The sequence below is a fragment of the Ascidiella aspersa genome, chromosome 1 (assembly GCF_963924565.1).
Source record: "Ascidiella aspersa chromosome 1, kaAscAspe10.2, whole genome shotgun sequence".
NCBI classification, from domain to species: Eukaryota; Metazoa; Chordata; class Ascidiacea; order Phlebobranchia; family Ascidiidae; genus Ascidiella; species Ascidiella aspersa.
The window spans coordinates 37593559-37665131 of record NC_139447.1 but is presented as its reverse complement, the minus strand read 5'-3'; the positions used below and the strand labels follow the sequence as shown (position 1 = coordinate 37665131).

Genomic DNA, 71573 nt, shown 5'->3' with positions numbered 1-71573 from the left:
TTTCAGACAGCGCTAAAACGGCTCGCTGAGCTGTCAGCCTCCTGCGAAGCCATCCGCCGTCGTTCGCTAGAGGCGACAAAGATCTGAAGTCGTTTTTCAATTGTGGCAATTGCTGCGCTGCGGCTTTCCAGACAGCGCCAAAACGGCTCGCTAAGCTGTCAGCCTCCTGCGAAGCCATCCGCCGTTGTTCGCTAGAGGCGACAAAGATCTGAAGTCGTTTTTCAATTGTGGCAATTGCTGCGCTGCGGCTTTCCAGACAGCGCCAAAACGGCTCGCTAAGCTGTCAGCCTCCTGCGAAGCCATCCGCCGTTGTTCGCTAGAGGCGACAAAGATCTGAAGTCGTTTTTCAATTGTGGCAATTGCTGCGCTGCGGCTTTCCAGACAGCGCCAAAACGGCTCGCTAAGCTGTCAGCCTCCTGCGAAGCCATCCGCCGTTGTTCGCTAGAGGCGACAAAGATCTGAAGTCGTTTTTCAATTGTGGCAATTGCTGCGCTGCGGCTTTCCAGACAGCGCCAAAACGGCTCGCTAAGCTGTCAGCCTCCTGCGAAGCCATCCGCCGTTGTTCGCTAGAGGCGACAAAGATCTGAAATTGTTTTTCAATTGTGGCAATTGCTGCGCTGCGGCTTTCCAGACAGCGCTAAAACGGCTCGCTGAGCTGTCAGCCTCCTGCGAAGCCATCCGCCGTTGTTCGCTAGAGGCGACAAAGATCTGAAGTCGTTTTTCAATTGTGGCAATTGCTGCGCTGCGGCTTTCCAGACAGCGCCAAAACGGCTCGCTAAGCTGTCAGCCTCCTGCGAAGCCATCCGCCGTTGTTCGCTAGAGGCGACAAAGATCTGAAGTCGTTTTTCAATTGTGGCAATTGCTGCGCTGCGGCTTTCCAGACAACGCCAAAACGGCTCGCTAAGCTGTCAGCCTCCTGCGAAGCCATCCACCGTTGTTCGCTAGAGGCGACAAAGATCTGAAGTCGTTTTTCAATTGTGGCAATTGTTGTGCTGCGGTTTTTCAGACAGCGCTAAAACGGCTCGCTGAGCTGTCAGCCTCTTGCGAAGCCAGCTGCCGGCATTCGCTAGAGGCGACAAAGATCTGTGCATTTTTTGCTGAAATTCTTGAAAGTTTGAGCAAAACGCGCAGAGCCCTTTTAAACCACACGGAGCGCAACTGAGCAGAAAAATTGAAGTCTTTTGAAATGTGTTAATGGTTGCTTTGCTGGGCGTTTGAGTTATGTTTTGTCGTATGGCCCTACTGCAGGGCTCGAAATGTTCGTTCCAATAGCTTTGTTCGGATACAGGGTTCGAAATGTTCTGAAAGCTCCTAAATGCATTGTTCTACAAACCCCTAAATGTAATAAAATTTGCAACAAAATTTTATTCCAAATGCAATACCCTCGATATATTTGTTGTTATACTGTATAATAAAATTTTAGATCCCTAGGATTTTGGGCTAAGGTTGCTCTGGCGGCCATTTTGTTGGTGGTGGGCTAACTTGTTTTGAGTTTCCGGAATTCTATGCTCTTATTTCGTTCTATACTAACGCAAAAATAGATCAATAATGACGCTTTCAGCGTGTAACAAAATAACAATTGTTGCGACAACAATAAAACTTTGTTGAAACATTTTTCAATAGTTACACAATATTTTAAAATCCCGGGAAAGTCGATGGAATGTTTTTATTACATATATCAGTGAATTTACAACTGGAATTTCTCGGATGATATCGGTATTGGATAACAAATTCACGATATTATAAAAAAAATAACTGAAAATTTAACCGTCAACCAGCATCACCGTACAGTGTGAGACTGGGTCGTAACTGCAAGTGAAAGCAAACAGGTACGGGCTGTTTATGAGCCTAAAGTACACTCTGTTACGTCACAAGCGCGAGAATGCCCCTTTTCGTTTGAATTCTATTTTCAAACTGATAGCTTTGTTTGCTTACAGGCAGTAGGCGCTTCTATAAGGTTATGTGACAATGCTCTTATGGCTTGTTTGAGTTGAAACTAATTTCATTTTGTTGCGAATTAACCCTGCTTTGTGGCCTCTGCGACCGTTTATCACTCGCCTTCAAAAAATACGCGCAATCGAACTAAGCGCGTGTTGGGTTACAATCAGGATGCATTGGCCCTATTGCGACCTTAATGCCTTCCGCCAAATATTCCACGCTAAGTATATTGTCCTTTTAACTTCTAAACCAAGTAGAGCGTTTGATGCTTTAGTAAGCCATGCTTTGGAGAAGTTCTAGCGATTACTTTTACCCAACTATAAGTAATCAATTTTCCATATTGTAAAATGGTGAAAATGTGTATACAAGGTGATTTTCCAATTGTTTATCTCGTTGTAAGAGTGTAAATAGCACACTTTTAAAACCAAAATGTTGTTTATTTTGTAAACTGTATTGAAACTGGTATAACGTTAATTTTGATCCATTTATTAAGGATAGTTTAAGAATTTATGATGGGAACATTGAACGCAAACGCATAATTAATAAATTGGGAATTACATTTTGTGCTACAAGTATAGCACATCCTTCGAAACACATAAAATCTGTTGCCTTTTTTTACCTTTTTTTACTTTTTTTTTTAGGGTTTTACTAGCTTCCATTATAAAATTCATTGTTACCTACAACGAAGAGCGGCAGTTTTTTGAAAAGAGACGCTGTCTGATAAAACGTTACAACCATCGTGAAATGCGCAAGAGAAATACAATTGAATGATAGGCTACTTGGAACTAGAAAATTTCGCCAATACCCCTTGGTTAAGACAATGTTTAACCTTTAAGGCCACACACGTGGGCAAACATGTATATTTGCTTTTCACATGGACTCTGGGTGCTAAGTTAAGGTGTATGTATATTGTCTTAAGTCCCAATGGCACACCTATGTTTACAGGTTTATAATTCCCACTGAAAAAGTCAAAAGCCCCTTCAGAAAAACACACAAACATTACAAATGCGTTGCCAATCCGGGAATTTGGTTGCGCCATTACCAGTATACAGAAGCACGTGAAAGTGTTTCAGCCACTTTAAACGCGTGTGGTTTTGTATATTTGCTTTAGATATGTTGCGGCAAGATTTATAACCTGTTGTTATCAGTTTTATAACCTTGACGCAAGTGGTTTTATCGCCCTAGGAACGTGTGTTGGAATGTGACGGCGGCTTGCCTCACGAGAGCCTTATGGCGCTGTCTGAAAAGCCGCAGCGCAACAATTGCCACAATTTGGAAACCCATTTCAGCTCTCTGTCGCCTCTAGCGAATAACGGCGGTTGGCTTCTCGAGAGGCTGACAGCTTAGCGAGCCTTATGGCGCTGTCTGAAAAACCGCAGCCAACAATTGCCACAATTTGGAAACCCATTTCAGCTCTCTGTCGCCTCTAGCGAATAACGGCGGTTGGCTTCTCGAGAGGCTGACAGCTTAGCGAGCCTTATGGCGCTGTCTGAAAAACCGCAGCCAACAATTGCTACAATTTGGAAACCCATTTCAGCTCTCTGTCGCCTCTAGCGAATAACGGCGGTTGGCCTCTCGAGAGGCTGACAGCTTAGCGAGCCTTATGGCGCTGCCTGAAAAGCCGCAGCGCAACAATTGCCACAATTTGGAAACCCATTTCAGCTCTCTGTCGCCTCTAGCGAATAACAGCGGCTTGCCTCACGAGAGGCTGACAGCTTAGCGAGCCTTATGGCGCTGTCTGAAAAGCCGCAGCGCAGCAATTGCCACAATTTGGAAACCCATTTCAGCTCTCTGTCGCCTCTAGCGAATAACAGCGGCTTGCCTCACGAGAGGCTGACAGCTTAGCGAGCCTTATGGCGCTGTCTGAAAAGCCGCAGCGCAGCAATTGCCACAATTTGAAAACGTAGTTAGCTCTCTGTCGCCTCTGGCGGGCGAGCTCATCATCATAACTTGTATGAAAAGTTGATTTCAGGCGAAATCTCAAATTTGGGCGATTTTTTAGCGAATAGGTAAGTTATGATAACATTTAGAAATTCGTCGGCAATTTTTCAAATATTTTGTTTTTAATTTTAGGTTTAAAAAAAATAATTTATTTTGTTACGATGTATGTTTTAGTTTTGTTTTCAGTTATGAAAGAGTTCAACTAAAATGATGTATTTAATTTCGATACGATTTTTGATTTATATGCAAAAAGTTTGTCTGCACAAGATGATGATTTATTTTACAAGTTTAAACAATTAATTGGGTATGATTTACAAATACTTTATGGCTGTGTGGACAAACAGATTGTTACTTAAACAACATGCGATGATTAAGTTCCAAACATTAAGGCGTGTTATTCATTAAAGGACTTAACGGAATAAATTTCCCTTCATTAAATTAAACTACTTTTATGAGTTATAGTAAGATTTATAAGACCATTACATAGATTTCATTTTCTTTGTTGAACATAAAAATCTTCCCAAAATGCTGTCATTACTTTCTTTAAAATTGAGACATCACATATAGCATTTCTTTATGAAATGATACCCATAAAGTGTCACATTTATCAGGTGTAATTATCCACTGTTTAAAATCCACTGTTCCTAATTGGAAGTTGACAGTCATCGATGTTGCTCAACTATAGAAAAAAACGAGTAGATCCCCCTAAATTATCAAAAAGTTCTTTTTTAAACTGATATGTATTGTCTATGTAACTTTGTGATTGTATTTCAAAAGACAGCGATAACCAAAGCGATGGATAACTGTCACCGATATATTGTTAATCACCTGAAATGTTTAGTTTTGTGTTTTCAATCCAGTACTGGACTCGTTGCAGTGTGTATGCTTGCCGTGTTCATTAAAGTAATGCCTACCTCAAGTACGAATGTAAATTTATCAGTAAACCCAATAATGATATGTTCCACCAGCGGGCTATCGGTAATTTCACGAGAGTCTCGATTATTTTTGTCCAATTTTGTTTTAATAAAACGTCATTAAACTGGTTTAAAAATATAGATTGTAAAACTAGCAGTGTTGTAAAAATGTCATTTAAAAATGACCAAAGTCCCAGTCAAGTCATTAGTAAAATAGCTTTAGTTCAAGTTGTCTATTTGAATAAATACCAAGTCACTTCCCAGTCCAAGTCATAGGTGCTGAAGTCAAGTCTCAGTCAAGTCATAATTAGGGCAAGTCAATTTTAAGTCAAATACTTTTCATAAAAATGAAACGTTAAACTACTAGAATTTTAACTCTTACGATTATGAGCAATAAATGAACTAAAAAATAAGAAAAACGAACGCAATTTTATAAAAAAAGAATACATCGTTGTAACCCAATTCATTTATCCAAAGGACTTAAGTCAAGTATTTTGTCCGAAAGAGTTAAGTCAAGTTAAGTCACTTCTTCGAAAGACTTGAGTCAAGTCAAGGTATTTAAAAACAGTGACTTATGTCCACTTAAGTTAGGTGATTGACTTTAGTCATTACAACACTGGAAACTAGAGAAACCAGATGACAAGTGGAAGTATCGATAGTTGTACGATACTAGGGTAGTATCTTGCCAGATCTGATACCAAATTCATAGAGGTTTTTCAGCCATGCGTTTTTTCACAGTTTGGTGTTGTTATCGCAGTATTCAGTCTATCGTGCTTTAAAGGGTAGCTAACGTGTCGAAATTGAGTTCTTTCGTCTACCTGAACCTTAATTTCCTTGTTTCTTTGCTTTACAAATCGTGCAAATAAAATATCTTTCTACCTAAAAAATATTTATCAAGTCAACAACAATTTCTCCCTTTCAGATTAAATTTTGAATAAAATAGTAAGTTGACAATTTAAGTAAACCTAATTGTCAACTGCTAAAGTAAATGTTAGTCTGCTTACCTGAAAACATCAGTTTTTAAATTATCAATTTTGCTTGTTTGAGTATGGTAATAACGTCATCTTTGAACGGATTGGACGGTTGTGCGTTTTGCCCAGAATAGAGTATGGAAATGCCACATTGACCTGACTATTCATTAACAACACCGAATAATGAAGCACTCGAAACGTGCATAAAACGTTTTGCCTGCACCATCAATACGGACGCCGTACTATCCCTCAAAATATCAGTTTTGTACCGGCATCCCTATGATAAACCTATTACCAACAACAACACGCTTTAAAATTGTTTTCAGGCAGACATAGTGATTGCAGAAACTGTACTTCCTTCTAATTATCTTATATCTTATCGTGGTTGTGGAGAACCTGGGGAAAGGATTCAGCTTCCAACAGCACTAATTCAAGGGCGTACAAGCTATAAACCAATAAGTAGTGACAAACTTTCTGAAATTTTGCTGTCAGTTTAGGTTTGAAATATAATTAAATCAAGTGCAATGCTTAAGAATTTTCAAAAAAGTACTTTATGTGGACGTGAATTTCACTGGGTAACCAATGTCTTGAAAAAGGAAAATTGTTTAAAATGGCCTAACGTTAAGATATTTTACAAATGACTTTAGTTAGTCAATTCAAATCGACTTGAATTTTTGTTATTTTCGAAACATTGATAGATAAAACGCAGTACGAGTATCCAACCCCATGTACGGAAGTAGGTAGCATTTTGAGCGTTTCGATTAACTCTTTGTTCATTTTCAACGTAGAGTTATTCGAAACGTTCAAAATGCTACATGCTTCTGTGTGGGCTTTGATATTCTTACTATATGTCTTACTACACCCTTCAACCATTATGCTCCTAAATTGATAGATAAATACTTTAGTAAAACAACAACAAAAAATACCACAAAAAGTAATCAGGCCTAATCAGCCTGATGATATTTAAATTGTTGTCTTAGGCAAAGTGTTGCTACGTTTCTGGGCTCAACTCAGGTGGGGAGTAATGGATGAAGATGGAAAGTTTTACTTGGACGACAACGGGACGCCTCAAGCAATAAGGTTAAAGTTATGGAAGCTGAATACTAAATTCTGTATCTGATTAAGCAGCATATATTTAGTTTCATATAAAGATCTTTAAACATAACGAGCGAAACTCTGTATTCATAAAAACAATTGACATAATTTGCGATAACCGATGGCTTTATATTAACTTTCGTGCAGCTAGCCTATTGATAAATATACCTTGAGTATTGAAGTGCACCAAAAAAGCAAGGCTGCTACTTTACAAAATTTTATAAACACAATGTTGTTGCCGGTGACACTAAACGTGAAAATAGACATCTATTTAAATTGCAAAAAAAAACTTCCTTGTGGTAGCCAAAGAATTTTGTTTTTATTTGGTTAGAAAAATAATAGTAAATAATAAGATAAAGGCTCTGAATAAGAACATTTAACTTGTATTATTATTTATTCTCGAATCAGAATTGCTCTTTCTATAATAATAAAATAATCTTAGTTCAACTAAATTAAAAAAAAAATAAGATAAAAAATAACCTAGCAAAACCTTTTAGTATTTAACAATGACAACTCTAATGCTTTGTCTTGTTGTAGATGTCCTCTGTCTCTTAATGGGACATATTTGGAACCAAACAAAACGCCCTGTGTAGTTAATACAACTACTCAGCTCTACGAAGACACCTGTTGGTTCAACGTTTCGGACAATATGCAGCCAGATAACCTCTCAGCCTCTATAATGTCACATCAGTTCATTTCACAAGTGGGCGCAAAGATATATTCAGCTGCATAAATTCACAGTGATCTTAGCACTATGATACTTGCTCACAGTTTATTGACGACGTAAACATTTTTTTTCAAAACTTATGTTTGGGTAGTTCGAACTCTTCTTTTATCACATTATGGCCAAAGTCATTTGAGAAGTCAAAAATGTTTTAAATTACTTTCCTCAGGTGACCAAGTTTTGCCACAACAACGCTAGCGACCCTGTAAATCTGCACAACCAGGACGCGCCCAACAAGCAGAACAGGTTTTGTGGGCGACGAAGTACTTGGGAAGTCGTCATTTCTTCCGAGGACTTTGCATCGAACCAACCAAACCACGCTTTGGATCTCAACGTGAACTTTAAAGTGGTTCAGGCCAGAAGCAGCCCGGTCTATGTGCTCGTTCTTGATACTTCTGGAAGCATGAGAGGGGTAAAAGTTATTTTCTACAATAGCTACAGTGCCCGATAAACTATATCAATTTTACGATTGTACTTTATAATGGTACTTTAATTAATATGGTGTTGCTACCAGGAATGTTTCAATTGTAGAATTTTTATTCCGGAAAACTTTACTAAAGTATAGCAACTTTTCGATAAACTGTTCTTCTTTATGGCAATATTGCTACTATAGGCAAAAAAATACATATTTACCAGACAAAGAGTAGGAAATAAACTTTGGTATTTTATTAAAATTTTGCCGGAAGATCAAGTTTACAATTGAATGGTACTTTAATTTTGCCTACATCTAATTACTAATAATAATTAAGCTATATCTCCTTGATATAGCATCTGAGCCATTTTGTTTAACAGTTGCTTTCAAAAGGAGTCGCAAAGGTCCAGCAGTTTAATAAAACTAAATTTTTATTAATAGAAACACAACACAACAAAGAAGGCAATCTGCCTTATATTGTATTTCAATTTGTAAATGTTTCTTATTCCATTTACTCTAAAACGTCCTGTTTTCTAGAAGGCAAGCTTTCTTCGAGGGTTGTTTAATTATCGCTTTATTTTGTGTTCAGTGGCGGGCCCAGTATTATAGTTTGGGGAGCATGAACGTTTTCAGAGATGACGTCAAAAAGTTACGTCATTTAGCAATTATTCTTAAAACAATTGTCTAACGAACTCGTGCGCAAATATGCTTTTGATAAATAGTTTATTTTTTTTAACCTTAATGGGAGCCGCTAAAAGGGCGGTTAGAAGTTGAATGCGGCTATCGGAGCCGCAGTTGAGAACCCCTGCTTTAGGTTATATCTCCGGTCACGAAGCTATACTAGCATTTTAGCAACATTTTGGTTTTAAACGGACAATAGAACGTAGCGCTCTATTTTGCTATACTTTAAAGTTTACACCCTTATTATAACATATTAATTATTGAATTGCAGACGAGGTTGGAAGATATGATATCTGCTGCAACGGCATTTCTAAACACGTATGCACCAAATGGATCTAAAGTGGGGATAGTAGAATTTTCGACAAATGAAACCATCACCAGCAATTTAACTCAAATCGATGGAAACAGAGATACCTTGGTTTCGCAATTACCAACTACAGTAGGTGGTGGAACATGTATCGGTTGTGGAATTCGGTCTGCACTTACGGTAGTAGTTTTTATGGTTTTGCTCTTTTACTTATGTTACTAATAATACCGTATTATCTTCGTTATAGGTTTTAGATGCTGACACTCACGGGACCAACGTTATTGTGTTGACTGATGGAGAAGAAAATCGAAACCCCAACGTGTCGACTACACGAGAAGACGTTCTAAGCAAGGTTATGTCTAAACAATTGTTTTAACGTTATTTACTTATTACATAACACAAAACTACCACCTACATCTGAAATAACTGGTTACATTTAAATGATTTGAAACTGTGTTTAAACAACTCAGAGTATTACAAAGCTGATACTTAATTTTACAGTTATTTAGTACATAATTTCGTGGTCTGCGGATCATATGAAGATGATCTAAAAGCATTATAGCACGAAAATAAAATTAAACTATTTTAACTCGTATTTTGTTGCACTTTCAATAAACAGGGAATCTGTCTTCGCGCGATATTCTTCGGAGAGTCAAGCGGAAACGCAGATTTGCAAAGTCTGGCTGAAAGCAGCTGTGGAAGTTGGTTCTACAGCAGGGATGGAGAGATTGGAGATCTTCTGAGCACGTTTCAAGCCACTGCTCGCATTGATGATGGAGATATCACCAAACAACAGATACAGGTTGAACAGAAAACAGATCCACGTTGCAATTTTAAACATGTTAAGTTATGCTAAATCATCTATTAAATAATCGTCACGTAACCTACAAATTAAATTATCATTTAAAAAAGTAGGAAACAAGTAAAAAGGTTGTACAAATTTATTCATTAATAAATAAGGAATCTGAGTCACTACCCCATACCTAGTGGTGGTATTGGTACTTGTCCGATACTAGGGTGGTATCGGTAGAGAATCGATACCATAATAATAGTGTATTGTAAGTCACGGTTTGAAATCAAATATAATCTAGCAGTGAATTTTTTTAAATGGCACATTACCAATAAGCACAACTAAGTTTAAAAAAAATACATTTGCATTTTTATTTTGATTAAGATTACTCGTATCTTACGGCTTCCTTGACGTAACAACGTAATTGTTCCCGAAATATTTAACTGAAAGTATATGTGTCATTTTATAGCAAACATCTTCTAAAATAAATATTTGAGGTGTTATTTACAGGTTTCAAACGACCAAGTGACAGCATCCACAGGCCAGAATTACACCGGCACCATTAACATTGATTCCACCATCGGAAACAACACCAAGTTCCAGTTCAGTTACAGTTCCACACAACCAGTTATTGAACTGACCAGTCCTGGTGGTACACGTCACTGTTCGTCAGCACTTACAAATGGGTGTACCGTCAGCGGAGTGGTTGATTCAACTGCGAAAACTGTCGTTTTTACCATACCTGGAACCGCTGAGGTACAGTTTGATTAAAAATCTTAAAAGTTAAAACACAAAGAAAAATTCAATACAGAAACTTCAGAAAAACATATATTAAAGGCGAATGCGTATTTTAACAATCAATCAGTTCTTCAACTTACCCCTCTGTACTCAGGGCCGTTGAGATACTGAGGCCTTAGACCATGAAAAGATTCGGGCCTCATATTTTCTAAGGTTAATTTTTTTTGTCTTTATTTTATTACTTTTTGTAGCTCGGTTTACAAAATTGGACCCCTTAGGCCTACAGTACCCTTTATCCGGCCCTGCCTGCATTAAATGTTTTTGTTGATGACGTTGTGTTTACAGACTGGTGCGTGGACCTACATTGTGGCGTCATCCACAAACCAGTCCGTCACCGTAAGTGTGACGTCATACCCTGTGAGCACAACGATTGATCCAATCGTTGTGGAGTCTGGAACCTACGTCAAAAATGTTTCCGACATTGAAGTGTTTGTGATTTTTACAAAGGTAAGCTAAAGTCCGAAATTTGTTTCCTGTAAAAGCTGTTCAGAGTAGCGTTTAGCAATTAGTTTTACTTCGCTACTTAATTTGAATGATAGACTTGCCTTTAATGGCACATAAAAAGTTAAAACCGACGAAATTGTAACAAATGCCTCATGTGGATTATTTCAACAAGAAACCTTTAACAACCAAAGTTCCAAGATGGAAATAAGCAAGTAAAAAACGGTTTGCAAAAGTGAAAGGCCCCCAACTTCACAAGTATTTTTAAAAAAGATAATTTTTTCATTGTCTCAGGTGACCAAAGGTCCTCTCAAGGTCACCAACGCCACCGTAGACGCTTTAGTGACAACTCCAAACGGTGTGAAAATAAATATTATTTTGAAAGATGGCGGCGCTGGTAAGTAAAATGTTCTTATTTGTGGTTATTCTGAAAACATCAGTATGAACTTTCTGTGATCATACGCAGAAATGTTCATAGCATTTTTAACACCAATACGCTGGATCACCTATAGTCCTACACAATACAAAAAGACCATCGTTAAATCTACACCTACAATAGTAAACTTCGAACGTTGGCTACAATACTTTTGAACACAGGAATGCCTATTTCGCTATAATATAAATTAAAAATTAAAATATGTTTAAACCCATTTCTACCGGTTATAATGAGCGCTATAAAATCGCCTTATATACTATGACACTACGGTCATAAACGACAAAACACGATATATCATTATTTGTTTGAATACCATATAAAAATCTTTATTTTTTTACCAACGGAATAAACTTTGGAACTAAGATAGTTATTTTAACCTAGTAACTTTGAGCAAAGAGTAGTAACATAAAGAGCCAGAAAAGTAGCAACCTGTTAACTGTTAAAACGTGGTCGGTTTATGTTTTTTGCACAGGACTCTTATATATTTTTTTTTGTAGTCCCTGATTTGGAAAAATCAGACGGGATCTACACAGCGTATTTTCTTCCCAACGTGACTGGACGACATTCTATTCGAGTAAGCTGATTTTCACTTCATTTTCAGATTTGTTTGCTTTAACGAAAGCGCTTTTCCCTTTAAATTACGGTTTACCGAGAAATGTAAATTGTCGGCATATACTCATTAGGTCTTTGGGTTCGGCATTTTAATGACAACAAAGTGTTTTTATATGTAAATACGCACAACAACATTACATGGCAATAGTATGGTTGGCTTTAATCCATAGCAGCCGTTTTAACGTTCCTAATTTGTTAAACCTTTCACCAGGTTACAGTGAGTGGTACTGGAATCTCTACCAAGAAAGTCAGCGATCCCGCAGAAAGATCTCGAAAGAGAAGATTTTCGCCAAGACTAAGCAGCAGCGGTAGGTTATATAAACTAACAGTGGTGGCCTAATTTTGAACACTGCAAACGCATATGAATTTAACACCTTGAAAAGAAAAAAGACATATGCAGTTAAATAGAGTTTTAAGTTTTGAGGAACCAAGTAAGAGTTACTTGGCCACAAATGATAGATATTTTATGGTGTTTTTAAAAACACTGTCCTCTTTAAACTAGTTGCAAAGGAAAACATAATTCTGGTTTGATTTTATTATGCGGTCACAGAAAGAAATCAATAAAATGAAATTTCGTTAAAAAGGTGAACAGCTCGAAAAAATCTTCTAGAAAGAAAAAATACAAAAAAAAATATAAAAAATGTCTGGAATATAATTTTTTTTTAACCACTTACTATATAAAATTGAGAGTTTAAAAAGTGCTTTATATTAGTTCCACAAAAATGTGCACGTTTTTTTAAAGCCAATCTACTTATCAGAAAAGTATACATTATTAAAATTAAAAAAAAGCTTTATTACGAATACCAGATAATTGTTTATGTTTATGAATGAGGATTGCTATAATAACGCGATAGCAGCAGTACATAGTGTCAGAATGTAACTGATTAACATACCCTCTTCTTTAGAATATATAATTTAAACCGCTGTATCATTTCATACTTGTATAACCTAGTGATACGTGTGCCATTCACGCGATGTTCATGTGATCTTCATTTACAGATCCTTCTGTCGTAAGCGTCACGCCACCTAGTGTCAGCTCAAGCGATCTTGATTCGTTCTCAAGAGTTGAAATTCCAGCAAGTTTTTCACCTACTAAAGCGTAAGTTTGGGATTATTACATCGTTGTCAACCTAAGTGTTTATTTTTATGGTTGCTGAGTTTGAATAGGATCCCACATTTCTTTCATAGGGGAACCCGTTTTGGGGGGGGCAGTAAATACTAGAATTACATTGGCATTTATGTTGTCACAATAACTTACACCACAAACAAGAGATAACAATATTGACCTTCTGCCGATGCGAAATTTAACTCGGGCTCTACCTCAAAGTGTCGGCACCAACTCCTTAAATGGAGAATGTTTTTCCGAGGACTGAGTCCGAACATATACTGCTTTGTATTTTACATTTAGGAACATTTCATGCTTCAAGCTATATTTCGGTGGCAGAGCCCCGATTTTTATATAATAAACCATATCCGTCCGCTAAGAACGTATTACTAAGGTTAATTTAACAAAATAGAAGGGTAATGTGATAAATATGGCATTTAGCAATATTTAAATTAGCTTGAAGAAAGTCGGTGAGCTTCAGTTGTGAGAACAAAACTTAATGATGAAAATCCTTTCACGTATAAAACAAAAAGTTAGACTAATTACCATTACTTTTAAATGTTATTGCATTTTGATTAGTTTTGTTTCAACACCACCACATTATCGTATACAACCAGTCGGTATCGCGTATCAGCTCTGCTCCGATATAATCGGACATCCCTTATTTCAAAACACTTTCGTGTATTTCTTTACTGGTTTACTTGAAACCTAAACAACCTTTTTTATGTTTATTCAAGGGTAACTGCTGCAACTGTATCCGCTTCGCTCGGCCCTAGTCAAATACTTGACCTTAACGTTGTACAAACTGACCTTGAGAGCATTGGCAAGGTCACCGTGACATTTACAGCACCAGGAGATGACCTTAACTTTGGAACGGGTGAATTTCTTGGCTTAAAATGTTAAATCTTCATGTTTATAGCACGTATATTTTTTTAGTCTTCGAAATACCTTGTTAAACATTTTGAATCTCATCTGTATTATCCAACGAGATTCAATATTTTAATGTGCGTTTCCCGAAGTGTGTGTTTTAGAAATGTCAGCGATTTGACACTTATTTTTAACCTTTAAACATGATTCCAAAGGTTTTCTAAGTATTCATGGAAACAACTTTTATGTTTCACCCAAGTAAATCGGTCAAATATATGTTATACATTAGAAAAAGCTGAAATTTTCTAATGTATAACACAGAAAAAAAAAACATGTCAGACAGTCTTACCGATTTTCATCATGTAAAATATTTCCTTCATAGTTGGTTAAAAAGGCTATTTATAATATGATATGTACGCAAACTCTTTGTGTTTAAACACCTATTAGTTTTGCTCTCTTTTCGAATCTTCTTAAATCAATTGCATCACGTTGTAGATTTGCATGGAACTTACCGTTGTACAAAAGCAAAGATGTTTATTTGCTTAAAGGTTATTAAAAAGTATACATACATATAATATACGACATACGTACACGAAGTCTTTGTGTTTTTGCAGGTGACTCTTGCTTTGTATGTTCTACTTTAAAAAGAGCAGAGTCGAAATTCTATATTGACCAGACAGATAAAAATCCTGTCTTACAATCTAACAATTATCACAATTAAATATTAGTTCCTAAAAAAGGCTATTTATAATATTATATGTACACAAAGTGCAATTTATAATATTATATGTACACATTAGTATATTTCTTTCTTCAGCCTCTCGATACGAAATCCGATACAGTTTCACTTCTCCTGGATACGTTACGCTTGACTTCCCAACATGGACCGACGTCACAAACGCCTACGCAACACATGGTGACGTCACAATGCCTAAAGCTTCCGGCGAAGTTGAAACATTTGTTGTCTCACTTGTGGGGGTTCCCGCAAATGAAAATTCGCCAAGGTAAAAAGCAAACTGAACATTTATAAAGAAGTATTAGTTGCTTCTTTAGAAATAAAAGGCGTCAATTTCTCAAAATGATTCATTCGAATTAAAATACTGATGATGCCCTTGCGAAATATATATTTGTTTAGCTGAAATGAAAAACCAGAACTTGCTTCGATGATTCTTTCCCGCAGAACTGATGTCGTTTTTTCGTAACTGCAGTAGTCTATGTTTCAAGTAAAGTTGTTGTAGATCTTGGTTTTATGTCTGTGCTTATTTTTGGATCTTACGATATGATCCTGAACTGGCAGTAGTGGTGAAACATAAATTTAGATTTTTAGACAGATTCTAATATTTGCAACAAAAATAATTTTATTATTTTAATAGCTAGACTTGTTATTTTCGCAGGGTTTGGTTCGGTGTTCGTGCTCACGACTCCGATGGAAATGTTGCCGAAATCTCCAACATTGCTGCGGTCAGCACTTTTAACAGAATTTTGGTTCAACCAACAACTACAACAACAACAACAACAACTAGAACAACAAAAGCAACTTCAACGACAACAACAAAAGCAACTGCAACAACCAACCAGGAGACAGCTGGAAGCACTTCACCGGTTCAGACAACAACAGAAGTAACAACAGCAGCATCAACCACATCTTGTAAAATGCCTATTTTAAGTTATCAGACACATGTTAAGACTATTGTTGCTAAATACTTTTTAGCGCTTTTCCACAATACTAGATCCCGATTGTCCCGACCAAAATACTTCGCAACTGTTTTAATTGAGTAGATCTTTAAAATGGTTTGTTTGTAGCAGTTTTTAAATAACTTGTGAAATCACGTAGTTTAAAAACCAATAAAATTCTTGTATCTCTCAGTTTCATTTGTACATAAGTGAGATTCTTGTCTTTGTAAATTAGTCTCAACCATTTATTACACTTTAATTGATTTAAATGAAGTTTGAATAATTTGTTCAGTTAATCTAACAAGTTGCAATCATTTAACGATGCAAAGCAGAGATAAAGCACGTTGTTTTCAAATGACTTCACTTGACTTAAGTCTTTTCGGCAAAATGGCTAAACTTGACTTAAATCTTTTATAGAATTACTTGGGTTAAAATGAAGTGTTTTTATTAAGCATTTTTTATAAAATTGAGTTGTTTATCTTATTTTTTGTACATAAAATTACTTACTTGCTATATATTGTTTTTTGTTATTTTTTATTTAAGTTATTACTCATAATAGGACGAAGTGGCGATAAATAATATTATTTCAACTTCGGTTTTAATAAGCTTTGAAATTTTGTTGTTTTTAGATTTTGAAGAAGAACCACCAAGTAACAAAACTACAATAATTGTCCTGGGTACAATAGCTGGAACATTTGGTAAGCAATTTGTTTTAAAAAAAGCCTAATTTTATTAATTATGCCGGAACAATACAGCTTGACATAAATGTTTTAGTTTTTTTTTCACCAAAGTGACTGTACATTTAAAATAAAATTAGGCAACACCTGTTTATTTTTCGTTAGAATTTGCAATAACATTTATCGTTTCGCTTTGAATTGATTACGAAATACAAAAAGTCCTTTTCATTGTTTTATGGCAACTAGTTATGTACCGGTAATCAAAAACTTTCACTTCAACATATTTTTACTGCAAAAATATCTTTCTACTACTTTTAAAACTACAATTGATTTTCATAACCCTGTTTTCTCTGGCTATGCCATGTTCTAAAATACTTTCGGTCAACCTTCTATATTTCCGTTTAACACAACACGTATATGTTTGATGGACCATTTCCTAATTGTTAGTATTAGCATTCCAAATAATTACCAAACACTATAAGAGTAAAGTTTGTTGAAATTCCCAAATAGCATTTTGAACAGAGTCTTCAAAATAAAGAAATCAAAGTTTTTTCTCAATTATTTGACTGTGCAGCCGCTTGCGGGATAATTCATAGGTTTACTTTATCTAGTTTGCGCAGTTCTTCTTTTTGTCCTGCTTACCATTTACATGTGCATGAAAAGTTGAGGCCCGACAAGTATATGTTGCTGGTATTGTTATTCCGCAGATAACCAAAATACAACAAATTGCGTTTTCCTAACTTAGTACCACAAAAGGTGGCACTTTGGATACAGTCAAGATTAAGAATCGAACTTTTTCTGTGGAGCCGGTTCTGGAGAGTTAACTTAATCTATTTTTGTGCAGTTCTTGTGGTTCTCCTGCTCATAGTTTACATGTGTAAGAAAATGTGTCGCCCCAACAAGTATAAGCCAAGAGAAGAAGAACGATGTTCAACCCCAAACCCATATCAGATGGAATATTACTCAAACCGGAGGATGTGACTTTTTCGTCTGGTTGTAACATTTGTCTAATGTCTGTTCATTCAATTACTGTTTATTATGAAGTGCCACTTGTTATTGTCAAACCACAAGTGCGTATTAAAAATGCGAGTGTGCGTGTGTGTGTGTATGTGTGTGTGCGTGTGTGTCTTTAAGATTTCCTGAGTGTTAAGTGTTCAACACTCCATAACCCTCTATCTGCGCAAACTACCACCTGCGGCTTATTTTTAATAAAACATTTTAGGCGAAATAAGCCTTAACGTTTTTTAATGATTTCAGAATATTTTATTGAATACATTACTCCTGTAAGGCATCCCTACCTATTCCTACTCTTATCAGCTTGTCAAAAGAAGGATATTTAAAGATCCTTTCAAAATGAACCGCATGTTTTAACTTGTGTACTTGAGATCTCTTGTTTCACACGGCCCGCAACGTCATTTTCTGTTTCTTATGCGGCCGCTGTCAAGACTAATTGCCCACCCCTGCCCTACAATCACTCCGGCCAATAAATTAACCCGAGTCTGACTCGCCAAATGTGTGATTTATTCTATAAGGACTGTGGCTAAACATTGTTGTTTCTTGAACCTTGTGTGTGTTCATCGAGTGTTTCCAACTCCCGAGTCGGACTCTCAAATGTGTGATTTCGTCGAAGCCCCAGTCCGGCTACATTCTATGTTTTATGCATCTATGTAATTAGAATAAGCTGAATATTCAGCAATCCAATCAAGAGTGAGTCATATATTCATTGCAATACGTGGGTGGAAATATTCCAGCATATGCCATTCCTTATTTACGATTTGCAGTTTGCGGCCTTATTAGTTTCGAAATTTGGTACTGCGCATGCGCACGTCGGACTCGGGACTCGAGTAGTTTCAGGTTGTCTTACTCTAGTCCTGAGTCCGACTCCAACAATACAAACCGACCCTGTCGAGTCCCGAGTCCAACGCCGACTCTACAGCCCTGTATACTTTAGATTCTCTGCTAAATATATAAAATATTAAATGCACTGCTGAATATATTCTTACTCGAATCCCGAGTCTAACTCCGACTCCGCAACCTCGTTTAGTGTAATGATGCCCTCAACTACTGCGGTCAATTGAAGCCAAATTTTATCGAAACTAAATGGTAAATGGCCACAACATTTTATTCTGTATATAACTCCTTTTTTTAATTTGGTTTATACTGTAGATACCATCTGGTGGTGAAATTGGTTTATTGTCGGCATTTTGAAGAAGCAATAATAACAGTTCTGCCATAAAAAATTACAAAACGTACGTTTGTACAATCTAACAACGACAAAATGTTTTATTTTTGCATATTTCTGTAATATAGCCTAATAAGATTATTTTATTTTCTTTCAACTATTGCCATTTATTAATTGTGTATTTGTTCAATCGGAAAACGAAAAGCCAAAGCAGTTTGTGCAAAACTAGACTTTTCTTAATGTGTTGAAATTGAAAATTGTTTCTGCAAGAAATACAAGTGCTACGATTTAGATAACTGTGAACTGTCTGGATTTGTTTTTGATTTCTTCCAAGGAAAAGGGTCCGATAGTATTAGATCGAAGCCGATAGCCGATACCCGATGCCAAGTGTAAGTATCCTTGGTCGTCCGATACTCGAGTGATATCGGCGCCGTTCCCATACCAAATTAAAATAGGAATTTTACTTGGATTTCAAAAATCGTTTCTGTACGAAAGACAAGTGGAACGATAGGTAAAGAGTGTACTGTCTGGAATTGAATGAAACATTCACTCACATGTGTATGTAAACAACTGAGATCTAGCCCTTTATGAAGCTGCTTTTTGACCAACGATTACGGCTTACCTAATTGACCGGAGGTCGTGAGTTCAAACTTCACTGCAGGCTAGTTGTTTTTCTAATCTGCTCTGCTTGCATCATTGATCAACAGATTCGGTGAAGAGTCTGCAATGGCTTTCGTTGTACTGTCTGGAATTGTTTTTGATTGCAACTAGGTATGACCGATAAATCGATCTTCGTCCGATACTAGGGTCGTATCGGTGCCGATCCGATACCAAATAAATGTAGCAGTTTCCGCATTATTTGCGATCCAAATCAGTGATTTATATCTCTACAATAAATTTATTAAAATATTATTAGGTTAGCAACTGGAAGGTAACTGACTTCTAAACGTAAAGGCAACTTTTGGCTAAATTAATTTAAAAATCCCTTTCAACAGTGCAATTACATCTATTTTGTGTATTTAGCGTAATAATGACGTCATTTATCGGACCGCGATTGTTTTTGTCAAAAATATCGGTAATCGGAATAACACATTGTATTGGACCTGACCACTGCAAGCATTCATATCGAACGGATATAATAAATTTTTAATTAAAAAAATGGAGCGCCGGACGAGAAGCGATATTGTTTCTTAACAACAGGTATTTCCTCCGATCCAATATCGGTGAACATTCTTATTAGTTTCCCATAAAGTATTATATTCGTAATAAGTAGGTTATTAACCTTATTAAATCATACCCAATTAGTTGTTTAAACTTGTAAAATAAAATTTATTCTTCCGCAGACAAATGTTTTGCTTATAAATACAAAATCTGTATCGGAAGTCATAAATTTAGTATCGTAAGTTTAATGGGGAAAATAACGGCCCAAATAGACGTTAAAAGCGTGTATAAAACGGGTGCAACCGATGTGGCCTTCATATCACTGATGATGGCATGAGAATTTGCCAAAACGTTTGAACAATAAAGCATGTCGCTTTTAACGTCTATTTGGGCCGTTATTTTCACCATTAAACTTATGAACAGATCCGTATATAGCGTTTCTTAGTATCACAAATTTTAACGAAAAAAAGATCTTTTGACGAGAAGCTATACTATCACTTGACATCGTGTATTTTATCCGTATTAATGTTAATAGACATTCCTAGTAGTTGTCCACAAAGTATTATAGTATATAAGTAGGTTATTTCCCTTACTTAATTCATACCCGATTAGTTGTTTAAACGTGTAAAATAAAAATTTTCAAACATTTTAAAAAAAATTTGCTTTGCAATATCTAAATGTAATCATAACTTTACTATTCGCTAAAAAAATAGCCCGAATTTAAGATTTAGCGTGAAATTCACTTGTCATACAAGTTATGCTTACAAGCTCCCTAAGTTGTCAGCCTCTTGTGAAGCAAGCCGCCATCGCCCGCCAGAGGCGACAAAGAGCTAACTACGTTTCTATATTTGTGGCAGTTGCTGGGCTGCGGCTTTTCAGACAGCGCCAAAGCGGCTCGCTAAGTTGTCAGCCTCTCGTAAAGCAAACCGCTGTTATCCGCTAGAGGCGACAGGGAGCCATCCTGTTTTTCAAACGTGGCAATTGTTGCGCTGCAGCTTTTCAGACAGCGCTAAAACGGCTCGCTGAGCTGTCAGCCTCTTGCGAAGCCAGCTGCCGGCATTCGCTAGAGGCGACAAAGATCTGTGCATTTTTTGCTGAAATTCTTGAAAGTTTGAGCAAAACGCGCAGAGCCCTTTTAAACCACACGGAGCGCAACTGAGCAGAAAAATTGAAGTCTTTTGAAATGTGTTAATGGTTGCTTTGCTGGGCGTTTGAGTTATGTTTTGTCGTATGGCCCTACTGCAGGGCTCGAAATGTTCGTTCCAATAGCTTTGTTCGGATACAGGGTTCGAAATGTTCTGAAAGCTCCTAAATGCATTGTTCTACAAACCCCTAAATGTAATAAAATTTGCAACAAAATTTTATTCCAAATGCAATACCCTCGATATATTTGTTGTTATACTGTATAATAAAATTTTAGATCCCTGGGATTTCGGGCTAAGGGTGCTCTGGCGGCCATTTTGTTGGTGGTGGGCTAACTTGTTTTGAGTTTCCGGAATGCTATGCTCTTATTTCGTTACTAACGCAAAAATAGTAACGAAATACTAACGCAAAAATAGATCAATAATGACGTTTTCAGCGTGTAACAAAATAGCAATTGTTGCGACAATAATAAAACTTTGTTGAAACATTTTTCAATAGTTGCACAATATTTTAAAATCCCCGGACAGTCGATGGAATGTTTCTATTACATATATCTGTGAATTTACAACTGGATTTCTCGGATGATATCGGTATTGGATAACAAATTCACGATATTATAAAAAAAATAACTGAAAATTTAACCGTCAACCAGCATCACCGTACAGCGTGAGACTGGGTCGTAACTGCACGTGAAAGCAAACAGGTACGGGCTGTTTATGAGCCTAAAGTACACTCTGTTACGTCACAAGCGCGAAAATGCCCCTTTACGTTTGAATTCTATTTTCAAACTGATAGCGTTGTTTGCTTACAGGCAGTAGGCGCTTCTATAGGGTAAGGGGACAATGCCCTTATGGCTTGTTTGAGTTGAAACTAGTTTTATTTTGTTGCGAATTAACTCTGCTTTGTGGCCTCTACGACTGTTTTATCACCCGCCTTGTAAAAATACGCGTAAGCGAATTAAGCGTGTGTTGGGTTACAATCAGGATGCACTGGCCCTATTGCGACCTTAATGCCTTCCGCCAAAAATTCCACTCTAAGTATATTGTCCTTTTAACTTCTAAGCCAAGTAGAGCGTTTGATGCTTTAGTAAGCCATGCTTTGGAGAAGTTCTGGCGATTATTTTGGAGAAGTTCTGGCGATTACAAGTCTCCATATTGTAAAATGGTGAAAATGTGTGTACAAGGTGATTTTCCAAATGTTTATCTCGTTGTAAGAGTGTAAATAGCACACTTTTAAAACCAAAATGTTGTTTATTTTGTAAACTGTATTGAAACTGGTATAACGTTCATTTTGATCCATTTATTAAGGATAGTTTAAGAATTTATGATGGGAACATTGAATGTCAACGCTTAATTAATAAACTGGGAATTACATTTTGTGCTACAAATATAGCACACCCTTCGAAACACGTAAATTCCGTTGCCTTTTTTTACTTTTTTTTTTTTTTAGGGTTGTACTAGCTTCTATTATAAAATCCATTGTTACCTACAACGAACAGCGGCAGTTTTTTGAAAAGAGACGCTGTCTGATAAAACGTTACAACCATCGTGAAATGCGCAAAGAATAAATACAATTGAATGATAGGCTACTCTGAACTAGAAAATTTCGCTAATACCCCATGGGTTAAGACAATGTTTAACGTGTAAGGCCACACACGTGTGCAAACATGTATATTTGCTTTTCACATGGACTCTGGGTGCTAAATTAACGTGTAGGTCTATTGTCTAAAGTCCCAATGCCACACCTATGTTCACAGGTTTACAATTCCCACGGAAAAAGTCAAAAGCCCCTTCAGAAAAACACACAAACATTCCAAATGCGTTGCCAAATCCGGGAATTTGGTTGCGCCATTACCAGCATACAGAAGCACGTGAAAGTGTTTCAACCACTTTAAACGCGTGTGGTTTTGTATATTTGCTTTAAATATGTTGCGGCAAGATTTATAACCTGATGTTATCAGTTTTATAACCTTGACGCAAGTGGTTTTATCGCCCTAGGAACGTGTATTGGAACGTGACGGCGGCTTGCCTCACGAGAGGCTGACAGCTTAGCGAGCCTTATGGCGCTGTCTGAAAAACCGCATCGCAACAATTGCCACAATTTCAGATCTTTGTCGCCTCTAGCGAATAACGGCGGTTGGCTTCTCGAGAGGCTGACAGCTTAGCGAGCCTTATGACGCTGTCTGAAAAACCGCATCGCAACAATTGCCACAATTTCAGATCTTTGTCGCCTCTAGCGAATAACGGCGGTTGGCTTCTCGAGAGGCTGACAGCTTAGCGAGCCTTATGGCGCTGTCTGAAAAGCCGCAGCGCAACTATTGCCACAATTTGGAAACCCATTTCAGCTCTCTGTCGCCTCTAGCGAATAACGGCGCTTGGCTTCTCGAGAGGCTGACAGCTTAGCGAGCCTTATGGCGCTGTAACGTAGTTAGCTCTCTGTCACCTCTGGCGGGCGATGGCGGCTTGCTTCACAAGAGGCTGACACCTTGGCGAGCTCATCATCATAACTTGTATGAAAAGTTGATTTCAGGCGAAATCTTAAATTTGGGCGATTTTTTAGCGAATAGGTAAGTTATGATAACATTTAGAAATTCGTCGGCAATTTTTCAAATATTTTGTTTTTAATTTTAGGTTTTCAAAAAATAATTTATTTTGTTACGATGTATGTTTTAGTTTTGTTTTTAGTCATGAAAGAGTTCAACTAAAATGATGTATTTAATTTCGATACGATTTTTGATTTATATGCAAAAAGTTTGTCTGCACAATATGATGATTTATTTTACAAGTTTAAACAATTAATTGGGTATGATTTACAAATACTTTATGGCTGTGTGGACAAACAGATTGTTACTTAAACAACATGCGGTGATTAAGTTCCAAACATTAAGGCGTGTTATTCATTTAAGGACTTAACGGAATAAATTTCCCTTCATTAAATTAAACTAAAACAACTTGTATGAGTTATACTAAGATTTACAAGACCATTACATAGATTTCATTTTCTTTATTGAACATAAAAATCTTCCCAAAATGCTGTCATTACTTTCTTTAAAATTAAGACATAACATATAGCATTTCTTTATGGAATGATACCCATAAAGTGTCACATTTATCAGGTGTAATTACCCACTGTTTAAAATCCACTGTTCCTAATTGGAAGTTGACAGTCATCGATGTTGCTCAACTATAGAAAAAAACGAGTAGATCCCCTAAATTATCAAAAAATTCTTTTTAAACTGATATGTATTGTCTATGTAACTTTGTGATTGTATTTCAAAAGACAGCGATAACCAAAGCGATGGATAACTGTCACCGATATACCGTTAATCACCAGAACTGTTTACTTGGACGACAACGGGAGCGAAACTCTGTATTCATAAAAACAATTGACATAATTTGCGACAACCGATGGCTTTATATCAACTTTCTTGCAGCTAGTCTATTGATAAATATACCTTGAGTATTGAAGTGCACCAAAAAAGCAAGGCTGCTATTTTACAAAATTTTATAAACACAATGTTGTTGCCGGTGACACTAAACGTGAAAATAGACATCTATTTAAATTACAAAAAAAAAACTTCCTTGTGGTAGCCAAAGAATTTTATTTTTATTTGGTTAGAAAAATAATAGTGAATAATAAGATAAAGGCTCTGACTAAGAACATTTAACTCGTATTATTATTTATTCTCGAATCAGAATTGCTCTTTCTATAAAAATAATCTTAGTTCAACTAAATTAAAAAAAAAATAAGATAAAAAATAACCTAGCAAAACCTTTTAGTATTTAACAATGACAACTCTAATACTTTGTCTTGTTGTAGATGTCCTCTGTCTCTTAATGGGACATATTTGGAACCAAACATAACGGCCTGTGTAGTTAATACAACTACTCAGCTGTACGAAGACACCTGTTGGTTCAACGTTTCGGACAATATGCAGCCCATTAATCTCTCAGTCTCTATAATGTCACATCAGCACGTTGAACAGGTGGGTGCACACATCTATTCAGCTGGTTTAAATGTTGCAGTTCACAAATTGCTCTAGCACTATGATACTTGCTCATAGTTTATTAACGACGTGAACATTTTTTTCCAAACTTTTTTTGTAGTTCGAACTCTTCTTTTATCACATTATGGCTAAAGTCATTTGAGAAGTCAAAAATGTTTTAAATTACTTTCCTCAGGTGACCAAGTTTTGCCACAACAACGCTAGCGACCCTGTAAATCTGCACAACCGGGACGCCCCCAATAAGCAGAACAGGTTTTGTGGGCGACGAAGTACTTGGGAAGTTGTCATTTCTTCCGAGGACTTTGCATCGAACCAACCAAACAACTCTCTGGATCTCAACGTGAACTTTGAAGTGGTTCAGACCAGAAGCAGCCCGGTCTACGTGCTCGTTCTTGATACTTCTGGAAGCATGAGAGGGGTAAAAGTTAATTTCTGCAATAACCGCAGTGCCAAATATCAGGGCTGCGGAGTCGGTTAGAAATAACCCGATTCCGACTCCTGCCAAATGTGCGATTTTGTCGAGTCCCTAGTCCTGACTCTACAGCCTGTATTTAGCCAATTAACGTAACTAAAAAAACGTTGATATTCAGCAGTCAACCTATAGGGGTGTCGTATAATTCGTTCCCTCACAATACATGGTTGGAAAATTTTCCACCATATGCTATTCCATCTTTACGATTTTCAGTTAATAGCCATATCAGTTTAAAATTCGGTACTGCGCATGCGCATTTCGGACATGGGACTCGGCTAGTTGTTACTAGAGTCCCGAGTCCGACTCCAGCAAAACAAACCGACTCCTTGAGTCCCGAATTCCGAGTCCGACTCCAAATCCGCAGCCCTGCCCGATATACCATATCCATTTTACGATTTTACTTTATAATAGTACAATAATATATATAATGTTGCTACCAGGAATGTTTCAATTGTAAAATTGTTATTCCGGCAAATTTTATTAAAGTATAGCAACTTTTCGATAACCTGTTCGGGCAATCGTCTTTAAGCCAATATTACTACTATGGGCGAAAAAATGCACATATACCAGACAAAGAGTAAAAAAAAATTGGTATTTTAATAAAATTTTGCTGGAAGATCAATTTCACAATTGAATGGTACTTTGATTTTGCCTACATCGAATTACTTAATAATTAGGCTATTTCTCCTTACACGGATTGGTAGCATATTGCATATTTCTCTTCTTCCGTGTGATATTTTATCTTAACCTCTGCCCGGGAGACCTGATTGGCCCCGTTATGCTAAAATAGAACTTTTTGATTTTCCTTCAGGCTACCTGTATGCTTACCTCCTTTAGACCAGTAGATATCAACCTTTGTAAGCATCTGAGCCATTTTGTTTAACAGTTGCTTTCAAAAGGAGTCGCAAAGGTCCAGCAGTTTAATAAAACTAAATTTTTATTAATAGAAACACAACACAACAAAGAAGGCAATCTGACTTATATTGTATTTCAATTTGTAAATGTTTCTCTTTCCATTTACTCTAAAACGTCCTGTTTTCTAGAAGGCAAGCTTTCTTCGAGGGTTGTTTAGTTATCGCTTTATTTTGTGTTCAGGGACATACCCAGTATTTTTGTTTGGCGAGCATGAACCTTTTCAGGGATGACGTCAAAAAGTTACGTCATTTAGCAATTATTCTTAAAACAATTGTCTAACGAACTCGTGCGCAAATATGCTTTTGATAAATAGTTTAATTTTTTTAACCTTAATGGGAGCCGCTAAAAGGGCGGTTAGAAGTTGAATGCGGCTATCGGAGCCACGGTTGAGAACCACTGCTTTAGGTTATATCTCCGGTCACGAAGCTATACTAGCATTTTTGCAACATTTGGGTTTTAAACGGACAATAGAACGGAGCGCTCTATTTTGCTATACTTTAAAGTTTACACCCTTATTATAACATATTAATTATTGAATTGCAGACGAGGTTGGCAAATATGATATCTGCTGCAACGGCATTTCTAAACACGTATGCACCAAATGGTTCTCAAGTGGGGATAGTAGAATTTTCGACAAATGAAACCATCATCAGCAATTTAACTCAAATCGATGGAAACAGAGATACCTTGGTTTCGCAATTACCAAGTGAAGCAGATGGTGGAACATGTGGCGGTTGTGGAATTCGGTCTGCACTTACGGTAGTAGTTTTTCATGGTTTTGCTCTTTTACTTATGTTACTAATAATACCGTATTATCTTCGTTATAGGTTTTAGATGCTGACACTCACGGGACCAACGTTATTGTGTTGACTGATGGAGAAGAAAATCGAAACCCCAACGTGTCGACTACACGAGAAGACGTTCTAAGCAAGGTTATGTCTAAACAATTGTTTTAACCTTATTTACTTATTACATAACACAAAACTACCACCTACATCTGAAATAACTGGTTACATTTAAATGATTTGAAACTGTGTTTAAACAACTCAGAGTATTACAAAGCTGATACTTAATTTTACAGTTATTTAGTACATAATTTCGTGGTCTGCGGATCATATGAAGATGATCTAAAAGCATTTTAGCACGAAAATAAAATTAAACTATTTTAACTCGTATTTTGTTGCACTTTCAATAAACAGGGAATCTGTCTTCGCGCGATATTCTTCGGAGAGTCAAGCGGAAACGCAGATTTGCAAAGTCTGGCTGAAAGCAGCTGTGGAAGTTGGTTCTACAGCAGGGATGGAGAGATTGGAGATCTTCTGAGCACGTTTCAAGTCACTGCTCGCATTGATGATGGAGATATCACCAAACAACAGATACAGGTTGAACAGAAAACAGATCCACGTTGCAATTTTAAACATGTTAAGTTATGCTAAATCATCTATTAAATAATCGTCACGTAACCTACAAATTAAATTATCATTTAAAAAAGTAGGAAACAAGTAAAAAGGTTGTACAAATTTATTCATTAATAAATAAGGAATCTGAGTCACTACCCCATACCTAGTGGTGGTATTGGTACTTGTCCGATACTAGGGTGGTATCGGTAGAGAATCGATACCATAATAATAGTGTATTGTAAGTCACGGTTTGAAATCAAATATAATCTAGCAGTGAATTTTTTTAAATGGCATATTACCAATAAGCACAACTAAGTTTAAAAAAAATACATTTGCATTTTTATTTTGATTAAGATTACTCGTATCTTACGGCTTCCTTGACGTAACAACGTAATTGTTCCCGAAATATTTAACTGAAAGTATATGTGTCATTTTATAGCAAACATCTTCTAAAATAAATATTTGAGGTGTTATTTACAGGTTTCAAACGACCAAGTGACAGCATCCACAGGCCAGAATTACACCGGCACCATTAACATTGATTCCACCATCGGAAACAACACCAAGTTCCAGTTCAGTTACAGTTCCACACAACCAGTTATTGAACTGACCAGTCCTGGTGGTACACGTCACTGTTCGTCAGCACTTACAAATGGGTGTACCGTCAGCGGAGTGGTTGATTCAACTGCGAAAACTGTCGTTTTTACCATACCTGGAACCGCTGAGGTACAGTTTGATTAAAAATCTTAAAAGTTAAAACACAAAGAAAAATTCAATACAGAAACTTCAGAAAAACATATATTAAAGGCGAATGCGTATTTTAACAATCAATCAGTTCTTCAACTTACCCCTCTGTACTCAGGGCCGTTGAGATACTGAGGCCTTAGACCATGAAAAGATTCGGGCCTCATATTTTCTAAGGTTAATTTTTTTTGTCTTTATTTTATTACTTTTTGTAGCTCGGTTTACAAAATTGGACACCTTAGGCCTACAGTACCCTTAATCCTGCCTGCGTTACCTGCCTGCATTAAATGTTTTGTTGATGACGTTGTGTTTACAGACTGGTGCGTGGACCTACATTGTGGCGTCATCCACAAACCAGTCCGTCACCGTAAGTGTGACGTCATACCCTGTGAGCACAACGATTGATCCAATCGTTGTGGAGTCTGGAACCTACGTCAAAAATGTTTCCGACATTGAAGTGTTTGTGATTTTTACAAAGGTAAGCTAAAGTCCGAAATTTGTTTCCTGTAAAAGCTGTTCAGAGTAGCGTTTAGCAATTAGTTTTACTTCGCTACTTAATTTGAATGATAGACTTGCCTTTAATGGCACATAAAAAGTTAAAACCGACGAAATTGTAACAAATGCCTCATGTGGATTATTTCAACAAGAAACCTTTAACAACCAAAGTTCCAAGATGGAAATAAGCAAGTAAAAAACTGTTTGCAAAAGTGAAAGGCCCCCAACTTCACAAGTATTTTTAAAAAAGATAATTTTTTCATTGTCTCAGGTGACCAAAGGTCCTCTCAAGGTCACCAACGCCACCGTAGACGCTTTAGTGACAACTCCAAACGGTGTGAAAATAAATATTATTTTGAAAGATGGCGGCGCTGGTAAGTAAAATGTTCTTATATGTGGTTATTCTGAAAACATCAGTATGAACTTTCTGTGATCATACGCAGAAATGTTCATCGCATTTTTAGCAGCAATACGCTGGATAACCTATGGTCCTACACAATACAAAAAGACCATTGTTAAATACAATAGTAAACTTCGAACGTTGGCTACAATACTTTTGAACACAGGAATGCCTATTTCGCTATAATATAAATTAAAATATGTTTAAACCCATTTCTACCGGTTATAATGAGGGTTTAATGAGCGCTATAAAATTGCCTTAAATATTATGACACTACGGTCATAAACGACAAAACACGATATATCATTATTTGTTTGAATACCATATAAAAATCTTTATTTTTTTACCAACGATATAAACTTTGGAACTTAGATAGTTATTTTAATCTAGTAACTTTGAGCGAAGAGTAGTAACGTAAAGAGCCAGAGAAGTAGTAACCTGTTAACTGTTAAAACGTGGTCGGTTTATGTTTTTTGCACAGGACTCTTATATATTTTTTTTGTAGTCCCTGATTTAGAAAAATCAGACGGGATCTACACAGCGTATTTTCTTCAACGTGACTGGACGACATTCTATTCGAGTAAGCTGATTTTCACTTCATTTTCAGATTTGTTTGCTTTAACGAAAGCGCTTTTCCCTTTATATTACGGTTTACCGAGAAATGTAAATTGTCGGCATATACTCATTAGGTCTTTAGGTTCAGCATTTTAATGACAACAAAGTGTTTTTATATGTAAATACGCACAACAACATTACATGGCAATAGTATGGTTGGCTTTAATGCATAGCAGCCGTTTTAACGTCCCTAGTTTGTTAAACCTTTCACCAGGTTACAGTAAGTGGTACTGGAATCTCTACCAAGAAAGTCAGCGATCCCGCACAAAGATCTCGAAAGCGAAGGTTTTCGCCAAGACTAAGCAGCAGCGGTAGGTTATATAAACTAACAGTGGTGGCCTAATTTTGAACACTGCAAACGCATATGATTTTAACACCTTGAAAAGAAAAAAGACATATGCAGTTAAATAGACGTAATAAGTTAAATAGAGTTTTAAGTTTTGAGGAACCAAGTAAGAGTTACTTGGTCACAAATGATGGATATTTTATGGTGTTTTTAAAAACACTGTCCTCTTTAAACTAGTTGCAAAGAAAAACATAATTCTGGTTTGATTTTATTATGCGATCACAGAAAGAAATGCCTCAATAAAATAAAATTTCGCTAAAAAGGTGAGCAGCTCGAAAAAATCTTCTAGAAAGAAAAAATATAAAAAAAGATATAAAAAATGTCTAAAATATAATTTTTTTTTTAACAACTTGCTATATAAAATTGAGAGTTTTAAAAAGTGCTTTATATTAGTTCCACAAAAATGTGCACGTTTTTTTAAAGCAAATCTACTTATCAGAAAAGTATACATTATTAAAATTAAAAAAAGCTTTATTACGAATACCAGATAATTGTTTATGTTTATAAATGAGGATTGCTATAATAACGCGGTAGCAGCAGTACATAGTGTCAGAATGTAACTGATTAACATACCCTCTTTTTTAGAATATATAATTTAAACCGGTGTATCATTTCATACTTTCATATCTTTGTGATACGTGAGCTATTCACGCGATGTTCATGTGATCTTCATTTACAGATCCTTCTGTCGTAAGCGTCACGCCACCTAGTGTCAGCTCAAGCGATCTTGATTCGTTCTCAAGAGTTGAAATTCCAGCAAGTTTTTCAGCAACTAAAGCGTAAGTTTTGGATTATTACATCGTTGTCAACTTAAGTGTTTCTTTTTATGGTTGCTGTGTTTGAATAGGATCCCGCATTTCTTTCATAAGGGAACCCGTTTTTTGGGGGGCAGTAAATACTAGAATTACATTGGCATTTATGTTGACAAAATAACTTACACCACAAACAAAAGATAACAATATTGACCTTCTGCCGATGCGAAATTTAACTCGGGCTCCACCTCAAAGTGTCGGCACCAACTCCTTAAATGGAGAATGTTTTTCCGAGGACTGAGTCCGAACATATACTGCTTTGTATTTTACATTTAGGAACATTTCATGCTTCAAGCTATATTTCGGTGGCAGTGCCCTGATTTTATATAATGAACCATATCCGTCCGCTACGAACGTATTAATATTAATTTAACAAAATAGAAGGGTAATGTAATAAATATGGCATTTAGCAATATTTAAATTAGCTTGAAGAAAGTCGGTTAACTTCAGTTGTGAGAACAAAACTTAATGATGAAAATCCTTTCACGTATAAAACAAAAAGTTAGACTAATTACCATTACTTTTAACCTTATTGCATTTTGATTAGTTTTGTGTCAACACCACCACATTATCGTATACAACCAGTTGGTATCGCGTATCGGCTCTGCTCCGATATAATCGGACATCCCTTATTTTAAAACACCTTCGTGTATTTCTTTACTGGTTTACTTGAAACCTAAAACAACCTTTTTTATGTTTATTCAAGGGTAACTGCTGCAACTGTGTCCGCTTCGCTCGGCCCTAGTCAAATACTTGACCTTAGCGTTGTCCAAACTGACCTTGAGAGCATTGACAAGGTCACCGTGACATTTACAGCACCAGGAGATGACCTTAACTTTGGAACGGGTGAATTTCTTGGCTTAAAATGTTAAATCTTCATGTTTATTACACGCAGGTTCATAAAACAACCTAAAACAATATTTTTTTAGTCTTCGAAATACCTTGTTAAAAATGTTGAATCTCATCTGTATTATCCAACGAGATTCAATATTTTAATGTGCGTTTCCCGAAGTGTGTGTTTTAGAAATGTCAGCGATTTGACACTTATTTTTAACCTTTAAACATAATGCCAAAGGTTTTCTAAGTATTCATGGAAACAACTTTTATGTTTCACCCAAGTAAATCGGTCAAATATATGTTATACATTAGAAAAAGCATAAATTTTCTAATGTATGACACAGAAAAAAAAACATGTCAGACAGTCTTACCGATTTTTGCCATGTAAAATATTTCCTTCATAGTTGGTTAAAAAGTCTATTTATAATATTATATGTACGCAAATGTGTAGTTTGTGTTTAAACACCTATTAGTTTTGCTCTCTTTTCGAATCTTCTTAAATCACGTTGTAGATTTGCATGGAACTTACCGTTGTACAAAAGCAAAGATGTTTATTTGCTTAAAGGTTGTTAAAAAGTATACATAGATATAATATACGACATACGTACACGAAGTCTTTGTGTTTTTGCACGTGACTCTTGCTTTGTATGTTCTACTTTAAAAACAGCAGAGTCGAAATTCTATATTGACCAGACAGATAAAAAATCCTGTCTTACAAATCTAACAATTATCACAATTAAATATTAGTTCCTAAAAAAGGCTATTTATAATATTATATGTACACAAAGTGCATTTGTATTTTAAACAACTATTAGTTTTAGTATATTTCTTTCTTCAGCCTCTCGATACGAAATCCGATACAGTTTCACTTCTCCTGGAAACGTTACGCTTGACTTCCCAACATGGACCGACGTCACAAACGCCTACGCAACACATGGTGACGTCACAATGCCTAAAGCTTCCGGCGAAGTTGAAACATTTGTTGTCTCACTTGTGGGGGTTCCCGCAAATGAAAATTCATCAAGGTGAAAAGCAAACTGAATATATATAAAGAAGTATTAGGTGCTTCTTTAGAAATAAAAGGCGTCAATTTCTCAAAATCATTCATTCGAATTAAAATACTCATGATGCCCTTGCGAAATATATATTTGTTTAGCTCAAATGAAAAACCAGATCTTGCTTCGATGATTCTTTCCCGCAGAACTGATGTCGTTTTTTCGTAACTGCAGTAGTCTATGTTTCAAGTAAAGTTATGTTTTTCAAGTAAATTGTAGATCTTGATTTTACCTCTGTGCTTATTTTTGGATCTTACGATATGATCCTGAACTGGCAGTAGTGGTGAAACATAAATTTAGATTTTTAGACAGATTCTAATATTTGCAACAAAAATAATTTTATTATCTTAATAGCTAGACTTGTTATTTTCGCAGGGTTTGGTTCGGTGTTCGTGCTCACGACTCCGATGGAAATGTTGCCGAAATCTCCAACATTGCTGCGGTCAGCACTTTTAACAGAATTTTGGTTCAACCAACAACTACAACAACAACAACTACAACAACTACAACAACAAAAGCAACTTCAACGACAACAACAAACGCAACTGCAACAACCAACCCGGAGACAGCTGGGAGCACTTCACCGGTTCAGACAACAACAGAAGTAACAACAGCAGCATCAACCACTTCTTGTAAGATGCCTATGTTAAGTTATGAGACATATGTTACGACTATTGTTGCTAAAACACTTTGTAGCGCTTTTCCATAATACTAGCCCCCGATTGTCCCGACCAAAGCACTTCGCAACTGTTTTAATTGAATAGATCTTTAAAATGGTAGGTTTGTAGCAGTTTTTAAACAACTTGTAAAATCATGTAGTTTTAAAACAAATAAACTTTTGAACTGCCTTGATTTAAGTCTTTTAAAGAATTACTTGGGTTAAAATGAAGTGTTTTTATTAAGCATTTTTTATAAAATTGAGTTGTTTATCTTATTTTTTGTACATAAATTATTTACTTGCTATATATTGTTTTTTGTTATTTATTATTTAGGTTATTACTTATAATAAAACGAAGTGGCGATAAAAATATCATTTCAACTTCGGTTTTAACAAGCTTTGAAATCTTGTTGTTTTTAGATTTTGGCGAAGAACCACCCAGTAACGAAACTACAATAATTGTTGTGGGTATAATAGCTGGAATATTTGGTAAGCAATTTGTTTTTTTTTAAAAAGCCTAATTTTAGCTTGACATAAATGGGTCAGTTTTTTTTTACCAAAGTGATTGTACATTTAAAATAAATATAGGCAACACCTGTTTAGTTTTCCTGAGAATTCGCAATACCATTCAGGGCTTTACTTTAAATTAATTGCGAAATACAAAAAGTGAAATATATTGCATTATGGCATCTATTCACGACTCACGTACTTGAAAAACCTTACTTATACGCTTAAAACACAGTCTTCAAAATAAAGTTCTGTAGAGTTTACTTAATCTATTTTTGTCCAGTTCTTGCGGTTCTCCTTCTCATCATTTGCATGTGCATGAAAATGTGTCGCTCCAACAAGTATAAGACAAGCGATCGAGAACGACAGCCAACGACAAACCGATATCAGATGGAATATTACTCAAACCGCAGGATGTGACTTTTTTGTCTGGTTGTAACATTTGTCTAATGTCTGTTCATCGAATAACTGTCTATTATAAAGTGCCACTTGTTATATTGCCAAACCCTATGCGTGCATTGAAAATGCGACTGCGTATGTGCATGTGTGAGTGTATGTGTGCATAGGCGTAGCCAGGAGGGGGCCTGATGGGCCATGCCCACAAAAATTTATAAATATTTTATTCTTAATAATTCTTTTTGTAGCATTTATGAACAGTACCACAACAGTCGAACACAGGCATGTCACACCTTCAAGTACCATGCACTGTTACGTCACAAACGATGTAGTTATTATTACGTTTGCTATAAATTAATGTAATTAAACTACTTTTGGTCAGTTTTTGCTCTTTGAATGGTTTTTGAGCATTGCGTTAACGCTCAGTCGGTTGCTGTTCGAAACGGTTTGCTAACATTGTTATTTGTGTTCGTTACGGCAGTTAATACAATGACAAAAGCTAAACAAGAAATTCTAACTTTTTGTCCCCCACAAAAATTTTTTCGGCTGGCTACGCCACTGTATGTGTGTGTGCGTGCGTGCGTGTGTGTGTGTGCTTCCATGAGCTATTTATGTGCGTGTGTGAGTGTTTTCCTATGTGCAAGCGTGTGTGTGTTCAACGCTCCACAACCCTGTATAAAAAATTTAAAGGTATAACTATTTGTGAGATTTAACACAAATCAAAAGTTTTGTTTTTAAAATGTTTCTTCTCTAGAGTGCGTTCTTTTGTGTCTATTAAGACTTGATGCCAGGCTAAAACACTTTCCACATTCTTAACATTTATAATGCTTTTCTCCACTGTGAGTTCTTTCACGATTTTTAAGACTTCCTGCCAGGTTAAAACATTTTTCGCACTCTTTGCATTTGTTAGGTCGTTCTCCAGTGTGAATTCGCTCATGATCTTTAAGATTCCCTGAGTGTTAAGTGTTCAACACTCCATAACCCTCTATCTGCGCAAACTGCCGCCCGCGGCTTATTTTTAATAAAGCATTTTAGGCAAAATAAGCCTTAACGTTTTTTATTGATTTTAGAATATTTGATTGAATACATCACTCCTGTAAGGCATCCCTACCTATTCCTACTCTTATCAGCTTGTCAAAAGAAGGATATTTAAAGATCCTTTCAAAATGAACCGCATGTTGTAACTTGTGTACTTGAGACCTCTTGTTTTACGCGGCCCGCAACGACATTTTCTGTTTCTTATGCGGCCGCTGACAAGAATAATTGCCCAACCCTGCCCTACAATCACTCCGGCCAATAAATTAACCCGAGTCTGACTCGCCAAATGTGTGATTTATTCTATAAGCACTGTGGATAAACATTGTTGTTTCTTTACACCTTGAGTGTGTTCATCGAGTGTTTCCAACTCCCGAGTCGGACTCTTAAATGTGTGATTTCGTCGAAGTCCTAGTCCGGCTACACTCTGTGTTTTACGCATTTGTAATTTTTAGTTGTATTTTTTATGTAATTAGAATAAGGTGAATATTCAGCAATCCAATCAAGGGTGAGTGATATATTCATTGCAATACGTGGGTGGAAATATTCCAGCATATGCCATTCCTTATTTAAGATTTGCAGTTTGCGGCCTTATTAGTTTCGAAATTTGGTACTGCGCATGCGCACGTCGGACTCGGGACTCGAGTAGTTTCAGGTTGTCTTACTCTAGTCCTGAGTCCGACTCCAACAATGCAAACCGACTCTGTCGAGTCCCGAGTCTACCTCGGACTCTTCATCCCTGTACAGTATATATTAGATGCACTGCGGAATATAGAAAATGTTAAATGCACTGCGCAATACATTTTTACTTGAGTCCCAAGTCTAACTCTGACTCCGCAGCCCCGTTCAGTGTAATGATCCTCTCAAACTACTGCGGTCAGTAGAAGCCAAATTTTATCGCAACAAAGTTGTAAATAACCACAACATTTAAATCTGTATATAACTCTATTTGAAAATTTGGTTCATACTGTAGATGTTTATTCATCATCAAAAATTTCAGGTGGTAAAATTGGTTTAATGTCAGCATTTTGAAGCAGCAATAAGAGCAATTTTGCCATAAAAATAAAAATAAACGTACGTTTGTACACTTTTGAAATCTAACAACGCCAAATGTTTTATTTTTGTATATTTCTGTAATATTGCCTAATAAGATTATTTGCTTTTGTAATAACTATTGCCATTTGTAATGTGTATTTGTTAAATCGAAAAACGAAATAGCCAAAGTAGTTTGTGCAAAAATAGACTTTTCTTAATGTGCTAGACCTTCACTTGAAATCGAAAATTGTTTCTGCAAGGAATACAAGTGCTACGATTTAGATAACTGTGAACTGTCTGGATTTGTTTTTGATTTATTGCAAGGAAAAAGGTCCGATAATATTAGATCGAAGCCGATAGCCGATACCCGATGCCAAGTGGAAGTATCCTTGGTCGTCCGATACTCGAGTGATATCGGCGCCGTTCCCATACCAAATTGAAATAGGAATTTCACCTGGATTTAAAAAATCGTTTTTGTACGAAAGACAAGTGGAACGATAGGTAAACAGTGTGCTGTCTGGAATGGAATGAAACATGCACTCACATATGTATGTTAACAACTGAGATCTAGCCCTTCTGAAGCTGTTTTTGACCAACGATTACGGCTTACCTAATTGACCGGAGGTCGTGAGTTCGAACCTCACTGCAGGCTAGTTGTTTTTCTAGTCTGCTCTGCTTGCATCATAGATCAACAGATTCGGTGAGTCTGCAGTGGCTTTCGTTGTACTGTCTGGAATTGTTTTTGATACCTTGCAACTAGATATGACCGATAAATCGATCTTCGTCCGATACTAGGGTCGTATCGGTGCCGATCGGATACCAAATAAATGTAGCAGTTTCCGCCATGATTTCCAAATCAGTGATTTATATCTCTACAATAAATTTATTAAAATATTATTAGGTCAGCAACTGGAAGGTAACTGACTTCTAAACGTAAAGGCAACTTTTGGCTAAATGAATTTAAAAATCGCTTTCAACTGTTAAACTAAATCTATTTTGTTTAATTTAGCGTAATAATGACGTCATTTATCGGATCGCGATTATTTTTGTCTAAAATAACACATTGTATCGGATCTAACTATTGCGAGCATTAACTCTGTTGTTGAAAAATAAAAGTAGAAAAACAATGCCGACATTTTCTAAATGGATCATTCGCACTCAATTGCTAAGCTTAATTCAGTTGAGATGCAGGAGCGAGGACGAACGAACATCATGAAGTTAAATTAAAAATCGAGCATCAGACGATATATTCTCACTTGACAACGTATTTTTCTTCCGATCCAATATCCTAAGACATTCTTGGTAGTTTCCCATAAAGTATTATATTCGTAATAAGTAGGTTATTCACCTTTCTTAAATCATACCCAATTAGTTGTTTAAACTTGTAAAATAGAATTTCTTCTTTTGCATACAAACGTTTTGCTTATAAATACAAAATTGGTATCGGAAGTCATAAATTTAGTGTCATAAGTTTAATGGTGAAAATAACGGCCCAAATAGACGTTAAAAGCGTGTATAAAACGGGTGCAACCAATGTGGCCTTCATATCACTGATGATGGCATTAGAAATTGCCGAAACGTTTGAAAATAAAGCATGTCGCTTTTAACGTCTATTTGGGCCGTTATTTTCACCATTAAACTTATGAACAGATCCGTATATAGCGTTCCTTAGTATCATAAATTTTAACGAAAAAAAGATCTTTTGACAAGAAGCTATACTATCACTTGACATCGAGCATTTTATCGGTATTAATATTAATGGACATTCCTAGCAGTTGTCCGCAAAGTATTATAATATATAAGTAGGTTATTGCCCTTACTTAAATCATACCCGATTAGTTGTTTTAACGTGTAAAATAAAAATGTTCACCCATTTAAAAAAAATTTGCTTCGCAATATCTAAATGTAATCATAACTTTACTATTCGCTAAAAAAATAGCCTGAATTTAAGATTTCGCGTGAAATTCACTTGTCATACAAGTTATGATTATGAGCTCGCCAAGCTGTCAGCCTCTTGTGAAGCAAGCCGCCATCGCCCGCCAGAGGCGACAAAGAGCTAACTACGTTTCCATATTTGTGGCAATTGCTGGGCTGCGGCTTTTCAGACAGCGCTAAAACGGCTCGCTGAGCTGTCAGCCTCTCGTGAAGCAAGCCGCTTTTATCCGCTAGAGGCGACAGGGAGCCATCCTGTTTTTCAAATTGTGGCAATGGTCGCGCTGCGGCTTTTCAGACAGCGCCAAAACGGCTCGCTGAGCTGTCAGCCTCCTGCGAAGCCATCCGCCGTCGTTCGCTAGAGGCGACAAAGATCTGAAGTCGTTTTTCAATTGTGGCAATTGCTGCGCTGCGGCTTTCCAGACAGCGCCAAAACGGCTCGCTAAGCTGTCAGCCTCCTGCGAAGCCATCCGCCGTTGTTCGCTAGAGGCGACAAAGATCTGAAGTCGTTTTTCAATTGTGGCAATTGTTGTGCTGCGGTTTTTCAGACAGCGCTAAAACGGCTCGCTAAGCTGTCCGCCTCCTGCGAAGCCATCCGCCGGCATTCGCTAGAGGCGACAAAGATCTGTGCATTTTTGCTGAAATTCTTGAAAGTTTGAGCAAAACGCGCAGAGCCCTTTCAAACCACACGGCGCGCAACTGAGTAGAAAAATTGAAGTCTTTTGAAATGTGTTAATGGTTGCTTTGCTGGGCGTTTGAGTTATGCTTTTGTCGTATGGCCCTACTGCAGGGCTCGAAATATTAGTTCCAACAGCTTTGTTCGTATACAGGGTTCGAATTGTTCTACAAGCCCCTAAATGTAATCAAATTTGCAACAAAATTTTATTCCAAATGCAATACCCTCGATATATTTGTTGTTATACTGTATAATAAAATTTTATATCCTTGGGATTTTGGTCTAAGGGTGCTCTAGCGGCCATTTTGTTGGTGGTGTGCTAACTTGTTTTGAGTTTCCGGAATGCTATGCTCTTATTTCGTTCTATACTAACGCAAAAATAGATCAATAATGACGTTTTCAGTGTGTAACAAAACAACAATTGTTGCGACAACAACAAAACTTTGTGAAAACATTTTTCAAAAGTTATACAATATTTCAAAATCCCGGGACAGTCGATGGAATGTTTCTATTACATATATCTGTGAATTTACAACTGAGATTTCACGCATGATATCGGTGCAAATTCACGATATTATCAAAAAAATAACCAGCATCACCGTACAGTGTTTCAAACAATTTGGTCGTAACTCTTCCGTAGCGTTGCTTGAGACTCGGTCGTAACTGCACTGGAAAGCAAACAGTTCCGGGCTGTTTATGAGCCTAAAGTACACTCTGTTACGTCACAAGCGCGAGAATGCCTCTTTTCGTTTGAATTCTATTTTCAAACTGATAGCGTTGTTTACTTACAGGCAGTAGGCCCTCTTATAGGGTTAGGTGATAATGCCCTGGCTTGTTTGAGTTGCAACTAATTTAATTTTGTTGCGAATTAACCCTGCTTTGTGGCCTCTACGACCGTTTTACCACCCGCCTTGTAAAAATACGCGCAATCGAACTAAGCGTGTGTTGGGTTACAATCAGGATGCATTGGCCCTATAGCGACCTTAATGCCTTCCGCCAAAATTTCCACACTGAGAATATTTTCCTTTTAACTTCTAAACCAAGTAACTGTTTGATACTTTGGTGAACTTTGCTTTGGAGAATTTCTGGCGATTATTTTTACCCAACTATCAGCAATCAAGTTTCCATATTTTAAAATGGTGAAAACGTGTATACAAGGTGATTTTCCAAATGTTTATCTCGTTGTAAGCTTGTAAATAGCACACTTTTAAAACAAAAATGATGTTTATTTTGTAAACTGTATTGAAACTGGTATAACGTTCATTTTGATCCATTTATTAAGGATAGTTTAAGAATTTATGATGGGAACATTGAATGCAAACGCATAATTAATAAATTGGGAATTACATTTTGTGCTACAAATATAGCACATCCTTCAAAACACATAAATTCCGTTGCCTTTTTTTGCTTTTTTTTTAAAGGTTTTACTAGCTTCCATTATAAAATTCATTGTTACCTACAACGAACAGCGGCAGTTTTTTTAAAAGAGACGCTGTCTGATAAAACGTTACAACCATCGTAAAATGAGCAAAGAATAAATACAATGGAATGATAGGCTACTCTGAACTAGAAAATTTCGCTAATACCCCTTGGGTTAAGACAATGTTTAACGTGTAAGGCCACACACGTGTGCAAACATGTATATTTGCTTTTCACATGGACTCTGGGTGCTAAATTAAGGTGTAGGTCTATTGTCTAAAGTCCCAATTCCACACCTATGTTCACAGGTTTATAATTCCCACGGATAAAGTCAAAAGCCCCTTCAGAAAAACACACAAACATTCCAAATGCGTTGCCAATCCGGGAATTTGGTTGCGCCATTACCAGCATACAGAAGCACGTGAAAGTGTTTCAACCACTTTAAACGCGTGTGGTTTTGTATATTTGCTTTAAATATGTTGCGGCAAGATTTATAACCTGATGTTATCAGTTTTATAACCTTGACGCAAGTGGTTTTATCGCCCTAGGAACGTGTATTGGAACGTGACGGCGGATTGCCTCACGAGAGGCTGACAGCTTAGCGATCCTTATGGCGCTGTCTGAAAAACCGCATCGCAACAATTGCCACAATTTCAGATCTTTGTCGCCGCTAGCGAATAACGGCGGTTGGCTTCTCGAGAGGCTGACAGCTTAGCGAGCCTTATGACGCTGTCTGAAAAACCGCATCGCAACAATTGCCACAATTTCAGATCTTTGTCGCCTCTAGCGAATAACGGCGGTTGGCTTCTCGAGAGGCTGACAGCTTAGCGAGCCTTATGGCGCTGTCTGAAAAACCGCAGCGCAACAATTGCCACAATTTGGAAACCCATTTCAGCTCTCTGTCGCCTCTAGCGAATAACGGCGGTTGGCTTCTCGAGAGGCTGACAGCTTAGCGATCCTTATGGCGCTGTCTGAAAAACCGCAGCGCAACAATTGCCACAATTTGGAAACCCATTTCAGCTCTCTGTCGCCTCTAGCGAATAAAGGCGGTTGGCTTCTCGAGAGGCTGACAGCTTAGCGATCCTTATGGCGCTGTCTGAAAAGCCGCAGCGCAACTATTGCCACAATTTGGAAACCCATTTCAGCTCTCTGTCGCCTCTAGCGAATAACGGCGCTTGGCTTCTCGAGAGGCTGACAGCTTAGCGAGCCTTATGGCGCTGTAACGTAGTTAGCTCTCTGTCACCTCTGGCGGGCGATGGCGGCTTGCTTCACAAGAGGCTGACACCTTGGCGAGCTCATCATCATAGCTTGTATGAAAAGTTGATTTCAGGCGAAATCTCAAATTTGGGCTAGTTTTTAGCGAATAGGTAAGTTATGATAACATTTAGAAATTCGTCGGCAATTTTTCAAATATTTTGTTTTTAATTTTAGGTTTAAAAAAAATAATTTATTTTGTTACGATAAATGTTTTAGTTTTGTTTTTAGTTATGAAAGAGTTCAACTAAAATTAAGTATTTAATTTCGATACCGATTTTTGATTTATATGCAAAAAGTTTGTCTGCACAAGATGATGTTTCATTTTACAAGTTTAAACAATTAATTGGGTATGATTTACAAATACTTTATGGCTGTGGGGACAAACAGATTGTTACTTAAACAACATGCGGTGATTAAGTTCCAAACATTAAGGCGTGTTATTCATTAAAGGACTTAACGGAATAAATTTCCCTTCATTAAATTAAACTACTTTTATGAGTTATAGTAAGATTTATAAGACCATTACATAGATTTCATTTTCTTTATTGAACATAAAAATCTTCCCAAAATGCTGTCATTACTTTCTTTAAAATTAAGACATCACATATAGCATTTCTTTATGAAATGATACCCATAAAGTGTCACATTTATTAGGTGTAATTACCCACTGTTTAAAATCCACTGTTCCTAATTGGAAGTTGACAGTCATCGATGTTGCTCAACTATAGAAAAAAACGAGTAGATCCCCCTAAATTATCAAAAAATTCTTTTTTAAACTGATATGTATTATCTATGTAACTTTGTGATTGTATTTCAAAAGACAGCGATAACCAAAGCGATGGATAACCGTCACCGATATATTGTTAATCACCTGAACTGTTTAGTTTGGTGTTTTCAATCCAGTACTGGACTCGTTGCAGTGTGTATGCTTGCCGTGTTCATTAAAGTAATGCCTACCTCAAGTACGAATGTAAATTTATCAGTAAACCCAATAATGATATGTTCCACCAGCGGGCTATTGGTAATTTCACGAGAGTCTCGATTATTTTTGTCCAATTTTGTTTTAATAAAGCGTCATTAAACTGGTTTGAAAATATAGATTGTAGAAACTAGCAGTGTTGTAAAAATGTTATTTAAAAATGACCAAAGTCCCAGTCAAGTCATTAGTAAAATAGCTTTAGTTCAAGTTGTCTATTTGAATAAATACCAAGTCACTTCCCAGTCCAAGTCATAGGTGCTGAAGTCAAGTCTCAGTCAAGTCATAATTAGGGCAAGTCAATTTTAAGTCAAATACTTTTCATAAAAATGAAACGTTAAACTATTAGAATTTTAACTCTTAAGATTATGAGCAATAAATGAACTAAAAAATAAGAAAAACAAACGCAATTTTATAAAAAAAGAATACATCGTTGTAACCCAAGTCATTTATCCAAAGGACTTAAGTCAAGTATTTTGTCCGAAAGAGTTAAGTCAAGTTAAGTCACTTCTTCGAAAGACTTAAGTCAAGTCAAGGTATTTAAAAACAGTGACTTATGTGCACTTAAGTTAGGTCATTGACTTTAGTCATTACAACACTGGAAACTAGAGAAACCAGATGACAAGTGGAAGTATCGATAGTTGTACGATACTAGGGTAGTATCTTGCCAGATCTGATACCAAATTCATAGAGGTTTTTCAGTCATGCGTTTTTTCACAGTTTGGTGTTTTATCGCAGTAGGGTAGCTAACGTGTCGAAATTGGGGTCTTTCGTCTACCTGAACCTTAATTTCCTTGTTTCTTTGCTTTACAAAAGTTGAGAATAAAAGTATCTATTTACCTAAATAATATCTATCGTTAAGTCAACAACAATTTCTCATTAGTAATTTTTGAATAAAATAGTAACTTAACAATTTAAGTAAACTTAATTGTCAACTGCTAAAGTATATGTTAGTCTGCTTACCTGAAAACATCAGTTTTTAAATTATCAATTTTGCTTGTTTGAGTATGGTAATAACGTCATCTTTGAACGGATCGGACGGTCGTACGTTTTGCCCAGAATATCAGGTAGAGTATGGAAATACCACAATGACCTGGAAAAATTATTCATTAACAACACCGAATAATGAAGCACTCGAAACGTGCATAAAACATTTTGCCTACACCATCAATACGGACGCCGTACTATTTCCCTCAAAATATTAGTTTTTGTACCGGCATCCCTATGACAAACCTATTACCAACAACAACACGCTTTAAAATTGTTTTCAGGCAGACATAGTGATTGCAGAAACTGTACTTCCTTCTAATTATCTTATATCTTATCGTGGTTGTGGGGAACCTGGGGAAAGGATTCAGCTTCCAACCACAGTTGTTCAAGGACCTACAAGCTACGGACCAATAGGTTGTGACAAATTTCTGAAATTTTGCTGTCAGTTTAGGTTTGAAATATAATTAATTCAAGTGCAATGCTGTAGTCTTAAGAATTTTCGAAAAAGTACTTTATGTGGACGTGAATTTCACTGGGTAACCAATGTCTTGAAAAAGGAAAATTGTTTAAAATGACTTAACTTTAAGATATTTTACAAATGACTTTAGTTAGTCAATTCAAATCGACTTGAATGTTTGTTATTTTCGAAACATTGATAGATAAAACGCAGTACGAGTATCCAACCCCATGTACAGAAGTTGGTAGCATTTTGAGCGTTTCGATTAACTCTTTGTTCATTTTCAACGTAGAGTTATTCGAAACGTTCAAAATGCTACATGCTTCTGTGTGGGCTTTGATATTCTTACTATACGTCTTACTACACCCTTCAACCATTATGCTCCTAAATTGATAGATACATATTTTAGTAAAACAACAACAAAAAATACCACAAAAAGTAATCAGGCCTAATCAGCCTGATGTGATGATATTTAAATTGTTGTCTTAGGCAAAGTGTTGCTACGTTTCTGGGCTCAACTCAGGTGGGGAGTAATGGATGAAGATGGAAAGTTTTACTTGGACGACAACGGGACGCCTCAAGCAATAAGGTTAAAGTTATGGAAGCTGAATACTAAATTCTGTATCTGCTTAAGCAGCATATATTTAGTTTCATATAAAGATCTTTAAACATAACGAGCGAAACTCTGTATTCATAAAAACAATTGACATAATTTGCGATAACCGATGGTTTTATATTAACTTTCGTGCAGCTAGCCTATTGATAAATATACCTTGAGTATTGAAGTGCACCAAAAAAGCAAGGCTGCTATTTTACAAAATTTTATAAACACAATGTTGTTCCCGGTGACACTAAACGTGAAAATAGACATCTATTTAAATTGCAAAAAAAAACTTCCTTGTGGTAGCCAAATAATTTTGTTTTTATTTGGTTAGAAAAATAATAGTAAATAATAAGATAAAGGCTCTGACTAAAAACATTTAACTCGTATTATTATTTATTCTCGAATCAGAATTGCTCTTTCTATAATAATAAAATAATCTTAGTTCAACTAAATTAAAAAAAAATAAGATAAAAAAAAACCTAGCAAAACCTTTTAGTATTTAACAATGACAACTCTAATGCTTTGTCTTGTTGTAGATGTCCTCTGTCTCTTAATGGGGCATATTTGGACCCGTATAAAATGGCCTGTGTAGTTAATACAACTACTCAGCTCTACGAAGACACCTGTTGGTTCAACGTTTCGGACAATATGCAGCCAGATAACCTCTCAGCCTCTATAATGTCACATCAGTTCATTTTACAAGTGGGTGCAAAGATATATTCAGCTGCATAAATTCACAGTGATCTTAGCACTATGATACTTGCTCACAGTTTATTGACGACGTAAACATTTTTTTCAAAACTTATGTTTGGGTAGTTCGAACTCTTCTTTTATCACATTATGGCCAAAGTCATTTGAGAAGTCAAAAATGTTTTAAATTACTTTCCTCAGGTGACCAAGTTTTGCCACAACAACGCTAGCGACCCTGTAAATCTACACAACCAGGACGCGCCCAACAAGCAGAACAGGTTTTGTGGGCGACGAAGTACTTGGGAAGTTGTCATTTCTTCCGAGGACTTTGCATCGAACCAACCAAACGACGCTTTGGATCTCAACGTGAACTTTAAAGTGGTTCAGGCCAGAAGCAGCCCGGTCTACGTGCTCGTTCTTGATGTTTCTGGAAGCATGGAATGATGGGGTAAAAGTTTTTTTCTACAATAGCTACAGTGCCCGATAAACTATATCAATTTTACGATTGTACTTTATAATGGTACATTAATTAATATAGTGTTGCTACCAGGAATGTTTCAATTGTAGAATTTTTATTCCGGAAAACTTTACTAAAGTATAGCAACTTTTCGATAAACTGTTCTTCTTTAAGGCAATATTGCTACTATAGGCAAAAAATACATATTTACCAGACAAAGAGTAGGAAAAAAACTTTGATATTTTTTCAAAATTTTGCCGGAAGATTAAGTTTACAATTGAATAGTATTTTAATTTTGTCTACATCTAATTACTAATAATAATTAAGCTATATCTCCTTACACGGATATTGCATATTTCTCTTCTTCCGTGTGATATTTTATCTTAACCTCTGCCCGGGAGACCTGATTGTGCCCTGTTATGCTAAAATAGAACTTTTTGATTTTCCTTCAGGCTACCTGTATGCTCACTTCCTTTAGACCAGTAGATATCAACCTTTGTAAGCATCTGAGCCATTTTGTTTAACAGTTGCTTTCAAAAGGAGTCGCAAAAGGTCCAGCAGTTTAATAAAACTAAATTTTTATTAATAGAAACACAACACGACAAAGAAGGCAATCTGCCTTGTATTGTATTTCAATTTGTAAATGTTTCTCTTCCCATTTACTCTAAAACGTCCTGTTTTCTAGAAGGCAAGCTTTCTTCGAGGGTTGTTTAGTTATCGCTTTATTTTGTGTTCAGTGGCGGGCCCAGTATTTTAGTTTGGGGAGCATGAACGTTTTCAGAGATGACGTCAAAAAGTTACGTCATTTAGCAATTATTCTTAAAACAATTGTCTAACGAACTCGTGCGCAAATATGCTTTTGATAAATAGTTTATTTTTTTTAACCTTAATGGGAGCCGCTAAAAGGGCGGTTAGAAGTTGAATGCGGCTATCGGAGCCGCAGTTGAGAACCACTGCTTTAGGTTATATCTCCGGTCACGAAGCTATACTAGCATTTTAGCAACATTTTGGTTTTAAACGGACAATAGAACGTAGCGCTCTATTTTGCTATACTTTAAAGTTTACACCCTTATTATAACATATTAATTATTGAATTGCAGACGAGGTTGGCAGATATGATATCTGCTGCAACGGCATTTCTAAACACGTATGCACCAAATGGATCTAAAGTGGGGATAGTAGAATTTTCGACAACTGCAACCATCATCAGCAATTTAACTCAAATCGATGGAAACAGAGATACCTTGGTTTCGCAATTACCAACTACAGCAGGTGGTGGAACATGTGTCGGTTGTGGAATTCGGTCTGCACTTACGGTAGTAGTTTTTCATGGTTTTGCTCTTTTACTTATGTTACTAATAATGCCGGTTTATTCTTCGTTATAGATTTTAGCTGCTGACACCCACGGTACCAACGTTATTGTGTTGACTGATGGAGAAGAAAATCGAAACCCCAACGTTTCTACTACACGAGAAGACGTTCTAAGCAAGGTTATGTCAAAACAATTGTTTTAACCTTATTTACTTATTACATAACACAAAACTAACACCTACATCTGAAATAACTGGTTGAATTGAAATGATGTGAAACCGTATTTAATGAAATCAACGTATTACAAAGGTGATACTTGATTTTACAGTTGTTTAATGCCTAATTTCGAGGTTTGCGCTACATATGAAGATGTTCTAAAGCATTTTAGCACAAAAATAACATTAACCTATTTCAACTTGTATTTTGTTGCACATTCAATAAACAGGGAATCTGTCTTCGCGCGATATTCTTTGGACAGTCAAGTGGGAACGCAGATTTGCAAAGTCTGGCTGAAAGCAGCTGTGGAAGTTGGTTCTACAGCAGGGATGGAGAGATTGGAGATCTTCTGAGCACGTTTCAAGCCACCGCTCGCATTGATGATGGAGATATCACAAAACAACAGATACAGGTTAAACAGATAACAAGTTGATTAACGTTCTATATATTACTTCCTGTTTTTACTCTTGTTAAACAAGTTGATTGCCAACGTCTAATGCAAATATTTTACGAAATAATGGTTAGTTAAAACATTTTTTATACAAAGCCTAGTCATGATTTAATTCTTGCACCTTTTAACTTATGCCAAATCCTCTAAAATAGTCGTTAAGTTACCTAAAGATAAGTCCATTAGTTAAAAGAGTAGGAAACTTTAAAAATTGTAAATAAATTTAATCAGCAACAAATAGAAAATCCGAGCCAATAAACCATATCTAGTGGTACTATTGGTACTCGCCCGATATTAGGGTGAACACCAAATATTGTCAGTCATGCATTTCCATCAAATATAATCCAACATTGTTTAAAAACATGTCATATTAACAATAAACGTAACTCAACATTTTTAAAAATATATATACCGTTAGGACTTTCCATTTGCTCTTATGGCTACCTTGATATATTTACGCAATTGTTCCTGCAATCTTTATCTGAAAGTTTATCTATCATTTTATCATAAACGTCTACTAAAATCAATATTTGAGATGTTATTTGTAGGTTTCAAACGACCAAGTGACCGGCCAGACTTTCATCGGCACCATTAACATTGATTCTACCATCGGAAACAACACAAAGTTCCAGTTCAGTTACAGTTCCACACAACCAGTGATAGTACTGACCAGTCCTGGTGGTACACGTCACTGTTCGTCAGCACTTACAAATGGGTGTACCGTCAGCGAAGTGGTTGATTCAACAGGGAAAACTGTCGTTTTTACCATACCTGGAACAGCTCAGGTACAGTTTAAAAATATTTTTTTCAATTCGGAAACTTCAGAAAAATATATATTAAAGGCGAATGCGTAGTTTAACAATCAATCAGTTCTTCCATATACCCCTCTGTATTCAGGCCCAGATTAAAGTTAAATTTTGTATTTATTTTTATTACTTTTTGTAGCTCGGTTTCAATATTAGACCCTTCTCTAGTAGCGCAGCCTTAGGCCTACAGTACCCTTAATCCTGCCTGCGTTACCTGCCTGCGTTAAATGTTTTGTTGATGACGTTGTGTTTACAGACTGGTGCGTGGACCTACATTGTGACGTCACCAACAAACCAGTCCATCACCGTAAGTGTGACGTCATACCCTGTGAGCACAACGATTGACCCAATCGTTGTGGAGTCTGGAACCTACGTCAAAAATGTTTCCGACATTGAAGTGTTTGTGATTTTTACAAAGGTAAGCTGAAGTCCGAAATTTATTTTCCTGTGAAAGTTGTTCAGAGCAGCGTTTATCAAATAGTTTTACCTCGCTATTTAACTATAACGATGGACTTGCCTTTAATGGCACATAATAAGTTAAAACCGACGAAATTATAACATATGCCACATCTGGATTACTTTTAACGAGAAACCTTTAACACCCAAAGTTCCAACATGGAAATTTGCTAGTAATAAACTGCTTGCAAAAGTGAAAGGCCCCTGAAAGAGCTTCATTATTGGCAAGTTTGAAACCACTGTTGTATTTCAGCTAAATTCCTAAACTTCCTAAGAATTTTTAATGAAGATAATTTTTTCATTGTCTCAGGTGACCAAAGGTTCTCTCAAGGTCACCAACGCCACCGTAGACGCTTTAGTGACAACTCCAAACGGTGTGAAAATAAATATTATTTTGAACGATGGCGGCGCTGGTAAGTAATACGTATATATTTGTGGTTATTCTGAAAACATAAGTATGAACTTTCTGTAAATATACACATCAATGCTCATCGCATTTTTAGCAGCAATACGCTGGATCACCTATGGTCCTACACAATACAAAAATACCATTGTTAAATACAATAGTAAACTTCGAACGTTGGCTACAATACTTTTGAACACAGGAATGCTTATTTCGCTATAATATAAATTAAAATATGTTTAAACCCATTTCTACCGGTTATAATGAGGGTTTAATGAGCGCTGTAAAATTGCCTTAAATATTATGACACTACGGTCATAAACGACAAAACACGATATATCATTATTTGTTTGAATGCCATATAAAAATCTTTATTTTTTTACCAACGAAATAAACTTTGGAACTAAGATAGTTATTTTAACCTAGTAACTTTGAGCGAAGAGTAGTAACGTAAAGAGCCAGAAAAGTAGCAACCTGTTAACTGTTAAAACGTGGTCGGTTTATGTTTTTTGCACAGGACTCTTATATATTTTTTTTGTAGTCCCTGATTTGGAAAAATCAGACGGGATCTACACAGCGTATTTTCTTCCCAACGTGACTGGACGACATTCTATTCGAGTAAGCTGATTTCACTTCATTTTCAGATTTGTTTGCTTTAACGAAAGCGCTTTTCCCTTTATATTACGGTTTACCGAGAAATGTAAATTGTCGGCATATACTCATTAGGTCTTTGGGTTCGGCATTTTAATGACAACAAAGTGTTTTTATATGTAAATACGCACAACAACATTACATGGCAATAGTATGGTTGGCTTTAATCCATAGCAGACGTTTTAACGTTCCTAATTTGTTAAACCTTTCACCAGGTTACAGTAAGTGGTACTGGAATCTCTACCAAGAAAGTCAGCGATCCCGCAGAAAGATCTCGAAAGCGAAGGTTTTCGCCAAGACTAAGCAGCAGCGGTAGGTTATATAAACTAACAGTGGTGGCCTAATTTTGAACACTGCAAACGCATATGAATTTAACACCTTGAAAAGAAAAAAGACATATGCAGTTAAATAGAGTTTTAAGTTTTGAGGAACCAAGTAAGAGTTATACTTGGCCACAAATGATAGATATTTTATGGTGTTTTTAAAAACACTGTCCTCTTTAAACTAGTTGCAAAGGAAAACATAATTCTGGTTTGATTTTATTATGCGATCACAGAAAGAAATGCCTCAATAAAATAAAATTTCGCTAAAAAGGTGAGCAGCTCGAAAAAATCTTCTAGAAAGAAAAAATATAAAAAAAGATATAAAAAATGTCTAAAATATAATTTTTTTTTTAACAACTTGCTATATAAAATTGAGAGTTTTAAAAAGTGCTTTATATTAGTTCCACAAAAATGTGCACGTTTTTTTAAAGCAAATCTACTTATCAGAAAAGTATACATTATTAAAATTAAAAAAAGCTTTATTACGAATACCAGATAATTGTTTATGTTTATAAATGAGGATTGCTATAATAACGCGGTAGCAGCAGTACATAGTGTCAGAATGTAACTGATTAACATACCCTCTTTTTTAGAATATATAATTTAAACCGGTGTATCATTTCATACTTTCATATCTTTGTGATACGTGAGCTATTCACGCGATGTTCATGTGATCTTCATTTACAGATCCTTCTGTCGTAAGCGTCACGCCACCTAGTGTCAGCTCAAGCGATCTTGATTCGTTCTCAAGAGTTGAAATTCCAGCAAGTTTTTCAGCAACTAAAGCGTAAGTTTTGGATTATTACATCGTTGTCAACTTAAGTGTGTCTTTTTATGGTTGCTGTGTTTGAATAGGATCCCGCATTTCTTTCCTAAGGGAACCCGTTTTTTGGGGGGCAGTAAATACTAGAATTACATTGGCATTTATGCTGACACAATAACTTACACCGCAAAAAAGAGATAACAATATTGACCTTCTGCCGATGCGAAATTCAACTCTACGTCAAAGCGTCGCACCAGCTCCTTAAATGGAGACTCATTTTCCGAGGACTAAGTCCGAACATATACTGCTTTGTATTTTACATTTAGGAACATTTCATGCTTCAAGCTATATTTCGGTGGCAGTGCCCTGATTTTTATATAATAAACCATATCCGTCCGCTACGAACGTATTGCTAAGGTTAATTTAACAAAATAGAAGGGTAATGTAATTTAGCAATATTTAAATTAGCTTGAAGAAAGTCGGTTAACTTCAGTTGTGAGAACAAAACTTAATGATGATGATCCTTTCACGTATAAAACAAAAAGTTAGACTATTTACCATTACTTTTAACCTTATTACATTTTGATTAGTTTTGTATCAACTCGTCAACACCACCACATTATCGTATACAACCAGTCGGTATCGCGCATCAGCTCTGCTCCGATATAATCGGACATCCCTAATTTCAAAACACTTTCGTGTATTTCTTTACTGGTTTACTTGAAACCTAAAACAACCTTTTTATGTTTATTCAAGTGTAACTGCTGCAACTGTATCTGCTTCGCTCGGCCCTAGTCAAATACTTGACCTTAACGTTGTCCAAACTGACCTTGAGAGCATTGACAAGGTCACCGTGACATTTACAGCACCAGGAGATGACCTTAACTTTGGAACGGGTGAATTTCTTGGCTTAAAATGTTAAATCTTCATATTTATAACACGCAGGTTCATAAAACAACCTACAACAATATTTTTTTAGTCTTCGAAATACCTTGTTAAAAATTTTGAATCCTTCTCATCTTTATTATCTAACGCTGAGATTCAATATTTTAATGTGCGTTTCTCGAAGTGTGTGTTTTAGAAATGTCAGCGATTTGACACTTATTTTTAACCTTTAAACATGATTCCAAAGGTTTTCTAAGTATTCATGGAAACAACTTTTATGTTTCACCCAAGTAAATCGGTCAAATATACGTTATACATTAGAAAAAGCTGAAATTTTTTATTTATAACACAGAAAAAAAAAAAACATGTCAGACAGTCTTACCGATTTTCATCATGTAAAATATTGCCTTCATAGTTGGTTAAAAAGGCTATTTATAATAGTATATGTACGCAAACTCTTTATGTTTAAACACCTATTAGTTTTCTCTTTTCGAATCTTCTTAAATCATGTTGTAGATTTGCATGGAACTTACCGTTGTACAAAAGCAAAGATGTTTATTTGCTTAAAGGTTGTTAAAAAGTATACAAACATATAATAACGACATACGTACACGAAGTCTTTGTGTTTTTGCACGTGACTCTTGCTTTGTATGTTCTACTTTAAAAACAGCAGAGTCGAAATTCTATATTGACCAGACAGATAAAAAATCCTGTCTTAAAATCTAACAACTATCACAATTAAATATTAGTTCCTAAAAAAGGCTATTTATAATATTATATGTACACAAAGTGCATTTGTATTTTAAACAACTATTAGTTTTAGTATATTTCTTTCTTCAGCCTCTCGATACGAAATCCGATACAGTTTCACTTCTCCTGGAAACGTTACGCTTGACTTCCCAACATGGACCGACGTCACAAACGCCTACGCAACACATGGTGACGTCACAATGCCTAAAGCTTCCGGCGAAGTTGAAACATTTGTTGTCTCACTTGTGGGGGTTCCCGCAAATGAAAATTCACCAAGGTAAAAAGCAAACTGAATATATATAAAGAAGTTTTAGGTGCTTCTTTAGAAATAAAAGGCGTAAATTTCGCGAAATGATTCATTCGAATTAAAATACTGATGATGCCCTTGCGAAATATATATTTGTTTAGCTCAAATGAAAAAACAGAACTTGCTTCGATGATTCTTTCCCGCAGAACTGATGTCGTTTTTTCGTAACTGCAGTAGTCTATGTTTCAAGTAAAATTGTTGTAGATCTTGGTTTTACGCATGTGCTTATTTTTGGATCTTACGATATGATCCTGAATTGGCAGTAGTGGTGAAACATAGGTTTAGATTTTTAGACAGATTATAATATTTGCAACAAAAAGAATTTTATTATTTTAATAGCTAGACTTGTTATTTTCGCAGGGTTTGGTTCGGTGTTCGTGCTCACGACTCCAATGGAAATGTTGCCGAAATCTCCAACATTGCTGCGGTCAGCACTTTTAACAGAATTTTGGTTCCACCAACAACTACAACAACAACAACAACAACAACAACTACAACAACAAAAGCAACTTCAACGACAACAACAGAAGTAACAACAGCAGCATCAACCACTTCTTGTAAGATGCCTATGTTAAGTTATGAGACATATGTTACGACTATTGTTGCTAAACACTTTTTAGCGCTTTTCCACAATACTAGCTCCCGATTGTCCCGACCGAAACACTTCGCAACTGTTTTAATTGAGTAGATCTTTAAAATGGTTTGTTTGTAGCAGTTTTTAAACAACTTGTAAAATCACGTAGTTTAAAAACCAATAAAATTCTTGTGTCTCAGTTTCATTTGTACATTAGTGAGATTTTTGTCTTTGTAAATTAGTCTCAACCATTCATCTCACTTTAATTGATTTAAATGAAGTTTGAATAATGTGTTCAGTCAATCTAACAAGTTGCAATCATTTAACGATGCAAAGCAGAGATAAAGCACGTTGTTTTCAAATGACTTCACTTGACTTAAGTCTTTTCGGCAAAATGGCTAAACTTGACTTAAGTCTTTTAAAGAATTACTTGGGTTAAAATGAAGTGTTTTCATCAATCCATTTTTTTTATAAAATTAAGTTGTTTATCTTCTTTTATGTACATAAAATTATTTACTTGCTATATATTGTTTTTTGTTATTTATTATTTAAGTTATTACTCATAATAAAACGAAGTGGCGATAAAAATATCATTTCAACTTCGGTTTTAACAAGCTTTGGAATCTTGTTGTTTTTAGATTCTGAAGAAGAACCACCCAGTAACCAAACTACAATAATTGTTGTGGGTATAATAGCTGGAATATTTGGTAAGCAATTTGTGGTTTTGTTTAAAAGCGTAATTTTATTAATTATGCTGGAACCATACAGCTTGACATAAATGTGTCCTTTTTTTTACCAAAGTGATTGTACATTTAAAATAAATATAGGCACCAACACCTGTTTAGTTTTCCTGAGAATTCGCAATACCATTTAGGGCTTTGCTTTGAATTAATTGTGAAATACAAAAGTGCAATCTATTGCATTATGGCATCTATTCACGACTCACATACTTGAAAAACCTTACTTATACGCTTAAAATACAGTCTTCAATAAAAAGTTCTGTAAAGTTTACTTAATCTATTTTTGGGCAGTTCTTGCGGTTCTCCTGCTCATCATTTGCATGTGCATGAAAATGTGTCGCCCCAACAAGTATAAGACAAGCGATCGAGAACGACAGCCAACCTCAAACCCACATCAGATGGAATATTACTCAAACCGCAGGATGTGACTTTTTGTCTGGTTGTAACATTTGTCTAATGTCTGTTCATCGAATAACTGTCTATTATAAAGTGCCACTTGTTATTGCCAAACCCTATGCGTGCATTGAAAATGCGACTGCGTATGTGCATGTGTGAGTGCATGTGTGTATAGACGTAGTCAGGAGGGGACCTGAGGGGCCATGCCCACAAAAATTTATAAATATTTTACTCCTAATAATTCTTTTTTTAGCATTTATCAGCAGTACCACAACAGTCGATCACAGGCATGCCATACTTTCAATTATCATGCACTGTTATGTCACAAACGATGTAGTTGTTATTACGTTTGCTATACATTAATGTAATTAAACTAATTTTGGTCAGTTTTTGCTCTTTGAATGGTTTTTGAGTATTGCGTTAACGCTCAGTCGGTTGCTGTTCGAAACGGTTTGCCAACATTGTTATTTGTGTTCGTTACGGCAGTTAATACAATGACAAAAGCTAAACAAGAAATTCTAACTTTTTGCCCCCCCCCCAAAAAAATTTTTCGGCTGGCTACGCCACTGTATGTGTGTGTGCGTGTGTGTGCGTGTGTGTGTGTGTGTGTGTGTGTGTGTGTGTGTGTGCGTGCGTGCGTGTGTGTGTGTGTGTGTGTGTGTGCGTGTGTGTGTGTGTGTGTGTGTGTGTGCGTGTGTGTGTGTGCGTGTGCGTGCGTGCGTGCGTGTGTGTGTGTGTGTGTGTGTGTGTGTGTGTGTGTGTGTGTGTGTGTGTGTGTGTGTGTGTGTGTGTGTGTGTGTGTGTGTGTGTGTGTGTGTGTGTGTGTGTGCGTGTGTGTGTGTGTGTGCGTGTGTGTGTGTGTGTGCTTCCATCAGCTATTTATGTTTGTGTGTGAGTGTTTTCCTATGGGCAAGCGTGTGTGTGTTTAACGCTCCACAACCCCCTATAAAAAATTTAAAGTTATAACTATTTGTGAGATTTAACACTAATCACAAGTTTTGTTTTTAAAATGTTTCTTCTCTAGAGTGCGTTCTTTTGTGTCTATTAAGACTTGATGCCAGGTTAAAACATTTTTCGCACTCTTTGCATTTGTTAGGTCGTTCTCCAGTGTGAATTCGTTCATGATCTTTAAGATTTCCTGAGTGTTAAGTGTTCAACACTCCATAATCCTCTATCTGCGCAAACTGCCGCCCGCGGCTTATTTTTAATAAAACATTTTAAGCAAAATAAGCCTTAACGTTTTTTATTGATTTTAGAATATTTTATTGAATACATTACTCCTGTAAGGCATCCCTACCTATTCCTACTCTTATCAGCTTGTCAAAAGAAGGATATTTAAAGATCCTTTCAAAATCAACCGCATGTTGTAACTTGTGTACTTGAGATCTCTTGTTTTACGCGGCCCGGCACGACATTTTCTGTTTCTTGTGCGGCCGCTGTCAAGACTAATTGCCCACCCCTGCCCTACAATCACTCCGGCCAATAAATTAACCCGAGTCCGACTCTGGCTAAATGTGTGATTTCGTCTATAAGCACTGTGGATAAACATTGTTGTTTCTTTACACCTTTCGTGTGTTCATCAAGCGTTATCGTTGAAGTTCACCGCACGTGCATTACAAACCGTGCGCGAGTTTGAGTGTAGGTGTAAGGGCTGCGGGGTCAATGAAAAATAACCACTCCGGCCAAAAAATAAATCAGAGTCCGTCTCCGGCCAAATGTGTGATTTCGACAATGCCCGAGTCCGACTCCAACAATCCAGCTGTAATTCATCCATTTATTTAATTAGAATAAGGTGAATATTCAGCAATCCACTCGTAGGATGCCATATTTTCATTACATTATAATGATTGGAATATATCTGCATATGCCATTTCGTCTTTACAATTTACAGTTTGTGACCTTATTAGTTTCGAAATTTGGTACTGCGCATGCACACGGCCGACACGATTACGTTGTCTCACCCGAGTACAGAATCCGACTCCAACAAAACAAACCGACTCCGTCGAGTCCCGAGTCTAACTCGGACTCTGCATCCCTGCACAGTATATATTAGATGTACTGCGTAATATATTTTTACTTGAGTCCCAAGTCTAACTCTGACTCCGCAGCCCCGTTCAGTGTAATGATCCTCTCAAACTACTGCGGTCAATAGAAGCCAAATTTTATCGCAACAAAGTTGTAAATAACCACAACATTTAAATCTGTATATAACTCTTTTTGAAAATTTGGTTCATACTGTAAATGTTTAATCATCACCAAAAATTTCTGGTGGTAAAATTGGTTTAATGTCAGCATTTTAAAGCAGCAATAAGAGCAATTTTGCCATAAAAATAAAAATAAAAATAAACGTACGTTTGTACACTTTTGAAATCTAACAACGCCAAATGTTTTACTTTTGTATATTTCTGTAATATTGCCTAATAAGATTATTTGCTTTTGTAATAACTATTGCCATTTGTAATGTGTATTTGTTGAATCGAAAAACGAAATAGCCAAAGCAGTTTGTGCAAAACTAGACTTTTCTTAATGTGTTAGACCTTCACTTGAATTTGAAAATTGTTTCTGTATGAAATACAAGTGCTACGATTTAGATAATTGTGAACTGTCTGGATTTGTTTTTGATTTCTTGCAAGGAAAAGGGTCCGATAATATTAGATCGAAGCCGATAGCCGATACCCGATGCAAAGTGTAAGTATCCTTGGTCGTCCGATACTCGAGTGATATCGGCGCCGTTCCCATACCAAATTAAAATAGAAATTTCACCTGGATTTTAAAAATCGTTTCTGTACGAAAGACAAGTGGAACGATAGGTAAACTGGGAACTGTCTGGAATTGAATGAAACATTCACTCACATGTGTATGTAAACAACTGAGATCTAGCCCTTCTGAAGCTGTTTTTTGACCAACAATTACGGCTTACCTAATTGACCGGAGGTCGTGAGTTCGAACCTCACTGCAGGCTAGTTGTTTTTCTAGTCTGCTCTGCTTGCACCATTGATTGACAGATTCGGTAAGTCTGCAATGGCTTTCGATGTACTGTCTGGAATTGTTTTTGATACCTTGCAACTAGTTATGACCGATAAATCGATCTTCGTCCGATACTAGGGTCGTATCGGTGCCGATCCGATACCAAATCATTGTAGAAGTTTCCGCATTATTTGCGATCCAAATCAGTGATTTATATCTCTACAATAAATTTATTAAAATATTATTACGTCAGCAACTGGAAGGTAACTGAATTCTAAACGTAAAGGCAATATTTGGCCAAATGAATTTAAAAATCCCTTTCAACAGTTCAATTACATCTATTTTGTTTAATTTAGCGCAATAATGACGTCATTTATCGGACCGCGATTGTTTTTGTCCACAATATCGGGTATAGGAATAAATCATTGTATCGGATCTAACCATTGCAAGCATTACCATATCGAACAAACATCATGAAGTCAAATTAAAAATCAAGCATCAGACGATATATTCTCACTTGACAACAGGTATTTGCTCCAATCCAATATTGATGAACATTCTTGGTAGTTGCCCATAAAGTATTATATTCGTAATAAGTAGGTTATTTACCTTACTTAAATCATACCCAATTAGTTGTTTAAACTTGTAAAATAAAATTTATTCTTTTGCAGAGAACCGTTTTGCTTATAAATACAAAATCTGTATCGGAAGTCATAAATTTAGTATCGTAAGTTTAATGGTGAAAATAACGGCCCAAATAGATGTTAAAAACGTGTATAAAACGGGTGCAACCAATGTGGCCTTCATATCACTGATGATGGCATTAGAAATTGACGAAACGTTTGAAAATAAAGCATGTCGCTTTTAACGTCTATTTGGGCCGTCATTTTCACCATTAAATGCCAATGTAGTTTTAATACTTCACTGTCCCCAAAACCACGGTTGAAAAATGGCAGGACACTACCCGAAGTGATTATTTTCACCATTAAACTTATGAACAGATCCGTATATAGCGTTCCTTAGTAGCATAAATTTTAACGAAAAAAAGATCTTTTGACGAGAAGCTATACTATCACTTGACATCGTGTATTTTCTCCGTATTAATGTTAATGGACATTCCTAGTAGTTGTCTACAAAGTATTATAATATATAAGTAGGTTATTTTCCCAACTTAATTCATACCCGATTAGTTGTTTAAACGTGTAAAATAAAAATTTTCAAACATTTAAAAAAAAAATTGCTTCGCAATATCTAAATGTAATCATAACTTTACTAATAATAACTTTACTATTTGCTAAAAAATTAGCCCGAATTTATGATTTCGCGTGAAATTCACTTGTCATATAAGTTATGCTTATGAGCTCGCTAAGTTGTCAGCCTCTTATGAAGCAAGCCGCCATCGACCGCCAGAGGCGACAAAGAGCTAACTACGTTTCCATATTTGTGGCAATTGCTGTGCTGCGGCTTTTCAGACAGCGCCGAACTGCTCGCTAAGTTGTCAGCCTCTCGTAAAGCAAACCGCTGTTATCCGCTAGAGGCGACAGGGAGCCATCCTGTTTTCCAAATGGTGACAATGGTTGCGCTGCGGCTTTTCAGACAGCGCCAAAACGGCTCGCTGAGCCGTCAGCCTCTGGGAGAAGCAAGCTGTCGGCATTCGCTAGAGGCGACAAAGATCTGAAATCGTTTTTCAATTGTGGCAATTGCTGCGCTGCGGCTTTCCAGACAGCGCTAAAACGGCTCGCTTAGCTGTCAGCCTCTTGCGAAGCCATCCGCCGTTGTTCGCTAGAGGCGACAAAGATCTAAAATCGTTTTTCAAACGGGCAATTGTTGCGCTGCGGCTTTCCAGACAGCGCCGAACGGCTCCCTAAGTTGTCAGCCTCTCGTGAAGCAAGCTGCCGGCATTCGCTAGAGGCGACAAAGATCTGTGCATTTTTGCTGAAATTCTTAAAAATTTTAGCAAAACGCGCAGAGCCATTTTGAACCACACGGAGCGCAACTGAGCAGGAAAAATGAAGTATTTTGAAATGTGTTAATAGTTGCTTTGCTGAGCGTTTCAGTTATGTTTTCATCGTATGGCCCTACTGCAGGGCTCGAAATACTCGATCCTATAGCGTTGTTCGTATACAGGGTTCGAATTTTCCTAAAAAGCCCCAAAATTAATTGTTTTACAAACCCCTGAATGTAATAATGTAAGCTCCCATTTCGTCCCACAAACGCAAAAAGAAGATTATAATCTTAATTATTAATGACGTTATTACTTCGTAACAAAACAACCATTGTTGCGACAACAACAAAACTTTGTTAAAACATTTTTCAAAAGTTATACAATATTTCAAAATCCCGGGACAGTCGATGGAATGTTTCAATTAAATATATCTGTGAATTTACAACTGAGATTTCACGCATGATATTGGTGTTGGATAACAATTTTACAATATTATAAAACAAAGTTGCAAACTTCAACCCGCATCACCGTACAGTGTTTCAAACAATTTGGTCGTAACTCTTCTGTAGCGTTGCTTGAGACTCGGTCGTAACTGCACGTGAAAGTAAACAGTTCCGGGCTGTTCGTGAGCCTAAAGTACACTCTGTTACGTCACAAGCGCGAGAATGGCCCTTTTCGTTTGAATTCTATTTTCAAACTGATAGCTTTGTTTGCTTACAGGCAGTAAGTATGGGGTTAGGAGACAATGCCCTGGCTTGTTTGAGTTGCAACTAGTTTCATTTTGTTGCGAATTAACCCTGCTTTGTGGCCTCTACGACAGTTTTACCACCCGCCTCGTAAAAATACGCGTAAGCGAATTAAGCGCGTGTTGGGTTACAATCAGGATGCATTGGCCCTATTGCGACCTTAATGCCTTCCGCCAAAAATTCCACGCTAAGAATATTGTCCTTTTAACTTCTAAACCAAGTAGAGCGTTTGATGCTTTAGTAAGCCATGCTTTGGAGAAGTTCTAGCGATTACTTTTACCCAACTATCAGTAATCAAGTGTCCATATTGTAAAATGGTGAAAATGTGTATACAAGGTGATTTTCCAATTGTTTATCTCGTTGTAAGAGTGTAAATAGCACACTTTTAAAACCAAAATGTTGTTTATTTTGTAAACTGTATTGAAACTGGTATAACGTTCATTTTGATCAATTTATTAAGGATAGTTTAAGAATTTATGATGGGAACATTGAATGCCAACGCTTAATTTATAAATTGGGAATTACATTTTGTTTTGCAAATATAGCACATCCTTCGAAACACGTAAATTCCGTTGCCTTTTTTTACTTTTTTTTTTTTTTTTAGGGTTTTACTAGCTTCCATTATAAAATTCATTGTTACCTACAACGAACAGCGGCAGTTTTTTGAAAAGAGACGCTGTCTGATAAAATGTTACAACAATCGTAAAATGAGCAAAGAATAAATACAATTGAATGATAGGCTACTTGGAACTAGAAGATTTCGCCAATACCCCTTGGGTTAACACAATGTTTAACGTGTAAGGCCACACACGTGTGCAAACATGTATATTTGCTTTTCACATGGACTCTGGGTGCTAAGTTAAGGTGTAGGTATATTGTCTAAAGTCCCAATGCCACACCTATGTTTACAGGTTTATAATTCCCACGGAAAAAGTCAAAAGCCCCTTCAGAAAAACACACAAACATTCCAAATGCGTTGCCAATCCGGGAATTTGGTTGCGCCATTACCAGCACACAGAAGCACGTGAAAGTGTTTTCACCACTTTAAACGCGTGTGGTTTTGTATATTTGCTTTAGATATGTTGCGGCAAGATTTATGACCTGATGTTTTCAGTTTTATAACCTTGACGCAAGTGGTTTTATCGCCCTAGGAACGTGTATTGGAACGTGACCACGGCTTGCCTCATGAGAGGCTGACAGCTTAGCGAGCCTTATTGCGCTGTCTGAAAAGCCGCAGCACAACAATTACCACAATTTGGAAACCCATTTCAGCTCTCTGTCGCCTCTAGCGAATAACGGCGGTTGGCTTCTCGAGAGGCTGACAGCTTAGCGAGCCTTATGGCGCTGTCTGAAAAGCCGCAGCGCAACAATTGCCACAATTTGGAAACCCATTTCAGCTCTCTGTCGCCTCTAGCGAATAACGGCGGTTGGCTTCTCGAGAGGCTGACAGCTTAGCGAGCCTTATGGCGCTGTCTGAAAAGCCGCAGCGCAACAATTGCCACAATTTGGAAACCCATTTCAGCTCTCTGTCGCCTCTAGCGAATAACGGCGGCTTGCCTCACGAGAGGCTGACAGCTCAGCGAGCCTTATGGCGCTGTCTGAAAAGCCGCAGCGCAACAATTGCCACAATTTGGAAACCCATTTCAGCTCTATGTCGCCTCTAGCGAATAACAGCGGTTGGCTTCTCGAGAGGCTGACAGCTTAGCGAGCCCTATGGCGCTGTCTGAAAAGCCGCAGCGCAACAATTGCCACAATTTGGAAAACGAAGTTAGCGCTCTGTCGCCTCTAGCGGGCGATGGCGGCATGCTTTACGAGAAGCGGACAATTAGCGAGCCGTTTTGGCGTGGACTGAAAAGTCGCAGCGCAGCAATTGCCACAATTTGGAAACCCATTTCAGCTCTATGTCGCCTCTAGCGAATAACGGCGTTTGCTTCACAAGAGGCCGACAACTTGGCGAGCTCATCATTATAACTTGTATGAAAAGTTGATTTCAGGCGAAATCTAAAATTTGGGCGATTTTTTAGCGAATAGCAAAGTTATGATTACATTTAGAAATTCGTCGGCAATTTTTCAAATATTTTGTTTTTAATTTTAGGTTTTAAAAAAATAATTTATTTTGTTACGATGTATGTTTTAGTTTTGTTTTTAGTTATGAAAGAGTTCAACTAAAATTAAGTATTTAATTTCGATACGATTTTTGATTTATATGCAAAAAGTTTGTCTGCACAAGATGATGATTTATTTCACAAGTTTAAACAATTAATTGGGTATGATTTACAAATACTTTATGGCTGTGTGGACAAACAGATTGTTACTTAAACAACATGCGGTGATTAAGTTCCAAACATTAAGGCGTTTTATTCATTAAAGGAATTAACGGAATAAATTTCCCTTCATTAAATTAAACTACTTGTATGAGTTATACTAAGATTTATAAGACCATTACATAGATTTCATTTTCTTTATTAAATATAAAAATCTTCCCAAAATGCTGTCATTACTTTCTTTAAAATTAAGACATCACATATAGCATTTCTTTATGAAATGATACCCATAAAGTGTCACATTTATCAGGTGTAATTACCCACTGTTTAAAATCCACTGTTTCTAATTGGAAGTTGACAGTCATCGATGTTGCTCAACTATAGAAAAAAACGAGTAGATCCCCCTAAATTATCAAAAAATTCTTTTTTAAACTGATATGTATTATCTATGTAACTTTGTGATTGTATTTTAAGAGACAGCGATAACCAAAGCGATGGATAACCGTCACCGATATACTGTTAATCACCTGAACTGTTTAGTTTGGTGTTTTCAATCCAGTACTGGACCCGTTGCAGTGTGTATGCTTGCCGTGTTCATTAAAGTAATGCCTACCTCAAGTACGAATGTAAATTTATCAGTAAACCCAATAATGATATGTTCCACCAGCGGGCTATTGGTAATTTCACGAGAGTCTCGATTATTTTTGTCCAATTTTGTTTTAATAAAGCGTCATTAAACTGGTTTGAAAATATAGATTGTAGAAACTAGCAGTGTTGTAAAAATGTTATTTAAAAATGACCAAAGTCCCAGTCAAGTCATTAGTAAAATAGCTTTAGTTCAAGTTGTCTATTTGAATAAATACCAAGTCACTTCCCAGTCCAAGTCATAGGTGCTGAAGTCAAGTCTCAGTCAAGTCATAATTAGGGCAAGTCAATTTTAAGTCAAATACTTTTCATAAAAATGAAACGTTAAACTATTAGAATTTTAACTCTTAAGATTATGAGCAATAAATGAACTAAAAAATAAGAAAAACAAACGCAATTTTATAAAAAAAGAATACATCGTTGTAACCCAAGTCATTTATCCAAAGGACTTAAGTCAAGTATTTTGTCCGAAAGAGTTAAGTCAAGTTAAGTCACTTCTTCGAAAGACTTAAGTCAAGTCAAGGTATTTAAAAACAGTGACTTATGTGCACTTAAGTTAGGTCATTGACTTTAGTCATTACAACACTGGAAACTAGAGAAACCAGATGACAAGTGGAAGTATCGATAGTTGTACGATACTAGGGTAGTATCTTGCCAGATCTGATACCAAATTCATAGAGGTTTTTCAGTCATGCGTTTTTTCACAGTTTGGTGTTTTATCGCAGTAGGGTAGCTAACGTGTCGAAATTGGGGTCTTTCGTCTACCTGAACCTTAATTTCCTTGTTTCTTTGCTTTACAAAAGTTGAGAATAAAAGTATCTATTTACCTAAATAATATCTATCGTTAAGTCAACAACAATTTCTCATTAGTAATTTTTGAATAAAATAGTAACTTAACAATTTAAGTAAACTTAATTGTCAACTGCTAAAGTATATGTTAGTCTGCTTACCTGAAAACATCAGTTTTTAAATTATCAATTTTGCTTGTTTGAGTATGGTAATAACGTCATCTTTGAACGGATCGGACGGTCGTACGTTTTGCCCAGAATATCAGGTAGAGTATGGAAATACCACAATGACCTGGAAAAATTATTCATTAACAACACCGAATAATGAAGCACTCGAAACGTGCATAAAACATTTTGCCTACACCATCAATACGGACGCCGTACTATTTCCCTCAAAATATTAGTTTTTGTACCGGCATCCCTATGATAAACCTATTACCAACAACAACACGCTTTAAAATTGTTTTCAGGCAGACATAGTGATTGCAGAAAAAGTACTTCCTTCTAATTATCTTATATCTTATCGTGGTTGTGGGGAACCTGGGGAAAGGATTCAGCTTCCAACCACAGTTGTTCAAGGACCTACAAGCTACGGACCAATAGGTTGTGACAAATTTCTGAAATTTTGCTGTCAGTTTAGGTTTGAAATATAATTAATTCAAGTGCAATGCTGTAGTCTTAAGAATTTTCGAAAATGTACTTTATGTGGACGTGAATTTCACTGGGTAACCAATGTCTTGAAAAAGGAAAATTGTTTAAAATGACTTAACTTTAAGATATTTTACAAATGACTTTAGTTAGTCAATTCAAATCGACTTGAATTTTTGTTATTTTCGAAACATTGATAGATAAAACGCAGTACGAGTATCAAACCCCATGTACAGAAGTAGGTAGCATTTTGAGCGTTTCGATTAACTCTTTGTTCATTTTCAACGTAGAGTTATTCGAAACGTTCAAAATGCTACATGCTTCTGTGTGGGCTTTAATATTCTTACTATACTTCTTACTACACCCTTCAACCATTATGCTCCTAAATTGATAGATAAATACTTTAGTAAAGCAACAACAAAATATACCACAAAAAGTAATCAGGCCTAATCAGCCTGATGATATTTAAATTGTTGTCTTAGGCAAAGTGTTGCTACGTTTCTGGGCTCAACTCAGGTGGGGAGTAATGGATGAAGATGGAAAGTTTTACTTGGACGACAACGGGACGCCTCAAGCAATAAGGTTAAAGTTATGGAAGCTGAATACTAAATTCTGTATCTGCTTAAGCAGCATATATTTAGTTTCATATAAAGATCTTTAAACATAACGAGCGAAACTCTGTATTCATAAAAACAATTGACATAATTTGCGATAACCGATGGCTTTATATCAACTTTCTTGCAGCTAGTCTGTTGATAAATATACCTTGAGTATTGAAGTGCACCAAAAAAGCAAGGCTGCTATTTTACAAAATTTTATAAACACAATGTTGTTGCCGGTGACACTAAACGTGAAAATAGACATCTATTTCAATTGCAAAAAAAAACTTCCTTGTGATAGCCAAATAATTTTATTTTTATTTGGTTAGAAAAATAATAGTAAATAATAAGATAAAGGCTCTGACTAAGAACATTTAACTCGTATTATTATTTATTCTCGAATCAGAATTGCTCTTTCTATAATAATAAAATAATCTTAGTTCAACTAAATTAAAAAAAAAATAAGATAAAAAATAACCTAGCAAAACCTTTTAGTATTTAACAATGACAACTCTGATGCTTTGTCTTGTTGTAGATGTCCTCTGTCTCTTAATGGGATATATTCGGAACCGTATAAAATGGCCTGTGTAGTTAATACAACTACTCAGCTCTACGAAGACACCTGTTGGTTCAACGTTTCGGACAATATGCAGCCAGATAACCTCTCAGCCTCGATAATGTCACATCAGTTCATTTCACAGGTGGGTGCACACATCTATTCAGCTGCATAAATTCACAGTGATCTTAGCACTATGATACTTGCTCACAGTTCATTGACGACGTAAACATTTTTTTCAAAACTTATGTTTGGGTAGTTTGAACTCTTCTTTTATCACATTATGGCCAAAGTCATTTGAGAAGTCAAAAATGTTTTAAATTACTTTCCTCAGGTGACCAAGTTTTGCCAGCGACCCTGTAAATCTGCACAACCGGGACGCCCCCAACAAGCAGAACAGGTTTTGTGGGCGACGAAGTACTTGGGAAGTCGTCATTTCTTCCGAGGACTTTGCATCGAACCAACCAAACCACGCTTTGGATCTCAACGTGAACTTTAAAGTGGTTCAGGCCAGAAGCAGACCGGTCTACGTGCTCGTTCTTGATGTTTCTGGAAGCATGAATGATGGGGTAAAAGTTTTTTTCTACAATAGCTACAGTGCCCGATAAACTATATCAATTTTACGATTGTACTTTATATTGGTACTTTAATTAATATAGTGTTGCTACCAGGAATGCTTCAATTGTAGAATTTTTATTCCGGAAAACTTTACTAAAGTATAGCAACTTTTCGATAAACTGTTCTTCTTTACGGCAATATTGCTACTATAGGCAAAAAAATACATATTTACCAGACAAAAAGTAGGAAAAAAACTTTGGTATTTTATTAAAATTTTGCCGGAAGATTAAGTTTACAATTAAATGGTACTTTAATTTTGCCTGCATCTAATTACTAATAATAATTAAGCTATATCTCCTTACACGGATTGGTAGCATATTGCATATTTCTCTTCTTCCGTGTGATATTTTATCTTAACCTCTGCCCGGGAGACCTGATTGTGCCCTGTTATGCTAAAATAGAACTTTCTGATTTTCCTTCAGGCTACCTGTATGCTTACTTCCTTTAGACCAGTAGTATCAACCTTTGTAAGCATCTGAGCCATTTTGTTTAACAGTTGCTTTCAAAAGAAGTCGCAAAAGGTCCAGCAGTTTAATAAAACTAAATTTTTATTAATAGAAACACAACACAACAAAGAAGGCAATTGCCTTATATTGTATTTCAATTTGTAAATGTTTCTCTTCCCATTTACTCTAAAACGTCCTGTTTTCTAGAAGGCAAGCTTACTTCGAGGGTTGTTTAATTATCGCTTTATTTTGTGTTCAGTGGCGGGCCCAGTATTTTAGTTTGGGGAGCATGAACGTTTTCAGAGATGACGTCAAAAAGTTACGTCATTTAGCAATTATTCTTAAAACAATTGTCTAACGAACTCGTGCGCAAATATGCTTTTGATAAATAGTTTATTTTTTTTAACCTTAATGGGAGCCGCTAAAAGGGCGGTTAGAAGTTGAATGCGGCTATCGGAGCCGCAGTTGAGAACCCCTGCTTTAGGTTATATCTCCGGTCACGAAGCTATACTAGCATTTTAGCAACATTTTGGTTTTAAACGGACAATAGAACGTAGCGCTCTATTTTGCTATACTTTAAAGTTTACACCCTTATTATAACATATTAATTATTGAATTGCAGACGAGGTTGGCAGATATGATATCTGCTGCAACGGCATTTCTAAACACGTATGCACCAAATGGATCTAAAGTGGGGATAGTACAATTTTCGACAAATGAAACCATCATCAGCAATTTAACTCGAATCGATGGAAACAGAGATAGCTTGGTTTCGCAATTACCAACTACAGCAGGTGGTGGAACATGTATCGGTTGTGGAATTCGGTCTGCACTTACGGTAGTAGTTTTTATGGTTTTGCTCTTTTACTTATGTTACTAATAATACCGTATTATCTTCGTTATAGGTTTTAGATTCTGACACTCACGGGACCAACGTTATTGTGTTGACTGATGGAGAAGAAAATCGAAACCCCAACGTGTCGACTACACGAGAAGACGTTCTAAGCAAGGTTATGTCTAAACAATTGTTTTAACCTTATTTACTTATTACATAACACAAAACTACCACCTACATCTGAAATAACTGGTTACATTTAAATGATTTGAAACTGTGTTTAAACAACTCAGAGTATTACAAAGCTGATACTTAATTTTACAGTTATTTAGTACATAATTTCGTGGTCTGCGGATCATATGAAGATGATCTAAAAGCATTTTAGCACGAAAATAAAATTAAACTATTTTAACTCGTATTTTGTTGCACTTTCAATAAACAGGGAATCTGTCTTCGCGCGATATTCTTCGGAGAGTCAAGCGGAAACGCAGATTTGCAAAGTCTGGCTGAAAGCAGCTGTGGAAGTTGGTTCTACAGCAGGGATGGAGAGATTGGAGATCTTCTGAGCACGTTTCAAGCCACTGCTCGCATTGATGATGGAGATATCACCAAACAACAGATACAGGTTGAACAGATAACAGATCCACGTTGCAATTTTAAACATGTTAAGTTATGCTAAATCATCTATTAAATAATCGTCACGTAACCTACAAATTAAATTATCATTTCAAAAAGTAGGAAACAAGTAAAAAGGTTGTACAAATTTATTCATTAATAAATAAGGAATCTGAGTCACTACCCCATACCTAGTGGTGGTATTGGTACTTGTCCGATACTAGGGTGGTATCGGTAGAGAATCGATACCATAATAATAGTGTATTGTAAGTCACGGTTTGAAATCAAATATAATCTAGCAGTGAATTTTTTTAAACGGCATATTACCAATAAGCACAACTAAGTTTAAAAAAAATACATTTGCATTTTTATTTTGATTAAGATTACTCGTATCTTACGGCTTGCTTGACGTAACAACGTAATTGTTCCCGAAATATTTAACTGAAAGTATATGTGTCATTTTATAGCAAACATCTTCTAAAATAAATATTTGAGGTGTTATTTACAGGTTTCAAACGACCAAGTGACAGCATCCACAGGCCAGAATTACACCGGCACCATTAACATTGATTCCACCATCGGAAACAACACCAAGTTCCAGTTCAGTTACAGTTCCACACAACCAGTTATTGAACTGACCAGTCCTGGTGGTACACGTCACTGTTCGTCAGCACTTACAAATGGGTGTACCGTCAGCGGAGTGGTTGATTCAACTGCGAAAACTGTCGTTTTTACCATACCTGGAACCGCTGAGGTACAGTTTGATTAAAAATCTTAAAAGTTAAAACACAAAGAAAAATTCAATACAGAAACTTCAGAAAAACATATATTAAAGGCGAATGCGTATTTTAACAATCAATCAGTTCTTCAACTTACCCCTCTGTACTCAGGGCCGTTGAGATACTGAGGCCTTAGACCATGAAAAGATCGGGCCTCATATTTTCTAAGGTTAATTTTTTTTGTCTTTATTTTATTACTTTTTGTAGCTCGGTTTATAAAATTGGACCCCTTAGGCCTACAGTACCCTTTATCCGGCCATGCCTGCATTAAATGTTTTGTTGATGACGTTGTGTTTACAGACTGGTGCGTGGACCTACATTGTGGCGTCATCCACAAACCAGTCCGTCACCGTAAGTGTGACGTCATACCCTGTGAGCACAACGATTGATCCAATCGTTGTGGAGTCTGGAACCTACGTCAAAAATGTTTCCGACATTGAAGTGTTTGTGATTTTTACAAAGGTAAGCTAAAGTCCGAAATTTGTTTCCTGTAAAAGCTGTTCAGAGTAGCGTTTAGCAATTTGTTTTACTTCGCTACTTAATTTGAATGATAGACTTGCCTTTAATGGCACATAAAAAGTTAAAACCGACGAAATTGTAACAAATGCCTCATGTGGATTATTTCAACAAGAAACCTTTAACAACCAAAGTTCCAAGATGGAAATAAGCAAGTAAAAAACTGTTTGCAAAAGTGAAAGGCCCCCAACTTCACAAGTATTTTTAAAAAAGATAATTTTTTCATTGTCTCAGGTGACCAAAGGTCCTCTCAAGGTCACCAACGCCACCGTAGACGCTTTAGTGACAACTCCAAACGGTGTGAAAATAAATATTATTTTGAAAGATGGCGGCGCTGGTAAGTAAAATGTTCTTATTTGTGGTTATTCTGAAAACATAAGTATGAACTTTCTGTAAATATACACATCAATGCTCATCGCATTTTTAGCAGCAATACGCTGGATAACCTATGGTCCTACACAATACAAAAATACCATCGTTAAATACAATAGTAAACTTCGAACGTTGGCTACAATACTTTTGAACACAGGAATGCTTATTTCGCTATAATATAAATTAAAATATGTTTAAACCCATTTCTACCGGTTATAATAAAGGTTTAATGAGCGCTGTAAAATTGCCTTAAATATTATGACACTACGGTCATAAACGACAAAACACGATATATCATTATTTGTTTGAATACCATATAAAAATCTTTATTTTTTTACCAACGATATAAACTTTGGAACTTAGATAGTTATTTTAACCTAGTAACTTTGAGCGAAGAGTAGTAACGTAAAGAGCCAGAGAAGTAGTAACCTGTTAACTGTTAAAACGTGGTCGGTTTATGTTTTTTGCACAGGACTCTTATATATTTTTTTGTAGTTCCTGATTTAGAAAAATCAGACGGGATCTACACAGCGTATTTTCTTCCCAACGAGACTGGACGACATTCTATTCGAGTAAGCTGATTTTCACTTCATTTTCAGATTTGTTTGCTTTAACGAAAGCGCTTTTCCCTTTATATTACGGTTTACCGAGAAATGTAAATTGTCGGCATATACTCATTAGGTCTTTGGGTTCGGCATTTTAATGACAACAAAGTGTTTTTATATGTAAATACGCACAACAACATTACATGGCAATAGTATGGTTGGCTTTAATCCATAGCAGCCGTTTTAACGTTCCTAATTTGTTAAACCTTTCACCAGGTTACAGTAAGTGGTACTGGAATCTCTACCAAGAAAGTCAGCGATCCCGCAAAACAAACTCGAAAGCGAAGATTTTCGCCAAGACTAAGCAGCAGCGGTAGGTTATTTAAACTAACAGTGGTGGCCTAATTTTGAACACTGCAAACGCATATGAATTTAACACCTTGAAAAGAAAAAAGACATATGCAGTTAAATAGAGTTTTAAGTTTTGAGGAACCAAGTAAGTGTTACTTGGCCACAAATGATAGATATTTTATGGTGTTTTTAAAAACACTGTCCTCTTTAAACTATAGTTGCAAAGAAAAACATAATTCTGGTTTAATTTTATT

The 71573-nt window shown here is 36.3% G+C and overlaps 5 protein-coding genes across 5 annotated transcripts in view; all 5 read left to right on the top strand.

Moving 5' to 3' along the window:
• Positions 1–6746: 6746 nt before the first annotated feature.
• On the top strand, positions 6747–9359 carry LOC146170372 (calcium-activated chloride channel regulator 1-like). The gene is made up of 5 exons (XM_083388535.1): positions 6747–6844; positions 7397–7562; positions 7753–7995; positions 8948–9115; positions 9231–9359. The coding sequence occupies exons 1-5, from the start codon at positions 6789–6791 to the stop codon at positions 9357–9359; spliced, it is 762 nt and encodes a 253-aa protein (XP_083244661.1). The 5' UTR covers positions 6747–6788.
• Positions 9360–10838: 1479 nt separating this feature from the next.
• LOC146170371 (calcium-activated chloride channel regulator 1-like) lies at positions 10839–18862 on the top strand. The gene is made up of 10 exons (XM_083388522.1): positions 10839–11018; positions 11307–11409; positions 11946–12022; positions 12272–12368; positions 13060–13159; positions 13903–14042; positions 14850–15036; positions 15427–15680; positions 16336–16404; positions 17228–18862. Exons 1-10 carry the CDS (start codon positions 10839–10841, stop codon positions 17362–17364), a joined length of 1344 nt encoding a protein of 447 aa, XP_083244648.1. The 3' UTR covers positions 17365–18862.
• Positions 18863–28704: 9842 nt separating this feature from the next.
• LOC146170370 (calcium-activated chloride channel regulator 1-like) lies at positions 28705–35414 on the top strand. The gene is made up of 8 exons (XM_083388514.1): positions 28705–28884; positions 29173–29275; positions 30942–31041; positions 31781–31920; positions 32750–32936; positions 33342–33598; positions 34045–34113; positions 34415–35414. Exons 1-8 carry the CDS (start codon positions 28705–28707, stop codon positions 34549–34551), a joined length of 1173 nt encoding a protein of 390 aa, XP_083244640.1. The 3' UTR covers positions 34552–35414.
• Positions 35415–43864: 8450 nt separating this feature from the next.
• Positions 43865–55654, top strand: LOC146170369 (calcium-activated chloride channel regulator 1-like). Its single transcript, XM_083388502.1, has 19 exons — positions 43865–43924; positions 44129–44261; positions 44794–44893; positions 45445–45610; positions 45800–46021; positions 47156–47371; positions 47441–47545; positions 47812–47994; positions 48579–48815; positions 49093–49254; positions 49603–49705; positions 50237–50313; positions 50562–50658; positions 51357–51456; positions 52189–52328; positions 53158–53344; positions 53735–53931; positions 54587–54655; positions 54980–55654. Exons 1-19 carry the CDS (start codon positions 43865–43867, stop codon positions 55114–55116), a joined length of 2691 nt encoding a protein of 896 aa, XP_083244628.1. The 3' UTR covers positions 55117–55654.
• Positions 55655–64645: 8991 nt separating this feature from the next.
• LOC146170368 (calcium-activated chloride channel regulator 1-like) overlaps positions 64646–71573 on the top strand; it is an 11432-nt gene continuing 4504 nt past the window's right edge. Inside the window, exons 1-12 of the mRNA XM_083388489.1 lie at positions 64646–64705; positions 64910–65042; positions 65570–65669; positions 66586–66811; positions 67929–68144; positions 68212–68316; positions 68584–68766; positions 69265–69510; positions 69836–69997; positions 70286–70388; positions 70919–70995; positions 71245–71341. Of these exons, the coding sequence (XP_083244615.1) occupies positions 64646–64705; positions 64910–65042; positions 65570–65669; positions 66586–66811; positions 67929–68144; positions 68212–68316; positions 68584–68766; positions 69265–69510; positions 69836–69997; positions 70286–70388; positions 70919–70995; positions 71245–71341 (1708 nt within the window). The remainder of the gene's footprint in view (positions 64706–64909; positions 65043–65569; positions 65670–66585; positions 66812–67928; positions 68145–68211; positions 68317–68583; positions 68767–69264; positions 69511–69835; positions 69998–70285; positions 70389–70918; positions 70996–71244; positions 71342–71573) is intronic.

Bases quoted from the DNA above. Each gene is read 5' to 3' on its own strand.
- LOC146170372 (XM_083388535.1), top strand. From the start codon at position 6,789: ATGGATGAAGATGGAAAGTTTTACTTGGACGACAACGGGACGCCTCAA. The intron at 7,563-7,752 runs GTGGGCGCAAAG...TACTTTCCTCAG, and splicing joins CACATCAGTTCATTTCACAA to GTGACCAAGTTTTGCCACAA. The intron at 7,996-8,947 runs GTAAAAGTTATT...ATTGAATTGCAG, and splicing joins CTTCTGGAAGCATGAGAGGG to ACGAGGTTGGAAGATATGAT.
- LOC146170371 (XM_083388522.1), top strand. From the start codon at position 10,839: ATGACGTTGTGTTTACAGACTGGTGCGTGGACCTACATTGTGGCGTCA. The intron at 13,160-13,902 runs GTAAGTTTGGGA...TGTTTATTCAAG, and splicing joins AGTTTTTCACCTACTAAAGC to GGTAACTGCTGCAACTGTAT. The intron at 16,405-17,227 runs GTAAGCAATTTG...ATTTTTGTGCAG, and splicing joins TACAATAGCTGGAACATTTG to TTCTTGTGGTTCTCCTGCTC.
- LOC146170370 (XM_083388514.1), top strand. From the start codon at position 28,705: ATGACGTTGTGTTTACAGACTGGTGCGTGGACCTACATTGTGGCGTCA. The intron at 32,937-33,341 runs GTGAAAAGCAAA...TTATTTTCGCAG, and splicing joins GCAAATGAAAATTCATCAAG to GGTTTGGTTCGGTGTTCGTG. The intron at 34,114-34,414 runs GTAAGCAATTTG...ATTTTTGTCCAG, and splicing joins TATAATAGCTGGAATATTTG to TTCTTGCGGTTCTCCTTCTC.
- LOC146170369 (XM_083388502.1), top strand. From the start codon at position 43,865: ATGGTAATAACGTCATCTTTGAACGGATCGGACGGTCGTACGTTTTGC. The intron at 47,372-47,440 runs GTAGTAGTTTTT...TCTTCGTTATAG, and splicing joins GAATTCGGTCTGCACTTACG to ATTTTAGCTGCTGACACCCA. The intron at 49,255-49,602 runs GTAAGCTGAAGT...TCATTGTCTCAG, and splicing joins TGTTTGTGATTTTTACAAAG to GTGACCAAAGGTTCTCTCAA.